The 70,581-nt window shown below is 53.8% G+C and overlaps 2 long non-coding RNA genes across 2 annotated transcripts in view; both read left to right on the top strand.

The window, feature by feature from the left end:
* The first annotated feature begins 29,330 nt into the window (after positions 1-29,330).
* LOC110582187 lies at positions 29,331-39,662 on the top strand. The gene is made up of 3 exons (XR_002480428.1): positions 29,331-29,351; positions 38,979-39,234; positions 39,482-39,662. It is a non-coding gene; the product is annotated as an uncharacterized LOC110582187 (long non-coding RNA).
* A 26,126-nt stretch (positions 39,663-65,788) lies between these two features.
* LOC110582188 overlaps positions 65,789-70,581 on the top strand; it is a 4,984-nt gene continuing 191 nt past the window's right edge. Inside the window, exons 1-3 of the long non-coding RNA XR_002480429.1 lie at positions 65,789-65,948; positions 68,165-68,324; positions 70,570-70,581. The exon at positions 70,570-70,581 is cut by the window's right edge and continues 191 nt beyond it. This is a non-coding gene — a long non-coding RNA (uncharacterized LOC110582188). The remainder of the gene's footprint in view (positions 65,949-68,164; positions 68,325-70,569) is intronic.

Raw genomic sequence — 70,581 nt, 5'->3', positions numbered from 1 at the left:
AAAAGGCAGAGAGAGACAGAGACAAAGAGGGCTAGAGACAGAGAAGGCAATATTCCTGTTGGCCCCACATGTCCTGTTCAAACCAGCACTGGGCCTCCTCCCTGTTCGGAAAATTCCCGACTGCCCTGTGCTCAGCTATCTCTCTGAACTCTGCATACCTGGCCGGCCGCCCTCCTCTAGTGTCCACAGTTCACTGCCCCAGACTGGTATCTCTTTCATGGCTGACTGTCTCATTAAGTCCTACAAAGTTCACAAAGAGCTCAGCATCCTGGCACACGGTTTAGGACTTGGGAAACAGTGGCCTTCGGTGCCGGGCAGGCTCTTTGAGGGCAGGAATCATGGCTTTTGTGTGCTTTTGCTGTAGTTCCAGGCCCAGTACGTCATCGGGCGCACAGGAAGGGAGAACAGTGGACAGGGCAGTGGGTCGGGGAGCCTTATACGGTCAAGGCCTGAGCACCCCGAAGAACTCAAGCCCTCTGGTGAGCTCCTTATTAGGGAATGGCCCCGGGCCAGGTCTGAGGGTCGCCAGATTTGGGTGCCAAACCACCCGAGCTGGTGAGAGGCCCAAGCAGCAACCAGGCACGCTGCTCCCCTCCCACCTCCGTCTCGGCCCGTAATTCCCACAATGCCTAACTTCTCTGCAGACCCCAGGCTGCTCTCTCTGCATGCTTCTCGGAGTGCTGAGTGTGTGGGCTCCCAGGCCTGGGCCAGTGATGCCCCCCTCCCTCCCTCTTTGGCCCCCCTAAAATGAGGGCCCCGGATCTGAATGTGCCTTAACAGCTGCACTGTCCATGCGTGTTGTGCCTGAAGTTCTTGAATGCAGTGGTTCTCATACTTGAGTGATGCACGCTCAGGTACAGAAATGAGTTCTCAATTCAGCAGATGAGGGTAGAGCCTGAGAATTAATTTTTTGCATGTCTAGCAAGTTCCCAGGTGATGCTCATACTGCTGGGCCAGGCACCAGTCTTTGAAAATTTCGGCTCTAGCACCTGAGTGGCTCAGTCGGTTGAGTGTCTGACTCTTGATTTCCACTCAGGTCATGATCTCAGGGTTGTGAGATCGAGCCCTGTATCGGGGTCCATGCTTGGTGGGCAGTCTGCTTAAGGATTCTCTCCCTCTCCTTCTGCCTCTCCCCTACTCTCACACACACTCTCTCTAAAATAAATAAACAAATCTTAAAAAAAAAAAAAAAGAAAGATAAAGAAAATTCCTGCTCTAAAGCTTTGGGTTTCTCCTCCAGGGGCTCAACTTGAACCTTCCTCCTGCCTGCTGGGGGCTGGGGGAGGGCAGGGGAGAGGCATCTGTTTCTTTCTCTGCACAAGTCCCGAGAAACATTTGGATTTTGGTGACCGTGAGGGAATGGTAGGAAGTTCCCACTGGACTTGCCTCTGGCCACAGGGCATGGCCAGACTTCCACAGGAAGGGGCAGAGACAATGCCTTGTGGCCAGTGTATCATAAAGACAAAAACAGATCAAAGCTGGAGTGTCTGAGTATAAAAATTAGTAAGTGGTTTCATAAAAGAGATAATCAGGACTCACTATCCTTCTAACTGCAGTGTCAGTAATAAACTTAGTTTTGATTTTGGAAGTAACCCCTGTAAGAAGAACTCAAAATTACATGGGTCAGACAAGATAGTAAGTGCAGTTTTCCTGGCAGTGTGCTAGAATGATTGTTCAGCTCAATTCTGCGGTCAAGCTGGGCCTAAAAAAAGGTCCACAAGAGTTCTTTAACACACTCAACCCTCAAGCCAGTCCTATGAGGCAGATATTCTCATTCCCATTTCACAGATGAGGAAACTGAGGCATCACGTTAAATGGCAGGTTCAGGATTCCAACACGAGTCTTTTCTTGACTCCACCTCAGACTCGAAACCCCAATGTGAGGTGGTGTTGCCCCCCACCCCCCCTTTTTATTTTTAAATACTGAATGTTAAGTGAGATTCTCCTGAATACTTTCTAGCCAAATTGCTGACACATCAGGCTGAATGAAGGCTAAGGCAAGCTCTTCTGTTCCTTGGGGTGTGAACGCCCTCGACCCCAGCTGGCTCTACCACGAGTAATCCAGCATCTCTGCTGTCAGAAATGACAGATTTGGAAAGAGATTCCTCTCTTGGCTTATCTGAGCTTAAGACAGGTAAGATCGATCGGGGAAGCTGATCCACGGCGATCACTTTTAATTGTTCTTCAGCACCTGGGATCTGTGTGTTTAAACAACCAGGTATGCCGCTTAGTGCTCGCTCAGGGGGATTAGAGCTGGCGCTGCGTCAGCTGGGCCCCCACAGCTCACCCGGGGGACAGATGGGTGGTAAGTGAGGGAAGTGTCTACCTCCTCTGAGTGTTTGCACACGGTCATATGAGTAGGCTCCGCTGGAAGGGGCACCAATCGAGTAGCATACAGGATGCTGTTGCCTCCTGGGACTATGGTGGGCTCCCAGATTTGCGTTACAAATTTCTTCGCAGCCAAAGTTTATCACTCAGTAAAGAATTTAGGCAGGGAGTGAGACCAATTATGGATTAGATAGTGACCTTTGGGTTGGGGCGGATGAGCGCCGCGGGTGGCAGGGGTGAGGGTGAAAGTGGGGGAGGAGTGGGGACGCGGGGTTTTGATGGTTGGTGATAACAGAAGATGGTGACAGCCGTGGTGGGGGATGGTGGCACAGGAGATGGGATGTTTGAGGAAGGATGCCTACTGGGACGATAGGCTGAAGAGCTCAGGGAGCCAGCTGGAAGGTCCAAAGCTGGGGATGGAAATTTGATCATGGTTTGGGATGGCCGGGGCGAGGGGAGGGTCGCCTGGAGGAGGCATTGCTTTCGGATTACCCACTCCCTCTCCAGAGGTGTCTGCCCGGGGTATTTACAAACCTCCTCCAACAGCGCAGCGGGGAGGTCCTTCCTGGCTGAGATTTAGCAAACCTGTTTCCCGAGGAGGCCTCTTTTCCCACCACAAACAGATGGGTGCTGATGTCAGCAGGAGGCAAAGCTGTAAGTCAGCACGAGTGGGGGCTGTGCTCAGGGGCCAGGGGAAGAAAGGGCCCTGCCTGGCATGGCCTCCTCTGACCCCCCACCCCCCACCCCAAAGGGGAGGCCCTGACCAGCTTTGTGGAGTAGGTGTGCCACCTTGGGTGGCCAGAGGCTCGAGCTTGGAGTCAGAGAACGCTGGACATGGAAATCAGCAGGACCATCTGGTTCATTCCCATGCAAAGAAAAGAGAGGCGTTATGATTCCCATTTCCCAGATGAGGACACTGAGGTCTTGGGAGGGGAAGAATTGTGCCCAGGGTCTCCTGGACAGGCAGCAGCAGAACCTGGCTCAGCACCTCAGTCTCCAGACTCCTGGCTCTGAATTGTGTTTGCAACAGCACCTCATGTGCACGTGGATGTGGGAGTGTGGAGTGGTGGGCCCATGGGGCGGGAGTCCGACAGAACCAGGCTGACTCCTGGGTCTGCCATTCACTTGAGGGTGGGTGTCACTGGGTGCCTCTGTTTTCTCTTCTGTGAAATAGGAGTGCTCAAGTATCGCTTCTAGGGTGGGGGACAGGAGTCAATGAGATGGGCATAAGTAAAACTCCATATGAATGTTAGTTTTCTTCCCTCCCTGAATCATTAGTCCTAGGTGGGAGTTTTCCGTGTACTTCAGCGTGTGTTTGTGGGTGCTGCTGTGCATGAGAGAGCATGTATAAGACTCCAGATGAGAGAGAGAGAGAGAGTGTGTGTGTGTGAGAGAGAGAACATTGAGATTCACAAATCCTGGCCAGGCAGGCCCAGCGAGGGGAAGCCACATGTTTACTGATCTTGGGAGGCATTAGAGGTTGGAGCCTCTAGGATTGGCCTGGCATGGTGGCAGGGGGGTGCCTGGTGAGGGAGGTGCTTTGGGACCCCCCAGGCTGCTACAAACCCGGCCGGCTGCTGCCCTAGGAGCTGGTGGGGCAGGGCAGGGCTGGTCTCAAGGTTGGGCAGTTCATCTTCGGGGCTTAGGTGAGCTTGTCCCCCAGCCTCAGTCCTCAGAAGTCAGGACTTGGGCATTGATCCTGACGGGGTCCCCGTGGGCATTTGGAGAGCAGTCCAGTGGGGGATGTCTGATGAAGGGTTGGAAAGCGGGCTTTGAGGACCCCAGGAGAGGGGAAAGGAGGTAAGGCTAGTCCCTAGGCCTCCAGCAAATTCCACCTTCCTTGTACCCCAAAGTGACCCTGCCTCTCCCCTCGTTCTGGGAAGAAGCCTGAATAGGTAGAGTCTGGTTATTGGTGCTGTTTATTAACATTTGCATCACATTCCACCCGGGAGCTTGTGGACCTAGGATGCCAATTCACTCCCCGACATGTAGGTTTTGTGATGTCACCAGAAACACTGGCTCCTGGAGAATTGCTAGGGCACAGAAGGGTCTCCCTCAGAACTTCTTCTAAACTGCCTATAATCTCCCCCATTGCATTCACAGAGGCCTAATGCATTGGAGTCCTCGCAGGTCAAAGCTGAGGTCAGACCTCGATGGCCTTTCAGTCCAACTGTCTTACTTTACAGATAAGGAAACTGAGGTCCAGACAGGAGGTCTGACTTGCTCAAGATTATACAGTCAGTGGCGGTGTGGGGTCAGAACCTGGTCCAGCCTCTTCCATATTCATTATTTGACTGATTATGCACAAAAGCACGCATTTGGGGAGCATCCTTCACGCGTACGCCGCCCAGCCTCCCACAGGACCTCTAGCTTCATTTTGCTTCATAGCAGCACCTGACATTACATATTTTGTGGTTTACCTTTTGCCCCCCACCAGAATGAAGCTCCATGGGGGCAAGAATTTTTTCCCCATTTTATCCATTGCCATATTGTAAGCATCTAGAATGCGCAGTTGCTCAATAAGGAATTGTGGGATTCATTCCTTCATTCCTTCCTTGGCCACCTCTCTCTATTCTGGAACCTGATAATACGGAGAGGGGTCAGAGCTGGCCCCTGTTCCAGACCCCCCCACCACCACCACCTGAAGGTGGGAGGGATCAGCTTGCCTGGTGAACTCTGGAAGGTCACCCTTGGGGAGGGAGGAGCTAGGGTGAGGTGCTGGGAGACTTTCCTGAGAACCCAGAACTGGGTCATATCTCAGGGTAGAGGCAGGGGAGCCTAGCAAGCACAGAGGAGACCAAAGGTGTGGACACAGGTGGCTTGTGACCAGAGGGAGGGGGAAAGAAAGGTAGAAACCCATGGAGGGTGGGAGTGGGAGCAGGGAGGGAGGCCTGGGGGGGAGAGGGTGAATGTGATGCTGTGGAAGCCTGGGCCCTGGGTGTCTGGGGCAGGCTGTTGGGGGCAGGGGGTGGTGGGGGGACGGACCCTGATGTTTGTTGATGTTTGGGTGGGCTGGAGAGTGGGGGCGAGGGCAGAGAGAAAGAAGTCCAAGTTCCAGCCCCTGCAATGCATATGGTCAGATGGGGAGACATTGCTCAAGCCTAAAGAAGAGCTTTGGTTGGAGGCTCAGTTTTCTCATCTGTAAAATGGTGATGAAGACACGACCCTGGGGGTGGGGGGAGGTGAGCTTTGTCTGAGATGATCTGTCTGAATGCCCTTTGCCCACTGCTGGACCCCCAAACACACGATGGCCTGTCCTCCTAAACACTTCTCCGTTTTCCCTGGGCACAGTCTCTGGGGAGTGGGGCTCTGGGTCTCTGCCCGCAAGGAGTGGGCCGGGCCCCACCTGCCTCTGCTCCCCAAGCCCTCTATGGTTGGTGGCCCAAGAGGTCACCCAGTTTCCTCTGTCCCCGTTGACCAGAACCCTCTGGGCTCTGGGGGTGCTGCGGGTCTCCTGGCCAGGGCCCAGGCCCCGGCCTCACTGGGGGCTGTGAACAAGAGAGCAACAGACCAGATTTTGCAAGCCTGAAATAGTTTATGGCCAGGCTGAGGCAGGGAGGAAGGAGGGCATGGCCCCAGGAATGCGGGAGGAATGCCTGGGAGGCTTGTTCCTGCCCCCCACCCCTCCTCAACTCCCTAGGGGAAAGCGAGCCCAGTCTTCCGGCCACTGGGCACTGGGCAGCAGAGAGGGAAATGGTTTGGGCCCTAACATTCCAGGGCCAGGGAGTGGGTATATATGTGAGGGGCGAGCTAGCCTTCCTCCCTGGGTATCATCTCCAAGGAGGCCACCAGGATAGACCCATCTGTGCCTCGAACTCCCGTCAGGCTTGCCCCTGACTTGGCCAGCAGCGCCGTGGACCCATATCTTCACTATAGGGAGGGGAAGGGGTGGTTTTTGTCTTGAAGCAGGGCCTCTGTGTCTTCCTTTAGACTGGGAGCCCCCTGAGGTCAGGGTTTGTGTGTTCCCTTCAGGCTGGGAATTCTTTAAAGACTGGGACTCTGATGCCCCCATCAAATGGAAGCTGCCCAAAGGGTGGGCTGTGCCACCCCTCACCCAAATGCCTCTCATGGCCAGGATGGGGTGGCTCCCGAAGCTGGGCCTATAAGTTGTGGTCTCCATCCTCATTCCTCCAGGCCCAAGACTCAACTGCCTTCAAACCTGCCTGCAGAGTGGGGAGCCTCTAGGCACCAGCTGAGTCTTGTGGACTGGACACCAGCCTATCAACAGCCTTTGCCCCAACTCCTGTTCACAAGACACCTGAGGCTCTTACCTGTGTGTTGCGGGGAGAAGCCAGGCCTCCATTACCCATCTGGATAGTCCACTTGGCCCTGCTGGTACCATCCTCTGGGCTTTCTTCTTCTGCTTGTGGTCTGGGGTCCATCCTGGGGAGGGCTTGGGAGTGCACAGGCCATAGCGTGCCATTGTCTGCCCACTAATAATACCTGCACATTCCTGGGGCCTGTATCGGGGCCAGTCATCTTCCCTTTCATGTTTGACCCTGCCCCAGTGAGCCAGTGGATGGGGTGGGGGCTGGATAGGGCCCCAGGTCAGGGGCAGACGGGCAGGAATAGTGGAGGGTGGAGAATAGGTGTCTGGTCTATTCTCAAGGTTCTAGCGCCCCCAGTTCCCACTAAGGCTTCGGCTCCGGTAGGGAAGACACAAGGTGTCAAAACACTGGCTGGCCAGACCCCATCCCTTTTTTTAAGATATGGCTCTCTTGCCTCTACTGGCAGGACATCCCTTTCCAATTCCCTTCACACACTCCTAGACCAGCCCCAAGAGGTCAGTCTGTGGTCAGGGTTATGGATAATCTATGCAGAGTTGGACCACGCTGTGGATAGAATTAGGGGAACTGAGATCAGAGTTGAGGATCAGGCTCTGACCAGGGTTGCAAGTCAGCCTATTTTCTGGGTTAGAGGGATCAGTCTGGCTAGGTAGGATCAAGGGTCAGACTGTATCCAGGATTAGGGATCAGTTTATACCTAGGATTGGGGGTCAGTCTATACCCAGGACCAGGGATAAGTGTATATCCAGAAGTAGAAAGTCAATCTGTTTTTAGGATTAGGACTCAATCTGCACCCAGGACCCAGGCTATATGTGGGATTAAGGTTCAGTTTATATTTAGGATTAGGAGTCAGTCCAGGGGGCACCTGGCTGCTCAGTCAGTAGAGCGTGCCACTCTTCATCTCAGGGCCGTGAGTTCAATCCCCACATCAGGCACAGAGCTTACTTAATTAATGAATTAAAAAAAGGACCAGCCTAGACCTAGGAATAGAGTAGTCTATACCCAGAATTAGGGGTTAATGGGCACCCAGGGGTAAGTGTGTGTTTTGCACTGACACTGAACCTATGACTTGGCCACAGAAGGTGATCCTGGCCCATCTGGTCATAGAAGGCAGAGAATACAGTTTGCAGTTTGGTGGAGAGAGAGTTGGCCGATTCCTTAGCCATCCACTCTGGGAACTCACCTCTGGGAGTTACTAGGGACAGGGTGGGGAGCCTCATCCCTCACAGAGAAAGCTTCAACTTGAAAAGTCACCAGCAACACCAGCCTAAGCCCCCTGGGGATGGAGCATGGCACCCAGGCAAGGAAGGTCCTGCGAATGCCTTGGAGGCAACATTGCCTAATGCCATGGACGGGAAGAGCCCTCCCTGATCAACTCCCCAGATGGCACTTCTATTTGCACTGGACTCTCGAAACTCATTTACCAACAGCTCACTCTGCAAACATTTCCTGAATACCTACCATGCTTGAGTCCAGAGGTTCTCAAACTTGAGTGCACAGAAGAATCATCCAGGAAACTTGTGGGAAAGGCCGATTCCCAGGCTCCACCCCAGAGACTTGGGAGCACAAAGGTGCTGGGGGCCGCCCAGGAATCTGCATTTCCAATAAGCCACCGCTGTAGCAGTTTTAAGACCCTACTTGTGGGACCTATCCTCAAAAGGCTCATCGGTTTAAAAAAGGATTGTGGAAAACACCCGTAATTCTGCCTGGTGAGTTCAGTGGGTTGGTGTCAAGGATTTCCCGGATAAAAAGGTGTATATGACCATTTTCAGAGAAGCCCCGAGAAAGCCCTGCAAGGAAGTAACTAACAGTGAGTCTCTCCCTTGTTTCTGACCACACTAAGTTAAAATTATACCTGCCTTACTGCAAGAGTTGTCTAAAACTTAGCTGTTTAACTATCCCAAAGCATTTTCATGTGCTTGGCAAGGTAGGAGAATTAGACACACAGAAGATGAGTTTTGAGCAGAGACGTGTAAAGCAAAGCATAATTAATGCATTAAATGAGGCAAAGGAAAAGAACGCATAGGAAAATTCTGTCTGCCTCCAGTGCTAAGGAAGGGGACAATGCAGCACAGCTGTTATTATTAATAACTCACCAATTGTTTATGAACAATCGTCCCGACAAACACTGCTCAAGCAGCCCAGAGCAGCTTCGCTGAAGCCGAGGCCCTGTGCCTTGCCCCCCTCTCCCCCGCAGAGAGCCGCCAGCCAAGAACCCTGCCTGCAGTGGGTCTACGGAAACCACAGGGTGTATGCTTTCCTTTTCCAAATGGTAAATTGAAATATCGATTATGCTTTTGCAGACAGCACATTCCTCTCTCTCCAGCCTGCCCCTGGATCAAGAATCCTGGTGTTGAAGTGCTCAGTGATCTTGAGCACCTTGCTGAAGGCAGGGAGGCTGTACAGTATGACAGTGCTTCCCCCCCCCCCCCCCCCTGTGGCTCACTGCCATGTGGCATGCTTCTGCAAGGTTACATAAACTTTCTTTATTTAAGGTTTCCACTCTTCCCTCGGAGAATGAATGGACTTCCGGGCCTGCCTGTGGGGCAGGAGCTTAAGGTATTGTGCTGCTCAGAGGGGGAGAGAGGGCTGGACAGAGTCCCAGGAGCTCCTGGAGGCTACACCCTCCCTGTCTGGTCCTGGGAATCTGGACCCTCCTGCTGGGAGGACAGGAGGTGACCTTCCATTCCTCTGGGCTGGGCTGCAGGCCATCTGGTCACAGGCTCCTTGAATCCCGCCAGGGAGATTTTTCATTTATCTTAGTTAAATTTCACCTTTGTTGGGTTTAGGCCAGCGTTTCCAGAGTGGTATGGGATCCCTCTGGTTCTTCCAGCCGGCCGTGGCTTTCCCAGCCCTCTGGATACTCCCTTCCTTCAGAGTCGCACCTCCCCAGGGCATTGCTCCCTTTCATTCATTCATTCATTCAACAAGGCTTCATTGAACAGCCCTGAGATTCCCCGTCTGGGGCTAGGCAATGAGCTCTAGAGGTAGACCCATGGTCACGGTGTAGACGGATGACCAGGCTCAGAAGCAGATCACTTCTCTCTAGTGTGGTATAAGTATGCCAGGGGATTAAGGGGGCATGGAGGGCCCATGGAAGATAAGGAAGTCTTCATGAGGGAGATAACACTTTATCTGAGTCTCAAATTAGGAGAAGGGAAGAGTGGATTGGGGGTGTCCAGGCAGAGAGAACCTGGAGTCTGGAAACAGCATGGCCAGGGATGTTTTAGAAGTCACCTTCTAGGGTCTGCATTGTGAGGTCAAAGTGGAGAGAGTGTGGGGCTGAGGCTGGAGAAGCCTGTAGGGGCAAGGTCCTAGTAGAGTGTGGGGAGCCAGGGCCTCCCCCCGGGTAGCGGGGTAGTGGAGAGCATGGAAGGTTTCAACTTGAAGAGAGTGACCTGATCAGGTCTGCCAACTTGACACTGTCCCTTAATAGGACCTGATGTATCTTTTCCATGGCTGTGGGTTCTTTTTTTTTTTTTAAGGTTTTATTTATTTATTTGAGAGAGAGGGAGTACACGTGAGCTGGGGGGGAGGGGCAGAGGAAGAGGGAGAAGCAGATTCCCCACTAAGCAGGGAGCCCGGACACTAGATCCCAGGACCCTGAGATCATGACCTGAGCCAAAGGCAGATGCTTAACTGACTGAGCCACCCAGGCGCCCCGTGGCTCTGGGTTCTTAACAGCTCTGGGAAGGTAGGTTGCCGTAAGAACTGGACAGTGCCATGAGCCACTGAACTGCAAAATCTGGGGGAGGGAGAAGTCTTCCAAGACAGAGGAGCCTGGATTTAGATCCCTCGCTATGTGAGTTCTGCCAAGGTATGGAAACTACCTGAGCCTCAGCGGCCTCATCTATAGAATGGGAGCGATCAAATACTGAAGGCCAAGTGGCAGTGAGCAAGTGAGAGAGCCTAAATGAGAAGCTGTCGGGGAGGGGGGCTGGAGCTCATTCCAAGACTGTAAGTGGGGGGACCAGAGCCCCCTGGCTGCCGTCTCCATGGCTGCGTGAGCTGCTGTCTGTGACGTTCTTCCTCGCGGGAGGTCTGATAACAGAGCCTGGAGAGCTATCCCCACCATAAACAGTCAGGCCCTGGGTTTCTCCTCCTGATCTTGTACCTCGGCCCTGTGTGCCCTGTGGCCCACCAGCCCTCTGGCTCCAGAGCAGGGGTGGGGAAGAGAGGGGTCTGCCCAGCTTCCGGCAGGCCTCACAGTTGTGCAAGGCCATCTGATTCCAAACAAACTGGGAACCTACCACCTCCCTGGCAATTCCAATCATTCTGGCCAGCAGGTGGCCAGGCTTACACTGTTTGGGACAGTCAGGGCTTAGGTCCCAGGCCAGGTCTGCCTGACCAAGGCTGAACCTAGTCTCACGGTATCAGGGGCTGGCATGGCTGGGTCTCTGGTGCAATGGAAAGAGCTCTGGGCAGGGAGTCAGGGGTTCTAGGTTCTAGTCCTAATTCCCCCACCAACTCACTGTGTGACCTGGGGTAAGTTCCTCACCCTCTCTGGGCCGTAGTTATTTTAGCTGAACCTCAGGAGTTTGGTGGTGATGATCCAGGGTGCCTTCCATTCTGGCATGCTGGCCATTTGAGTTGCTGGGACCTAAGTCCTTGGAAAGATGACGCGGCTTTTCCCCAGACTCCGGTCAGGGGGCATACCGCCCCTTCTCATTTATTCCATATCGGCTCCAACTCCAAAGAGCAAACCACAGGCATGAGAAGAACTCTGGTCACATGTGGGTGGCCTGTGTAAGAGTGAGGAAGAGCTTCTTGGATGTTTTGGAAGCTTCCAGGTGCTGCTTCATTCATTAGTCCATACATTCTCTCATTCAATGAAATTGAAGAATGAATTCATTCATTCCTTCTTCATTCACTTGGTTAATAATACGAAGGGGCCCTATGATATGCCGGACCCTGTGCTAGGACCTGAGATTTACTAGTGAGCCAGATGGGTAGAGTCCTTTGCCTTACCGGAGCTCGTGGCCTGGCCTGGCCTGGCCTATTTTTCCAGAGAAGCTGGAATAGAGCAGGCCCACGTGTAGCATCTGAACCTCAGCCCTGGGAGCCCTGAGACCCAGTGGGACCCCGTCCACCCTAATCCTCTAGAACCCTGTCCTAACCACTGAAGGGGAAGTGGAGGAGAGAGGAAATATGTCTCTGCTCCAGGAAACCCCCACGCTGTGAGGATCCCCAGCCCTCACTTCTGGAGCTGGTCCTGGAGCCAGCCAACCCCTCAGGGACCCACGGGAGCCACGCATCAGTAGGCGCAAAGCCAGGCCCTGCCCTGAATGGTCTGGGTGAGGGCAGCCGGCAGCTCCCAAGGAGCAGGGAGTCTTTCTCTGGGCTGCTGCCTCTGCTTATGGATAATACAGTGCTCAGTAAGAAGGGTTTGGGAAATGGAGGCTGGACATAGCTCCATAGCCATGTGGAAGGAGGGGTCGTGCCCTGGGAAAGACTCTGGGTCCTTCCAGAACTTGGGAATGTGGAGAGGGGCTGCTTTGCTGGGCACCACATGGTGTTCTCACCAGCACAAGCCTGCCCTTGCACCTAGCAAAAGCAAGGATGGTGTCAGGGCATAGGCCCACTTGCAGGGGCCCTGGCCCAGAGAGAGGAGTGCCTTCAACAGGGGTGAGGGGCACCTGGGCCACGCCCACCCTCCCTCTACACCATGGCCAACTTGACTAGCCCCTCTCCCTCCTGGCCTTCCAGGCTCCTGGGGAAGGGATGCAGAGGCTCAGGAGAGGTGTCTTGCTCTGCTGCCCCCCCCCCCCCCCCCCCGCCACTTCTTGCACCGGGCTCTTGCCAGAGTTCAAATGGGCAAACATTAACAGACTCCTTCTTTTCTGTCCCTTCTCTGTCACTGACCTTTCAATAGTCTCCATTTTGTGTAGACCCCTGTTGAACTTGGCCTTTTGGGCGGTTCCAGACGTATGTTTAGTATTCAAACCAGTTACACTAATCTAATATCCCAAGTCACTATTAGTTGAGCTGATTTTCTCCTGGGGAAATGGAGTCCCAGAGGCAGGACAAGGACTTGCCAGCTCATACGTCCAGCCAGGGCTGAGCTCAGACCACAACCCTGGGCTTCCTCAGGTTCCCCAGCTGGCTGCCTCCTGGGGCTTGCTCCAAAACTCCAGGCGGGACCAGCTGCATAATTTGTGGGGTCTACCGCAAAATGAAAATGCCACGCCACTTGTGCAAACATTATTAAGAATCTCAAGATAGTGACAGCAGAGCATTAAACCAAGTATGCAGCCCTTCTACACACGGGGCCTTGTACAAGGACACAACTCACATGTCTGCAGAGCTTGTCTGAACCCTAGGAATGTGGAAGGAGGAGGGGGGACCCCAGCCAGTTCGCCCCTGGGAGATCAGAGGATGCGCTCCTCCTTGCTGGATGTGTCTCGGAGTCAGCCAAGATTTCCAAGACCAGTAAAAGCCACCGTTTGGGGATCACTCCTGCACAGAGGGTCAGTGGGGTGCAATGCCAGGTTTTCCAAAGGCGGTGGGGGGAGACAGACCCAGAGGTATATCTTTATTAGCAACTGGCTGTCTTAAACATCCCCCCCATGGAAAGTTCTTAGGGACCCCCAGGAGGGACTGGAGGTGCCCCCACAGCTACCAGCAGAGGTTCCAGGCGGAGTGATGAAGGACGTGCCGAGGGGGAGGAGGCGGCCACAGTTCCTACCACCTTATGCAAGAGGGAGAACAAAGGGGCTTTGCTGGGAGGTATTATAAGATTAAGTGGCTGGGTCCAGGACAAACTCAGCAAGCCCCTTGGGACCTGAATTAGCAACAGCAACTGAAAGGGGGGAATTAAAGCTCCTGGCCCTCTCACGGAGGCCCCCACCCCCTTAGTCCCTGCCTGGGCCTCCTCACAGAGCTAATCTGCTCCCTTGCCCAAGTTCCTGCCTGGGGCCTGTGAGAGGGGCTGGTCCCCTCCACTTAGAGGGGACTGGAGCCTTCCTGGGGAAGGAGCTGCCTGACCCCTGACCCCTGACCCCTGGGGCACAGGCTCTGAGCAGGCTGGGTGGCCCAATTTGGGCTGAACTTAGACACTTGGCTGAGCTCTAGATTTGAGGGGAAATCGCTGCTTCTCTCTGGGCCTCTCCTTCCTGCTGATAAAGTGGGAATTTGGGGCTGTGGACCCAATGGCCATCCTGGGGGTCCTCGAGCTGGTTCCAACAGGCCTCAGGGTAGACACCTCTCAGCCACATGGGACCGGAGTGTCCCCAGTACAGATGAGACTTTGGAATCTTGGGCCAATGGGTGTCGGGTTAATTTAAAACATGAGGGGGTGTTTGAGGTTCCACCATCTGGTCCCCACTGGCCTTCCCAGGTTCGCCTCCTTCTACCTCCCATGTGACAGTGTAAGCAGCACACTCAAAGCTCTTTGCTCCTGCTGTTCCCACTCTGGAATTCCCTTTCCTGGCTGCCCCTTCACTTCTTGAGGCCCTGCTCTGTCTGTACATCCGGGAAGCCCCTCTGCCCCTCCTAACGTCTCTCAGGGCACTTACTAAGCTAGCAGCCTCCTCTCTGTCTGTGTCTGTGTGCTTCTAGAGAGCGGGAGCCCAGCCGTGCCCGGGGCCGCACAGGACCTGGGCCTGTGTGCAGCACCGGGATGCTCGGCGGCCGGGACACGACGTTGGGAGCTCCCAGCGCTCAGGGGAGACAGGGATGACAATGCTGCACAACAGCTGAGGTGCCCATGTGTTGAAGACACTGGAAAGAATTACAGTGGTGATGGGAAAGGACAAAACTGGGAATCTGGAAGTAGAAGTTTCCCCCGAGGCGAGACCTGGGGGGAGGGGTGGGGGGAGAAGGCGGGAAGGACAGGAGGAGAAGAGCCTTCCAGGCAGAGGGAACCGAGGGTGTGGGGGCCCTGAGAGGGCCGGGGAGCTGTGCACTAGGAGCCGGGCCGGCCGGAGAGGGTGGGAGATGGGGCTGGGGTGGGCTGCAGAGGGGATTGTGGACCTTATCCGGAGGGCAATGCAAAGCTATTAAGGGGTTTTAGGCAGGCGAGTGAGTGAGGTGATAAGATTTGCATTTCTAAAAGATCACTTTCGCTGCTGTGTGGAGAGTGGATTAGGACAAGAGGCTCTTGCAGTCGTGAGAGCGGACAGAGAGGGGACTGGACAAATTGAGAGATTTAGGGTGGGAGTTGACAGAATTTGGAGGTTGGTGGGATTTGTAGGGAGAGGGAGGAGGAGGGGAGGCTCCAGGTTTCTGGCCTGTCCCTTGGGGTGGTCAGCGGTGTGAGCAGACAGCATGCATCTGGGCATTGTGTCTCCCCCCACCTGTTAGCAGGGCGTGGGGGTGTGGATGCTGGAGCCAGGGCAGCCTGGGCAGCCCTGTGGGGCCGCCCAACTGTTCTCCACTGTTAGTGTGCCAGCAAACATGTATGGAAGGACGGAAGGACACACACCCACACAGACTCAGATATTACGTGACCCTTAGGCTCACAGATACATTCACAGCACCTGCCTGGATACAGACATCCACACACCCACACACTTACCTGGAGCAGGCCCCCTGGCAAGCACATGTTTACCTGTGTAAATAGATCTTAATTATTAATGATAAAAATAACCAGCATTTATTGATTGCATGGTATGTACCAGGTGCTATTTCAAATCCTTCATATCCCATCGAGATGCGCAAACGTGGCCACAGCCCACTCACAGTACGTCTGCGCGCATCCCATGCACCTACCCACGTGCGTATGTGCATGTAGGCGCGGGAATGTCATGCAGTACCTACTGTGATGTACACGGTTGCATATTTATTACAAAGGCGCAAATCGCTGCAGACGTATTTTCCAGCGCGCACATAGGCACACTCATATGTATACGGTCTACACACTCAGTTCCCACACGTCTGCTTCCTCTCTTGCGCGATGCGCGCATCCTCCTGTGCAACGGGAGAGTGGTACACACTTGCACGTGCACCCCCTGTTTGTGTCACAGGCTCCTACACGCAGCACACGCAGATACAAACTCTCTGACCCTTTCTCCCACAGGGCAATTTATGACCATCCGGGCTCATGTCCGGATTTGCCATTAACATTAATGAGGTGATGTCGCCCGGGTGTTCGGAAACCCTTGCCCGGGCGGGGGTGGCGGGGTGGCAACAGGGAGAGGACAGAGAGGCCATGGTCACAGAGGAACAGCTAATTATCCGGCTGACCAAGGTTTGATTGTTTTTCCCACGGCTTCCACCACTGTCCCCAACACAAGACCAGGTTCTGGCTACACCAGAGGGTGGTGGGGGCAGGGAGCAGGACTAGGGAAGGGGAGGGGAAGAAGGGAGTGGGAGAAGGTGGGGGGGGCGGTATGGTGACTGACCCCCATTTCAGTGTTGCCCCTCCCCCTTCCTCAGGAACACTCTCTGCCTAGAACTATCGGAATTGTTTCCTGAAATGCTTCAAAATTCTTAAAGGTGTGAGTCTCTGTGGCCCTTTCTGCCCCACAGTGAACCTGGTATCAGAGTCAAATTCAACACCTTCATTTCAGGAACTTATTTGCTGACCCAGGGAGCATAAAAGGAGTCCCACCCCTATGTTACCACCTTATGTTACCATCTAGCACAGGACACAGTAATAGCCACGCACAGTGCTCTTTGCCTCCTCCGTTCTCTGAACCAGCATTTTATGAACCATGAGACATTGTTTTAAGCCCTTCAACTTCCTACAGTCACCCAAATCCATGAAAAACCTTTCTAAGCAGGACTGAGTATGGGCTTCCCATGAACTTATTAATCAGAGAAATGTCTCCCGAGCCTTTTGGGCATTACAATAAGAAAGGGAAATTACAAAATGAAAATGCAGTAACTGCAAATAACCTCTGCACACCTCTTTGGGGGGAAAAAAAGCTGTCTTTTTCTCCCCCAAAGATTTTATTTATCTATTTGAGAGAGAGAGCATGAGTGCGGAGTGGGGGAGGAAGGGGCAGACGGAGAGGGAGAAGCAGACTCTCCGCTGAGCAGGGAGCCAGATCCCAGGACCCTGGGATCATGACCTGAGCCACCCAGGCGCCCCACAAATGTGTCTTTCACATCCTTCATGCATCTGAGGCTCACAGAGTCCTGTAGGGCTAGCAGAGTAGGTAGAGTTATCCCCATTTCACTGATGTGGAAGCGGACTGAGAAGGGAGAGGTTTGCCCATGATCATGTGACTAAGGAGGAGCAGGGCTGAGCCTTGGCTCTTTCAAGCCACTTCTCTGAATCACATACTCCATGTTCTCTGTCATTTATTTGTAGGACTTCCTCCCAAAGCGTAACATGGATTACATTCCATGTGCTTTCGGGGAACTTTTCGTTAAATCTCCTGAGTTACCTGGAGCAGTCCTGGGGTGGAAGGTGGAGAGTGTGGTCCCCAGCCAGAGATTAGGGTCATGGACTCCGGTGCTGGGAGGAATCTGGGTGTCCTTGTCTTCCCATAGACCTAGATGGGGTCGAGGCACCTGGCTGGCTCATTTGGTAGAGCAGTAGACGCTTGATCTCGGGGCCCTGAGTTCGAGTCACACATAGGGTGTAGAGATTACTAAAAATAAAAAAGATAGAAATGGGGACATCAAGGGCTTCTTGAGATCAGATGGCACCAGGATGACTGCCTGGGACGCCCAGATCAAAGACTGGGGTGCTAAGGGGGGCCTCCAAGAGTCCTGGTTTAAATATCACCTTCAGGCATGTCCCCCTAAGGAATCATTAGCTTGGTTTTACAAACAAGGAAACTGGAACGCTGACAAGTCATTAGGGCAACAGTATTTATTGAACACCTATTATTATATTATGAAGCACTGAGCTCAGTACTCAATATGATGAAGGACTAAATGAGCACAGTTCTCGAGGTGCTTACAGTCTGGTGGGGAGGAAAGAGTTTGAGACTTGGGATCACAGAGTCTGGGTCTGAGTTCCAGATTAGAGGGCCATTTGTTTTTGAACAAACAACCCTGATTTAAAGTCACTTTAACCTCTCTGAGCCTCAGTATTCACATCTCTACAATGGGAATGTTCCTACTTTCCTTTAAGCCTGCCATTAAAAATTAGATCTATAAAACGCCCGTACAGTGCCCCTCACAGACGTGGTCCCCTCTTAATTTCCTGCCAGGCTCTGTTCTGTTCACTTCTTACCCCTCCCTCCCTTCTGGCTACTCCCTCAGGATCGACCACCTCTTTTGGAAACATCTGAACTCTTGGCCCAACCTTATCAACTCCCCCACCATCCCCAGCCACATCCTAGCTTGAATAGGAGGGATGCTGTGAGCAACACGGGGTGGGGGGGTGGTCAATAGCTCTCCTCTGCAGCCTCTCACGTCATCCATCCCCCACCCAGAGGAGACGAGACCCACAGGCACTCCCTCCCTCTTTCTCTGGCTTCCTCAGCCCAGAACACAGCTTTTCCCAGGAACACCCACTTCACCCAGCCACTGAAGTCCTTTCTCACTGCTCTTGAGGAGCTGACTCCAGAGAGACAAATGCAGAGATCGACAAGCCCCGGGATGTCCTAGGAGAGCTGGCTCAAAAGCCCCCCTCGGGACATTTGCTCCCCACTCTGCTCTGCAGCTTCACTCCGTTTGGTGAAGGTGGCAGGGTTTGGGGTGGGGACAGCTGTGACAGGACTCTCTAGCTGGACAGAACGTTGCCCCCATAAGTTTGGTGGGGTCTGCCAGGACTCTGCAGAACCTGGGCAGCCTTCCATCTCTGTCCAGCCTGGATGAGGGTGAGCATCCCAGATAGGGATGGGGACTCCTGGGTCCTGCCCCTGCTGTGCCTCTGCTCCAGCCTGGGCCTCAGATCTGCTTCTTGGGCTTTGGTCTCCTATCCTATAAAATGGTTGAATAACCTGCCCCTGGCTCCCACCAAATCTACGCAACCTGGTATATTACGGGCATCTCATAAAACTATGAAACACACTTAAATGCCTGCAGTGCCATTCAGATGGAACTGGGGTCCCTTGTGGAAACTTGGACAGAGCTGTGGGGTTCAGGGTAGACCACAGCACATTCTTGGTGGGCGGATGGGCTGCCTAGGCCGAGGGGCCATGCTTCCCTGGCCCTGTCCTTCCTTCAGCCTTAAGCTGTAAAAATGCCAGCTAAACAGAGCCAGAGATGCCTCAGAATTCTTTTCAGGGGCAGCGTGAGGCAGCTGGTCCCGCCAACAGCAACACGGGGAGCCTGCCGGCTGCCTGGGCACCCTGGTCACGCCCCCTGCACAGAGCAGCTTCTCAGCAGCTTGTTTCCTGGGGCAGGTGGACTGGCAGGAGTCTCTCAGCACTCCTCCGGAGATTGCATGGCCTGTCCTGTCCAGGGGCACTGGGGCGGCGGGGGTGGCCACTGGGGGATGCCTGGAAACAGTGGGTTGGGAGGGAAGTGGCCAGGAATGTGAGCAGGGAGAGCAGGGTGTGAGAACAAACAGTGAAACCAGCAGGAACATGGATGCGGATGTGGGGGCAGGTGGGGGGCTCTGGCTAGGAGCACTGGCAGGCAGTCACTGGAGGGCAGGGCAGGGTCTGAGGGATGGGTTCCCAGGATAGAATGTCACACTGTCCCCCAGCACTCAGGCGGGGGGGTGGCGAATGGGGTGGGCACTGGGGTTCCTCCCCCGAACCTGCAAGCCAGGCCTCTCAGTGCTTGAGAGGTCTGAGATCCCACAGGGAGAGCTGGGGTCTGGGCCTGCTATGGGTTCTATGCCCTTTCTACCTAAGGCTAGGGAGCTCTTCCCAGAAAAGGGCCCGGAGCGCTTACATGTGCTTGCAGAATCAGGGGCTCAGGGTCACCAGGCTGAGGAGGCCGTCCATTCCATTTCTGCCTCCTTGCAGTACAACCGAAGGCAGATGGCCTCCTCCCTCTGAGACCTCAGGTCTCCGCATCTGTACAATGGGGATAACACAACCTCTGCACACCGCTGCAAGGGGAGTGGGGCCAGGCGGACCGGCGTGGGCCTCTGGAAGAAGCCGACAGGGCCCCAGAGGTGGTCTTTGTGGATGAGAGGGTGGGCACTGGAGAGGAGGGGGAGGGACACGGAGCTCCTGAGTACCTCTCGCCCTGCTTACTTAACAATAAGCGCGTGATTTAATGCGGCCCGTAAATCCTTTTCCGCTTCGGCCTCTCAGCTACCGCACCACAGGCTCAGAATTCAGTTTTAAACAAGTCTGGGATTAGGGCTGCAGCTGTGAGATGCAGGGGATGTCTGTGTGTGGCGGGGTGCACTGGCCTGGGGGGGCCGGCCACGCTGCTTCCTACGCAGGGACCGGGAATAGGGGGTGGGCGTGATGTCTGCTGGGCTAGGAAGGAGGATGGCGCAGCAACTATCTCAAGAGAGGTCTCGCGCCCTGGGGAGGGTTGGGGCCTTGCAGAGGGGTCCCCAGAACCACAGAATCTCAGGGCTGGGAGGGACCCCAGGCTTCATCATGCCACCAGGCCCTGGGCTGTACCAGGCAACTTTGGAAAGGGAGGGGGGAGGATGGGAAGCCACAATGGGTCATCACTGGTCTCACTTTCCATATATGAAATGTCTTTGAAGCAGAGCCTGCTTCTCAGTTCCCATGAGGCTTTGTCTGGTGTTTCAGCTTTTCAGAGAGCTGGGAGCCAGGGTTGGAGAGGGACCCTGGAACCCTAGCTCAAGATGAGGATGAAGACAAGTGCAGCTGTGGGAAGCAGTCTTCAGACCTGGGAAAGGCTTCCCGTGGAGCCGGAGTGGGTGTCTGCAGGGTCACCCCACCTGGCAGGATTAATACCAGCGGGGGAGAGGCCACCCAGATCAGACAGCCCAGAGCCCCAGCTTCGTGGCAGGAAGGGTGCCGCCCTGGGAAGGAAGAGCGCAAGATCCCCGTATGGAAAGAGAGCAGCTGAGGTGGGTATCGCCACGTGGCTGGTTGCTACAGAGGAGAGTTGGCATCCCTGAGGGGGCAGCAGGTTTCAGATTTAAGAACCTGCACGGCGATGGCCCCACTCTGCCTGCCCGGCTCGGACCCTGGCCTCACACTATCAGCGGTGCGTGGGCAAGTTACTTCATCTCTCCAAGGCAGTGACCATGAGGGTTAAAGAAGATAATAATTCAAGAAATGTTTGTCCCACTCCCCCAGAAAGGGTCTTGGAAATTCTGCAGTGCATAGAAATGGAACCTTTCCCCATGAGCTAGTCTGTTCCGAGGCATAGTGGGATGTTTGTCCCAGGGTATGATGGTGGGATGTTTGCCCTATAGACCGTTGACTCCTTTCTACACTAGCTAGACGTCCTTCCCTCAGCTCCCAGGACACCCTGTGCTTTGTGATTTCCTTGACTTCTTCCTCTACCTACTCTGGAGAGAGAGGGCCCGGGATCTCATCCACCTCTTTGGTCCCTGCTACCACCTTCACCTGCAGATCCTATCTCTAGCCTCACCTCTGTCCTGGACCCCTCCCTCCACCCCTCGCCCAAGCCAGACCCACTCCTTCTCTGATTTCCTTGCTCACCCATGAAGTCAGCCCAGCCGCGACTCCTGAGCTCCATCACCAGACAGCCGTCACGGACAAGGTCCCATCAGTTCCGCCTTCCAAATCTCCCGGGTCCTCCTAGGCTCTCTTCCTCCTCACCAGAGCTGCTTCCTCTATCTGATTCCTCACAGCTTCTCTGGCATTTCATCCAGTCCCCCCTATACCCACCCCCATCTATCCCCAGCAGGTCACGGATGAGTTGCTTAAAATGAACATTGTGTCATACTTTAAAAAGCTCTGACAGTTACCACTCTGGCCTACACTCCTCACATTTTCCTACCTCTGTGCCATGGTAGAAGCTTTTTCCTTTGCCTAGAATACTTTCCTCCGCTTCTCCAACCCACAAAGTGCAGCCTCAGTGGAGCCTCCATCATTTCCTCAGGCTCGTTCCCTGTCCTAAAACCCTCCAGTGGTCCTTCTAGGCCTCCGGAAGCAAGTCCTGGGTCATGGTCCCAGGAGGCCTCCAAGACTGTCTTAAAGGGGTAACTGAAGGGAGTTGGATGCTGGGCTCTTTACAGCGATGTGAACAGAGCTGAGGGAACCAACACGGGATGGAGCCAGCGACTGGCCTGAAAGAAACAGGGAGGCAGCTGTAGCTTCTAGAGAGGGGTCATCTGCGGCCATAGATAGAGGGACACAACTCCCTGCCCAGCTGTGGTCTAGCAAGACTGCTAGGGGGCCTCTCTCTCTTCCCCTCCTGAGATTACCTCCTGGTGCCTCCCATTGGCTCCATTCAACGAAGCCAGAGGGCAGGGGACCTGGGGTGATACAACCCGTGGGAGCCAGCCTCCCCAGAGAAGGGTGGAGAATGGACCTGGGGGAGAATAGCCATCGTGGGCCCCAGCTCCCGGTGTAGTTGACTTGGCGCTCGGGCCCCAGCCCACCTCTAAGTGGCATGCCTTGCACACCCTCTAGCACTCCAGTGGGCCCCCGAACCCGCAGTGCCCCAAATTGCCAAGCCTTTACCTTTGCAATGCTGTTCCCTGGGCCCTTTCCTGCTTCCTGTGTTGGCTGAGACCTGCTCATCCTTGGACTCTCAGCTGTGGTTGTGCCTCTGGCCCGAGGCCCTGAGTCTGTGCTTCCAAGGCCCCCTGGGCCCACCTTCATCAGGCACTTAACTCTCATTGTCCCAGTCTCTTCACTCACCCTGAGGACTGTGTTTCAAAAGTGCTTATTTGCTGCCCTCCTTGTGGTAGGTGTTCACTGAAATGCTTCTGGAACCGAATCCTAGCGCCTGTGCCTCTGGAGAAGGCTCATCTTCTGGCCCCAAGACCGCCATCTCCTCGAGAGCAGGAAACAAGTCTAACTCCGTTCGGTATCGCCCTAGCGCCTGATGCAGTGGCTTTTTCAATAAGGTTTGTCGATTGCTCGTATGAAGGAATGAATGTGTGGGAGGCAAAGCAGACAGAAAGAGGGGGACAGGCAGACCCTGTGCTCCGAGAGTTCAGGGGAAGACATTGCTCCTAGCTACGGAGAATCAGGGAAGACTCTTAGAGGGCTAACTTGGAGCTGGCCCTGAAGGATGAAATCGTGAGGAGGGGCTGGGAGAAGCACTTCCAGGCGGGGCATGGCATGGCCGAAGGGCCTGAAGGATGGCGGAGGGTCAGGAGAGACGTGAAGGGGGCCACCTAGCTTCCTGGGCTTTCCTCTGGGCAGTCTGTCCCTCTCTTTTCCTCCTGCTTCTCTTCCCATTCCTGCCCCACCTCCTCCAGGAGTCCTGTGATATCTGCCCCTCTGGGTGCTCCTGGACTCTGGGGCTCTGCACCCCCAAGTGTAGCGCCCCTCCCCCTCTGCCCGGCCTGAGCTGGCTCCAGAGGCCGGTGTTCCCGTGTTCTCCCCCTGCCCCCGCTTCTTTGGGCCCTGGCTGGGAGCCTCTGAGGGCTTGAGCTGTGAGTTCGAGTTTGGACAGGAGCCTGCTCATCCCCCAGTGACGTGTTGGGGCTGTCTGGGCCACAGGGAGCCAGACGTGAAAACCGCCAGTCAGCGGAGCAGGGTGGCCGGCCACAGTGCGCCAGCCTGGGTGCCCGCCCTGCCCCTCCTGCCCCTCCCTTCCCTGAGGGATGTCCCCAGTGGACTGGCCAGTGGCCCGAGGCTCCAGGGGAACATGCTTTTTGCAGGCTGTGGCTGAAGGAGGATGAACCCGCTGTCCTGCCAGCTCTGTGTGGCGAAGAGGGAGGTGCCCTTTGCCAACCGGCACCCCATGGGACGCCAGCCCCAGGGAGAGTGACCGAGGCTCTGGCCTCTACTCCCTAACCCACTGGTCCTTTTCCCCTTGGGGCCTTTGATGGGAAGGCCAGAGCTTCCAGGACTGGGGGGACTGACTCCCAAGAGGGTGTTCACAGGCCTGGGCTCAGGCCTGGGAAAAGCCCATGCGGATGGAGGCCACTGACTTCTAGGGTACAAACCAGCTGGCAGACTGTGGCGGGGCAGAGAGAGGGGGCACCTTCCATGGCCCTGGTGCTTGGGGCCCCTGAGGGCCCATTGTGGCTGAGAGCTGAGGCCGGGGGTGGGGAAAGAGGCCAGAGAGGCCCCAACAGATCCTCCCAGGCCTCCTCCTCTGCCAGCCCCTCCCCCCAGCCCTCCCAGGCCTGAGGGCAGGCACCCAAGGGAAAGGGGCCCTCAGCCCGCTCCAGTGATGCAGACAGAGGCCTCCTCTGAGAGGGGCCAGGCGTGGAGGAGTGGGCACCAGGGGGTGAGGCTGTCTTAGGGGGTGAGGAGTCTGAACTGGGCTTGCTCCCCACTGGTGGAAGGCAAACAAAAACAGAGCTCACTCTTACCCTCCACAGGCAGCCCCCCTGCAGTGAGGTCTACTTCCCTGGCTGTTGGTTTTCCTCCAGAGTAAGAAAGAGAATCAAGACAAGGATCCCATTTCCTTCAGATTCGCTTATTGCTTCAATCTGTCTCTCCCTCGGTGTTTGCCTTGTTTGTTCCTTCCTTTTTTCGTTCAGTAAATAAATGTATCTCAGTACCTGACAAGTACTTGGCCTTTTGCTGGGTAAGCTCTGGGGGCTCTGAAGAAGTGGGAAATGAGAGTTCCTAACCTTTAAAAAAAAAAAAATTTATTTATTTGAGAGAGACAGAGAGCACAAGCCCGGGGAGCAGCAGAGGGAGAGGGAGAAGCAGGCTCCCTGCCGAGCAGGGAGCGCGATGCGGGGCTCGATTCCAGGACCCTGAGATCATGACCTGAGCTGAAGGCAGACGCTTAACGACTGAGCCACCCAGGTGCCCCTTTTTTATTTTTTAAATTTTTATTTATTTATTTATTTTAAAGATTTTATTTATTGACACAGAGAGAGACACAGCGAGAGAGGGAACACAAGCAGGGGGAGTGGGAGAGGGAGAAGCAGGCTTCCCGCCAAGCAGGGAGCCCGGTGTGGGGCTCGATCCCAGGACCCTGGGATCATGACCTGAGCCGAAGGCAGACGCTTAACGACTGAGCCACCCAGGCGCCCCAATTTATTTATTTTTTTTAAAAATATTTATTTATTTATTTGACAGAGAGAGACACAGCAAGAGAGGGAACACAGGCAGGGGGAGTGGGAGAGGGAGAAGCAGGCTTCCCGCCAAGCAGAGAGCCCAATGTGGGGCTCGATCCCAGGACCCTGGGATCATGACCTGAGCCGAAGGCAGACGCTTAACCAACTGAGTCACCCAGGCGCCACCCCCCCCCACCTTTTTTGGGAGCAAAAATCTTCCTGATGAGTGATGACCAGACTACACCCCCTCTCTCAGCAAACTGCCTATGTCACCAGCCTGGGTTAACAATTCCTAAATGCTACCAGCCTCGCGGGGGAGGCAGACATGAAACTGAGAACTAAACACAGTGTGAGAGATGCTAAATGAGTTTGATTTCTGACTTACTTAGTCTCTTACCTCTTTGAACCTGGGTTTCTTCAGCTTTGAAGGGGGAATACTTATATCACCTCCCTGTGTCACTGTGGAGAATGAATGAAACAAACTCTAGAAAGGGCCTAGCAGTGTCTGGTGTATATTAAGTGTTCATGTATATGAATCCTCTTTCCCTCTTATCCCTAGGTCCCTAGGAGATCGGCACTATTATCACTCCATAGTACGGAAGAGGAAACTGAGGCACAGCAAGGTAAAACAGTGTCACACGGCTGATAGCAAAGCTGGGATCTACACCTCCTTGGTCTGGCATCAGGGTCTTTGCTTTAAGCCACCACTCTGTATTGCTTTTCTAGAGCGGCTCTGTTTCCTCGCCATGGAATGAGCCTCTAAGTCCCACTCAGCTTCTTGCAGATCACTTCTGTTGGAACAAAGGATCCAGGAGAGAAAATGGAAGTCCTAGAGAAAATGTTCTGCCTTTCCTAAAAATACAAGTTCAAGTTTAAGCATCGAAGCAAGGAGGGGAAGGAAGTCTCCAGAGGACCAACTTTAAGGAGTGGTAGGGACATCAGCCTGGAGCTAGTAGAGCTAGGTTCGGGTTTTGGTTCTGTTACAAAGCCACCTCTCTAGGTGGTGGCAAGAATAAGATCTATAAAAGCGCTTTGAGGCCTTGTGTGCCTTCCATGGCCTGACCAAGGGCCAGCCCTATACCAAGGCCTCACATCCGGCTCTTCCACAGACTGGGAGCTCCACCAGGGCAGGGCCGGGTCTGCGCTTTGCTCCCAGCTCTTGGCCCCCTTGCTGGCCCATGTAGTGCTCTATAAATGCTTGCTAGATGAAGAAACCAAAGAGGCACCTCCCGAATGTCAGACCTTTACACCAAGAGACCTCCTTTCCTTTTCCCGTTCTGGGGGCCTGATACCTCCCTGTCCTGGGATTTCCAGGACAGCAGCCAGAGTTGCCAAAGGGACATTTTTTGCCAAGGTCCAGGAGGAGCACCTGCCTAAGCCACCCTGACCTCCCCCTAGCCCTCTCAATCCTGAGTATCCTAGCCCTCAGGGTGCCTAGCAATGCCCAGAGCCTGCTGGACCCAGACCAAGTCCCACAGCCCCCAAGGCACAGACAGGTGGCCTGAGAGGGACCAGGTCATTTCAGTTTCACACAAAGAAACTGCCAAAGTTTTTCTCTGAACACACTGGCCTTCTACCCACAGTCTCCCAGGGACCTATCCGGGAGAGCAGGAGTGCGTGTGGCTGAGCCCTCTCTCAGAATTTCATTTCGTAAAGTGCACCTTATATTCTAAGCCATGAGGTCAGTGGTTAGTTAAAGAGATCTATGGTGAATCCCTTTGTAAACTGGGGAGAGAATTCCTTGAGGGAACCTTTGTACACATCTAGATTTGCTTAAAGGAAAGCAAAAACTTGCCCCAGGCTTCCTGTTTCACAGAAGGGGAAACCAATGTCTTGAGGGTCCAAGCACCTTGCTGGGTGGGGGAGAATCTGAGTGGGGAGGAGGCCTGTCCCCCTGGGAGGAGCTGGGAAGGAGGGAGATTCTATGGCCCGGCAGGCAAGAGCCGGGGATGGAAAGGGGGGGCCTGCGCTGCCACGTGGGAGTGCCAGCAGGGGTGAACCAGGACAGCCTGCCCCAGCTGAGGACTGGCCAGAAGTCTGCTTATCTGACAGTCCAGTTTGGGTCGTTGGACCTCCATCCACGTGGATAAGGCAGCACCAGCTTTGTTGAGCAGCATTGCGTATACCAGGGTCTGAGCCAGTGCCCAAAGCAGTGCCTGACAGAGCGGGGCTCGGCTGGTCATTGCTGGATAATCACCCAGAATGTCTAGAATGGAGTCCTCTGCTCGGCAGATGGTTATTAGTGAAGGAATAAGTTGCGTATGCAAAGCCCTAGGGTTCCATGGGTGTTTCTTGATCACCCTCTGTAGGCTTAGGGCAATACTTGGTGCTGCTGGGGGAGGGGTGTTGCCTGTGGATGGGGGTAGGTAGTGGAATAATCAGGAAGCACGGTCAGTCCTCAGCCTGAGGAGGGCCCTCATCTGCAGGAGGGGGCTGACATATCCTGCCCCAGAGAATTTGAGGTTAGAGAACACGGCGGTAGAAACAGCAGAGTACATAAAAACTCCAGCTCTAGAATTGCTCATTCTTTAATTCATTTGTTTGACAACTATTTATTAAGCACCTACTATCTCCCAGGCACCAGTTTAGGCTCTGGGGATATAACAATGAAAAAAAATGGATTAAACCCTCTTCCTTCATAGAGCTCACATTCTGGTAGGAAGAGATAGTAAAAAACAAGATAAACGTGTGCATACACATGTCAGTAGCCAGAATTGCTCTGAAGAAGCAGAAAGCAGGGTGGGGGGCGGGGACATAGAGAGGCGATGGTGGGCTATTTTATGCAGGAAGGGCAGGTAATGCTTCTCTGAAAAAGTGACATTTGAGCAGAAACCTGCTGGAATGAGTCCTGTGGATATGCAGGGAAGAGCATTTTAGGCAGCAGGAGCAGTGGGTGCAAAGGCCCTGGGGCAGGTGTATGTTTGTTGTGTTGAAGAAACAAGCGAGGCTGGAGTGGGATGACGGGGTGTGTGGAGGGTCTGAGTTCAGGGACGTAGCAGGGGAGCAGGCCACGTGGGGCCTTGGCAGTCATAGGACAACCACGTTTCCCGTGGGCAGACGAGGGATATGATCTGACTCACACTTTAACAGGCCCACTGTGGCCAACGTGTAGAAAATTCACTATAAGAGACCAGGTGTGGGTGGAAGCAGGAGACCATTGCGAGGGCCCCGCAGCGGTCCAGGCAAGAGGCGATGGTGGCCGAGATAGCTGAGAGTAGTGGCCATGTGAGTAGAGGACAGAAAGCAGTGGGATTCCAGCTCTGCAGCTTTCTAGCTGTGTGCCCTTGGGCAGATTACTTAACCTCTCTGGGCCTCTATTTTCTCATCTAGAAAACAAGGTTGATAAAAATATCCACCTACTTACCTGGTGGGATTTTTGTGATGCTTGCACGAGGCATAAGCCCAGTGCCAGGCTCATACTTGGGGCTCCCTCAGGGACAACTCTTAGTCATTATTAACTCCCAGGAACCCAGTGCCCCGGGAACCACATATTCATAGTGGAATTAACAGAGCCCCAAACCCCCTGGAAAAAGAAGTGAGGGGTCAGTTGGCTTAGCGGGGAGAGAGCTTTAAACGTGTTTAAATCCCCAGGGTCTTAGGGCTCAGGAGGCTACTGTCCTCTCCCTGCCCGTCTCTTGCTCCCATGCCCGGGGGCAGAGGTGCCCTTGGCCTCTTGTTTATTTGTTTGCCTTTTACCTGCGTTGAAGTTTCAGCTGAGAAACCGGCCCCACCAGTTGCCGGGCCCAGCATCCCCTCCCCCCAATGGGCTTCCAGCTGTCCTGCAAAGTCCACAGTGCCCAGGAACAATGCAGGGGAGGGGACAGCTGGAAGTCTGACAGCCCTGTGCTCCCTGGCAAGCACGTGACCCCGGGGGGATGACTGTTGGAAGTAATGATGGGGAACAGACCCAGGGAAGGGGGAGGACTAGGGAGGAAACTCAGGTCTCTGGGCAGGTGCTGGGGGCCGTGGTGCCTGCAGGACTGGCTCTCCCGGCTCGGGACCCGGCCATGGCTCTGCCAGACAAGGGATGGCTCTCAGGACAGCTGGGGACATTTGCCTGCCCTGGAGGACATCGGCCTAGAAGCCTGAAGGGACAGGCCCAGAAGGGGCTGGTCTAGCCCTGCTGCACCCGTTTATTGATTCCCTCTTTCATCTATTTATTCCAAATACTGAAGTCTACTGCGTGCCTCAGCCTGGGCTTAAAAATTTTCCTCCTACAAGGAACGTTTCTTAGAGAAAGTGAGAGGAGAGAGAGGAAGTGACTTTTCCAAGGTCACATAGTAATTTTCTGCAAAGCCCTTCCAGGACTCCTGACTCCCTGTACAGTGCTCTGACCAGTAAGTGCCCCTAATGCTCTGGCCACCTCTTGGGTGGCAGAGGCCAGCCTGTGCCTGTCTCTGGGAGCTCCTGCCTTAGGGCATCTACATCTGCCCGGTTACCTGGGAGGGGGCGGGTGTGTGTGTGTGTGTGTGTGTGTGTGTGTGTGTGCTGTGCCCTGTTCAGGGCCATAAAAGCTAGAGGACGTGTCTCCAGCCTGGGGGGTTTTGTGTGTGTGTGTGTGTGTGTGTGTGTGTGTGTGTCCTGGACCAGCCGGGGAGGGGTGGCGCCTCTCAGCCATGTGGCTTCAGCCTACTCAGGGTCATCTCCCTAGATCAGTTTTTAAGTGGGAATGGATTTGTCTGCCAACTTGTCAAGGTCACTGTGGGGAACACGAACATGTTTTTCTAAAGCCCTCCCTCCCCCCCAACAGACAGGAGCAGTGCAGGTCAAAGCAGGGATGGGGGCGAGAAGGTGAGTTCCTGGTTCCTGGGCTGGGCATCTGGCTTGGCAGCTAATAAGCCTGTCACTTCTGGGAAGTGTGTGGCTGTGGGTAGTGGGGGCTGTGGGGAGAGCCACCCTACCCTTGGGGAGTCTACTCAGGGAGACACAAATGCTGCCCGTGGGGAGTCCCCAGGCTCCTAAACCCAAGGGCTTAAATTCGGAAGAGTTTATCCAGTGGTTCTGTGGGCCCCACTGGCCCCATGGCACCCCAGAAATTGGTGTGTGAGCTAGGCACCTACCCTAATCTCCAGCTCAAAAAGGTAGGAGGCCTCCGCCTCTGGCCATAGAGACTGACACACACAGGGTCTCCCGGCCCCTCCATACCAGATGGCCAGGCCTGCTCTGTCTTTACACCTCTGGTCCCCATGCAGCTGTGTGTCCAGTTCTGTCTAGTCTCGCTCCTTCGGCACCGCTTCTGGAGTCAGGGTTGGGGGGGCGTGGTGGGACCCAGCAGTGACTTCCATGAGACTATCACTCTAGGGGAGTGCCCCATAGACAGCCCTGTGCACGGCCACCGCTCACATGCACACACACACACACACACACACATCGGCCTCTCTCAAGTCCCCGTGTTGCTGGACACTCAGAATTATGGATCCAGCCACCCAAGACCACATGCTGACTGTTGCCCCCAGAATAGGCCCGTGGTCCAGCCTGGGCAGCCCCATCCTTCCTCATTGCCCTCAGCATCTGTGTCCAGGTGGCTTTGGGCCTCAGGCCGCACCCCACAAGGCTCTTCTCCTTGTTGTAGGCTCTGGCACTGCCAGCCTAGCCGAGAGAGATGCCCAGAGCCTGCTTTGTATCCGGCCCAGCCTCCCGGTGCTGGGGAGGGTGGTGGGAATAGTGCTGAAGGTCAAGGCTGGGGCCAGCGGGGCCTGGGAAACTGCAGAGTCCACGGTGGGTCAGGAGGGCCCAGCCTCTGTTTGTTGACCCTGAGCTGTGGACATAGGAGAAAGCACCACATCCCTTCCTGCATCTCCTCCCTGGGCTGCGTTCTGCCCTCCTCCTGTCCCTGGTGCCCTGTGGTCACGGGCCCTGCCCCCAGCCAACGACCCAGGCTTCTCCCCTTCTTGTCCATTTCCCCGCTCTCCGGCCACCCCACTCCAGGCCCACTCCAAGGGGGGCTTACATGTAAAAATATCCCAGCTTTTTTTAAGCTTGTTATCTACTATTTTTATCAGATGGTCCAAGCAAAGCATGGCCGAAAAAAAGGGAAAATCATACAGCAATGTTTGCCAAGCTCAGTAGAAATAGAAACGGGTGGGCTATTTTTAACAAGATGAATACCCCTGTCCTCTGAGGTCTCCCCTGGCCCCACACCAGCATCCTTTGTCTCTCTGCCTGGACAGCAGATTTTAAAATACGCCCACAGTCACCAAACCACTAAATGCACCCAAGACGGTGACTGAGGCACTTGGAGCCAAGGAGGACCATGGGGGGGTATTTTTTCCCTTCTCCTTGCCTCCCCTGAAGGAAATCACACTCTTTTGTTTGAAAAACCTTCCAGGTTGGTTTTCGAGGCCTTTTCCTGGTTGTCCCACTCCCACGGGAACAGCAGAGGTTACTCTGAAACATGCAGTGGTTTGGGCAAGAGTGATCCCAGAGGCCTGGTATGGCCCGCGGTGGTTCCTGTGCCGGGCTGTGGCGGAGCACTCACAGAACGAGCCCGCAGCAGCCAGGCCCCGCGGAGCAGAGGGGGGGGAGACGTGGGGGGTGCGGAGGACTGCCTGAGGTGGGAGGCACAGAGGGTGGTCTTCACTGGGCCTCTCTGCTTGGCCACGGCAAACCTGACGGCTAGCGGGTCCTCTGAGCTGCAGTCTGCACAGAAAAGAGTCACACACCTGTCGCCGTGGGAAGCCACTTCTCGTGGGCCGAGCAGCACGGGAGACTTAGGGAGAGAGTGAGTCACAGCCTCTATCCAGGCCTCCGTGTCCCCCTGTGTACCAGGAGGGGCCTGCTGGACTCTCCCGGGCTTTGGGGATGTGTGGTTGGGAAAGAAACGGAAAACAGAAACAAAAGGTAACATGCTCTTAGGGGAGGCATTGAATGAAACACTTTCTATCCCATTATTATTCCCTGACTTAATCTTCACCCCAACTCTGTGACTGCTCTCTGCTGAAGTTTACAGAGCATCCCTCTTCCCTGGTGGCTGGAGGGAACACCCAGGGAAGGCCTCGAATCATGTGCCCATCCTGGGGCCAATCTTTCTGGCCAAGGGGATGGGATCCTGTGATTGGCCGTCTCTGATCCCAGGCCTTCCCTGCGGCCAGTCCCAGGCTCATGGGGATAGCAACTGCAGGTAGCAGGGGGACTGACGCTGGGGAGATGGGGGGGGGGGGGCTGGGCAGAGAGACTGGGAGCGCCCCCTACAGGTGGTGGAGCTGGGCACTGACTCCAAACACCCTTCTCCCATGCCCTCCTGGGGACCCTGTTCGGAAAGGTATTCTGCTACAGGTCCGGGCAAAAGGAGGGAGAAGTGGGTCCCGGGCAGGAGGAGGTGATGAGGGCCCGAGGGCCCCAGGTATGACTCTGCTTCAGGCATTCCGGATCCCTGAGCCCCCCTCCCCGCCATGCCAAGCTCGATCTGGTTTCCAGGCCTTTGTCCTTCTAGCAGCAATACTGCCCCCCACCTCCCCTTCTCCATTTCCTAACCTCCCATACATTTAAAAAAATTTATTTAAATTCAATTAATTACCATATAGCGTATTATTAGTTTCAGAGGTAGAGGTCAGTGATTCATCAACCTTATATAATCCCCAGTGCTCATTCCATCACGTGCCCTTCTTAATGCCCGCCACCCAGCTACCCCATTCCCCCACCCCCTCCCTTCCAGCAGCCCTCAGTTTAAAGACTCATCTCAACGGCCCCTCCTCAAGGAAGCCTTCTCCCTTTCCCAGGCAGGATAGGGACTCCGGAACCCCTGCCCCTAAACCGTAGCGTATGGTGACTGCCTGCCACGTGCTTGCCAGGGACCAAGGCCTACTCGATCTGTTCCCACAGGGCCCAGCACAGGGTATGAGTGCAGAAAACGTCTGTGGAGTGGATGGAAGGGGGGAGAGACAGAGGAATGGGGACTGAGAAAGAAAACTGAGAAGAGAATGGGGTGGAGGGCTGGGGGAGGGGGAGAAAGGAAGTGCAGTCACAGGCCAGGGCTCAGGAGGGCATGTTCGGAGGGGAGGGAGGGCCTGAGCACAGGCGGGTTCTCTGATCCCAGAGGCTCTGGCCCGGGGCCGTACTCCTGGGGGGGACAGTGTCATTAGTGGATAGACGCCACCTGCTTGTTACTCAGTAGTGTCTGTCGACTGACTAACTATTGTGTGCCTGGCACTGTGCTGGGCACAGGGCCTCTCTTCTCTGCCGGCTGCCCTAGGAAGGGGGATCAGAGTGATGGGGAGCAGGGCCCTCATAGTCTCCCGCAGCCCTGAGGAAATGGATCTGCCTGTTTCTGGACAGTGGGTGTGTACCCCCACCTTTCCCGGGGTGCCTAGGTCGGCGTACTTCTCAGAGACATTGCATGGCAGGGACACCACTAGAAGCCATGAGGGCCCTTTCAGCCATGCCCTGCTGGAGTCTTGCCCGCACCCCCACCCCCCGCAGGACGCCCCGGAGGGGAGCTCCCACTCAGGCTGGCCCCTCATGCCACTCTCACCAGAAGGAAGGATGGAGATGGGGAGAGGAGGGGGTCAGCCGGCCAGCTGCTGCCCAGCCTGATAATGAATCGTCCCAAAGTTTGCTGCCCCGTCTGAATAGCTCTGCTTTTGAAAGGGGTTTGTGACAAAGGGTACATTGAATGTCCGCCACTAGACAAGGAGGGCCGCCCGCACACATACACAGGGGAAGCCCCTTTGGGAGACTTCGAGAGATGGCGAGAGGGATCCAGATAAGGAGCAGCATTCTGTCGCTGAATCTGCCTGCTGGGCTTGGCTGGGTTCTCCTTCTTTCTGACTCTGGGACTGAAAGGGCTCTCGCCTCGGGTGTATGAGGTGGCAGCCGATCTCCTTGGTGGTGTCTGTGGCCCAGGGACCAGCTGAACTGGGGTGGGGGTCCGGGAGGGGGTGGAGCAGAGCTGGCTCACAGAGGGCATCTGGTTGTTTAGTTGAGAATGTAGAATGCTGCTGCCCTGTGCTGGACACTCCCTTCTCCTGGGATCCTGATGGTCGGGACGCTCCCCAGGCCTCCTCAAGACCCCAGCCCAAGTAGACTACATTCCTAGAGGCCAGGGTCTCTCTGTCCTGCCTGTCTGGGGCCCCCCACACCTCCTGGCAAAGCAAGTGGCCGAGGGTGGGGGCCCTAGTGCTCACGGTTCTGGAATTGATTATGATTTTGTTTGTTCAGAAATTATTGGGAACAGTATTTTCTGTTGATTCAATTTAATGTGCATGTGCATATGCATATTTGGTTTTCTCCACCAAAAAATCTGGCTTTGCAGAACCTCGGTTTGTGGCCCCACCTTTAGTCCTGAAGTCATTTGTGTATTTATTCAGCAGATTTGTTTTACGAGCACGGGATGTGCCAAGCAATGGCTGAACATCTGGAGACCCAAGGGCTTCCCTCACGCGATGGGCCATCCCGGGCCCAATTCCTTTGAATGGGAAAAAGGGATTGGACAAGAAATATCCCCGAGATCTCCCTTGATGAGCCTGTAAGGACAAACAAATCATGGCTGTCCTGGGTCTATAGCCATACCACGTCACAGGACATTCTCCGAATGCCTATTTGGGGGCAGGAGCATGTCTGCTGTGACTTGGCCCATTAGCCCTGCATGCCACATCATCAAAATGTGTCTGTGCATGTCTGTGTGTGCTCCAGCCTTTCTAGAAGGGGTATCGAGTAAGAATCCTGACTGCCACAGTATGAGGATAATGGTAGTATCTCCATGGCAACTGACTTACTCTCCCCGTACCTTGGTTTCCTCATCTGTGAAATGGGGATAATGGGAGAGACTGCTTCACTGGCTTGTTGTCAGGTTAATACTGTAAAACACTTAAGACAATATTTTGCACATAGAAGGCACTCAGTAGATGTTAGCTATTACTACTACTACTACTATTACCACCTTAGAAGGCATCTTAGATCAAGTTCGCCAGAAGCAGACCTTGAGAGGGGATTCCTGGCTCAGTGATTTCCTAAGGTAGTGCTCCCCGGGGGACTGGGGACGAGGCAACAGGAACTGGGGGATGGGAGAGGAAGAGGCCGACAAGGGTGCAGCAGATGGCTTCAGCCAGGGTCCTCCCCATGAGAGATAAGGGAGATGGGACCTTGCTCGTCTGCACCCCAGTCATTGGCTAAGGGCCACTTTGGGGGGTGTAAACTTCCAGGTGCGTTGGGTTCTGCAGACAAAGCGGCTCCTCTAGCCTGGGGCAGTCACCCACGGAAGAGTGAACAGAAGGGAAAACCACAGAAGGTGGGGGAGGCACCCAGGCCCGATACAGAGACCTGGGGGAGCCTGGGAGACCCGAGGGGCACCAACAGTCCCCTCCACTGAGAGATACCATGAGGAACAAATGAGCAGGGCCTGTACGTGGCAGCCCGTGGTCAGTGGTAGCTCCAGTCTGTCTGCCTCACCAGCCATAGGTTGCTTTCGGTCCCAAGGCAGGGATTCCTTAGGGCCTGGGAGGGCCTAGGCAGGCCCAGAGCCTCATCTGTTTGTATAGGACAGTGACTCCCGCTCTGATCGAGGGACCAGCGAGAAGAGCCTGCCTACTCTGGCTGCCTCAGCGAGGCGGTAGGAGCCCTGCCAGCTCTGCCAGCTGACACAGCCTGCCCTGGATCTGCCCCCAGATGCTGGGAAGGAGGGAGAAGCCGTGTCAACGTTGACAACCACATGTTTCCCCTCCCGGACACCCTGCACCTGCTACTTCTTCCCTGCCCTCTGCCTGATTTCTGCTGTCCATCCCACTCACGTGGGCAGTCCTGCCCTGGGCATCCCCAGGCCCCACGGTGCCAGGCAGCTCTGACCGGGTGTTCCCCGGGGGAGATGCCCGCCTTGGTATCAGACGGAATACTGGAGAACATGGCAGGCCCAGCAAAATTGGCTTTGTGAAAAGTCCAGACCCTCTTGGAAAACTCCCACGGCCAGGGAGGCAGCGGTAGGAAGGCTGCCTGCTGGGGGTAACTCTAGAGGGAACTCCCCGCTGAGGATCACCAGAATAACCTAGTATCACCTACCATGTGTCATCACTATGTTTCAAACGGATCCCTCCGTAGGTACCATTTTATTTAAAACCTGCCACAGCGCTGTGAGGTCACTCCTTTTACAGGAGTGAATTAACGCTCGCGGGGGCCAAGTTTCAGACTAACTGACATCGTCAGCCCTTGGCCACCCTCTCTCCACAGCGGCTTCTGCTCACTCAGGATAAAAGCCTCCAGCCTCACATAGGCCCCCACGTCTTTGCCTGACCTGGCTTCCCAGGTGTCCCAACCTTCCCTCCTCCCATCCTCCCCTCGTTGTCCCCACTCAAGCCCACCAGCTACGTCTTGGCTGTTTAATTTGTAGCACACTAGCTCCTGCCTCAGGACCCTTGCACGGGCTGCCCCCTCTGCCTGGCAGGCTCTGCCCCCAGCTGCTGTGACTCTCTGTCTCTTCACGTCAGAGCTTCACGTCTCTGCTCCATCGTCACCTCCTGTCCCCCTACCTGCATTCTCTATTTCCTTTACTTTGCTTTCTTCTTATTTATTTATTTTTTATATATATTGATTTATGTATTGACTGTCTCTGTTCACTAAAACACAAGCCCCGTGATGGCCATGATTTGCCTCTGGTTCCCTGGTGTTTCAGGTCCTCTATCGGTGTGACAGGCAGTCCGTGCTCCATAAACATGTGCAGAATGATTGAAAGGTGCCAAGACTTGGCCTCAAAAGCTCTGACCATCCGGCATCTTAGGGTTGGCAGAGGGTGGCCGACGAGACCCTGCCGAGCCCTGGGTCTGTGGTTCTGTGCAGGCTCTCTTTTCTCACAGGCAGAGAGAACAGAGGACAGTGATCTTCAGGAGAGTTTGGCCCCAGGCATGTCCCCTCCTGCGCCCAGTTCTGTTCTGTGTGGCCACGAGTAGCCTGCCTCGGGCCCTGTTGCAGCCTCCTTCTCTGGGCGGCTCTGTCCTTGGCCAGCTTGTGCTCGCTTCCTTCCTCTTGACTCTGAGGCCTGGGGGAAATGCTGCCCTTTCTCTCTCAGCCTTGGATCCTTCCCGAGTTTTCAAGTCCAGAGGAGCTCAGCTGCCTCTAAACTCCACATCTAGAATTTCCCCCAAAAGGCCTCCTGCATCATCTGAATACTTGTTCACTCAAAATAATACTAACCAAGCATCTTGTATGTGCCAGGCACCCAGACAATGGGGGAAAGGACCCAATTTCCAGCTCTGTGTCGCTGCCAGCCCGACCTGGCCCAGGAGGCCTTATAATGGGCGCCTGGAGCAAGAAGGGGCTTGGGATACTGAGGCAGGGCCCAGAGCTGTCCTCCCTTTACTCCGCTTTCCTGCCAAGAATGTAGGGACAGGAGAGGGAGCCCCGAAAGGCAGCCCCACCCCACATCTACTCCCTTGGGGGAGAGAGGCAGCTTCTTGGGTCAGCTGGGTGGAGAGCCAGTCTTTCCGAGGAGGGAGAGCCAGCCGGGCATTTGGTTTGAGGGAGGCCTGCCAGCCTGCATCCTCTTCCTCGAACTCAATTCTGAGAAAGCCTTCCCTCTCCTGTCTTCCCCTGTCCCCCAGATGGTGACCTCCTTTCCCCCTGAAATGCCGAGCGCCTGCCCAGGGCACCTCCTCCAGGAATGCCCAGGATCCATGGCAGGGGTCTGGTTTCCCCCAACCCCCCATGTCTCCCCAGGAGAGAGGTGGGCAACTTCACCCCATGCTCTCAGAACCCAGGCCACAGGCTGCCACCTGCCCCACCCCACATGTACACAGGCTTCCTCATTCCAAGAACTCATAGACATTAGGCTTCTGTCCAGGTTTTTCCACGTCTTCACGGGCCACTGGCAACAAATCCTGGAAGGGAAAGAGAAATGAAGGTTTTCACCAGGCCAGCAAATCAGCGTCATGAGTATCCTGAGGAAGGACCCCGAGGAAGGGTAGCTACTCAAAACAGGCAAACCCACAAAAAGAGTCCCAAGTCTGGTGGGGTCCGTATGGCAGGAGTGGTATCTGGGCCTGATAAAAATCTCTAAAGGGCATCAACAGTTGACCATGAACTTCCTCTCTGGGCCTCAAAATCCTAGAAGGGCCCCCGAGTGGGTAGCAGTAGGATGCTTAATGTAGCCCCCTGAATGGCCTCGGGGATGCCTCCCCACCACTTCCTCCAGGAACAGGGGCCTCACCTGCAAGGCTGAGCCGGCATTCAGCAAGCTGGCCCTGCTGGGGAGTGCCCCCCTCCTGCCCCATCCCTTGCTCTTCAGGCTCCGTTCTGTCAGAGGATGTATTTAAGTTCCATATGGAGAAGCCCTAGCCCTGTCTGGTGGGCCTTCAGTGCATGCACCTTGAGCCCTTACTGCCTTCTCCTCGGATGTTGGGACCCCCACCCCGACCAAGATGACCTCAGGGGTAGGACCCCAAGCCCAGGAACAAGAGGCACCATTGGCAGCCAGTGCCCCGAGTTCACATCTTACATCCAGCCCATTCTAACTGTGTGACCAGAGTCACATGCTTCACCCTTCTCTGCCTCAATTTCCTCCTCTGTAAAATGGATGAAATGACAGACCTATTTCATATGACTGTGGTGAACTTAACTGGAATAATCCATGCAAAGCACTCAGAACAGGCCAGGCACCAAGTAGGTGCTCAATAAATATCACCTGTTGGTGTCCTGTCACCTGTTGACATTCCATCCTGAGCTGTGAAGGATTCTGGGATTGGGTCCAGGTAGGCTTTCTCCCCAAGATGACCTGATCCTTCAGGAGATTCACTAGGAGAAGGGGGCCCTCACAGCTGCCTCCAGGCCCCTGGGGGTTGTGGCTACTCTGGAAAGCCCCGACTCACCACACTGTTTGGTTTGGGTTTCTATTCCCAACACCGGTGAGAGGCCTGCTATTTATGGCCCCCACATCCAACCCCCTGGTCGGCCAGACAGTGCGTGGGCTGGGGACCACATGGCTGGCAGCCTGCTACCCCCACCCCACCCAGGCTCTCTGACCGGGGCATGTTTCACATGCTGGTCAGCCTGCTGGCTCAGCCGTAGCTTCCACAGCTCTGTCTGGCCCCCCAAGGGGAGAAGCAGAGATGGCAGGGACATGAGGGGTCATTGGTTTCTCCATCCCGGCCTCTGGGTTCTAGAAGGTCTCTTTGAGGGGAGGTGGGTTCTTGGGGCCCTGGGGATAATACACACATACCTCTTTCTATTTCCACCCTAAGAATGACACATTCTGCCTCTTGTAGCGTCTAGTTGGTTAAAACATGGGCTCTGGAGCCCAACTGCCTAGGTTCAAGTCCTCCTTCGAGGCCTCATTAGCCACCCTGCGCTAGTGCCTCAACCCCTTTGTGCCTCAGTTTCCTCAGTTGTAAGATGGAGCTAGTGCTCTCACCTTCGCCACAGGCCATCATGAGGGTCAAGGGGACTGGGACAGGTCAAGTGTTGAGCACTGGATCAAAGTCGCTCTTCTTATTCCTGCAGGGTCTGGTCCGGGATGGCAACCCTGGCCTTCTTCACGTGGCTCCTGCTCCTGGACTAGGCGGGCTTGCTGTCCCCTCTGTGCAGATGGAGAAACTGAGTCCTGAATGGGGGAAGGGACTTTGCCAAGGCCCCATACCTCGTGGAGCACTTCCCAGCCTACCGGCTGCCTCTTGATCTTTAACCGCTAGAGTCCTATCCCTGCCCCCCAACAAATAGATAAGGAGCTCCCAGCAAGAAAAGGTGGGGACCCTGACAGGTGTGCGTCCAGTGGGAGCCAGGCTGAGCTCACCCCCTGGGCCTGCCTGTCCCTTGGCCAGTGCCTCCAGCCTGCCTCCTCAGGACAGGGGCTATTTTTAGCATGTGGTGTTTGCCGGACAGTGGGGGATATTTGCAGAGGGTCAGTCTGCTGGTGTCCTTTGATTTCCAACTGGAAACAGCTCTCGGATGTGCAGCTGATTGGCTGAGAGCATGAGGCTTTGGCGAGCCTTTTCTCTTCTTTACAGAATGTGGCCGTTTCTCCTTCCCGTCCGCCCTCTTGCCAAGCCCACAGCTTCTGTTCCTGGCTCCCCGCCGCCAAGATGGTGACAGCTTTCCCAGGTCTGGTGGGATGAGCAAATTGGACAAAGTGTGGTTTCCTGGCCCTGGCCCGGCATCTTCCCTCCACTAATAAACCTGTGGCTAACCATCCGTGGCCTCGCGCTCCATGGGTTAGAGTACCACGCCAACAAGGCCAAGGTCACACTTTACCCCAACCAGGCCGACATTGCAGGGAGGTATGCTCTGTCTCATGGCCTTGGCCTGCCCCCGTTGCCAATGCAGCAGGGACTGGGGGCAGGCCGGGGAGGGCTACAGATCAGGGAGAATGTGTGTGGGTGTCTCTCTGCCCCCAGCCCCTGGAGGGCCTGACCGAGCTGGTCCACCTGCCCGCCAATGGGCAAGGCATGGAGCCAGGCACTTTCCTACGTGAAGGTTGGCACGTATGTTGGTGGGAAAACACTGAAGACCAAGAGAGTGCAGGCTGGCAGGCACCAGGCTACTGAGTCAGCCTTCTGAATTGGTTGGGGAGGACTCTGGAGAGGCAGCTGAGTGGCAGAGTATGATGGTTAAGTGAACAAACTGTGAGGTTCATTCAAATCCCTGTGGGACACTTAGTAGCCACGGAGTTATGGAAGGACTCTGTGCCTCAGTATCCCCATCTGTAAAATGGAGATACTCATAGACCTCTTACAAGGATGAACTGAGCTAAGGCTTGGAAGCACTTAGCACAGTAACTACTATGTAAGTGTTAGCTCCGGTCATCATTGTAGTATCTCAACCTCCAACACCTGTTCCCTGGCCGCTGTACCCCTCAGCTCTGGCCCGCTATCCCCCCGCCCCCACTCCCTCCCTCATAGTAAGCTGAACCAGTCACTGGCCCCAAGGCCCTTGTGCGGTGGAAGCCCGGGTCACCTAGATGGCCCCCGCCTCACCCCTGGGAGGCCAGGTGAACGGGGTAGCCAGACCTCAAAGGGGTCTTGCCCTCACCCCTGCCAGAAAGAAGCTCAGTGTCCTGGGAACAAGCTGGCACGGGGCAGGTGCCTTGCTCTGCTCCTGTAGCTCCTGCCCAGGAGGGCGCGGCCACTGAGCTCAGGTCTATAAATAAGGTATCTGGGAGGAACGGCTTTAATTTGCACTCTGCCTATTGGTGTTTACTTTGCTATTTCCAATATGGTAATTTAATTCTGTAGGGCGCCTGGCGGGGGGTGGGGGTGGGCGGGAGACACCTGGGACATGCGGATACCTGACCGCACCAGGAGTCACTCCTGTGTCCCTGTGCAGCTCTGGACACAGATGCCCCAGGGATAGCCACGGTCTGTGGGGACCCCAGGTGGGGGCACGGCATGGAGGGGCTGGGCTGGATATTGAGACCCTTCTGTACCCAGACCCACAGTTCTCCCCTCTCCATTTGGCTTGTTCCTGAACAATGGCGCCAGCATCTCCCTTCCCTACTGCCTCCACGTCCCTCCTTGCCTCGGATCAGGGCCTCTATCTCTGCTGAGATGACTGCCCTCCTCCAGCCACCTGGGAGCTCTCTCCAGGCTTCTCTGATGGCCATATGGCTACTTCTGATACAGCCTTTGAGGACGTTCCCCCCAGCTGCTTCTTGTGTTTTACATTTTTTTATTTTGTCTTTTCTGTAAGATTGTGGGCTCCCTGCAGGCAGCGCTGTGTCTCCCCCTCAGACTGGGGCTCCCTGAGGGCAGGGCTGTGTCTCCCCCTCAGACTGGGGCTCCCTGAGAGCAGGGCTGTGTCTCCCCCTCAGGCTGGGGCTCCCTGAGGGCAGGGCTGTCTCCCCCCTCAGACTGGGGCTCCCTGAGGGCGGGGCTGTCTCCCCCCTCAGACTGGGGCTCCCTGCGGACAGATCTATGTCTCCCCTCAGACTGGGGCTCCCTGAGGCAGGGCTGCATCTCAGAGAACCAGCTTTTCCCTCAGATTAGGGGTCTTCCGAGGTATAAGGCTATTTCTGTCCTTTGGTCTGGTCTCCCCAAGGGCGGAGGGTGAAGGGCTCCTATTTCACGTCTCTGTTCCCTTTTCTCTCCCTTTCCCACAATTCCCAGGGTGTATGACCCCAGGAGGGCTTTGGCCCAAGTGTATTCCCTCTGGTCGGGGCCGTTCTTTAGGGCCACCAAGAGTGCCTTTGCCCTACCCTCACTGAGTGGCAGCACTGGTCAGTGGGACCACATTATGACTTTTCTGGGCCATAGGCACTTTTGCCTTTGTGAGCCCCTTCCTCCACAAATGCCAAAAATTATGTTTTATAACTGTGTTGGAATAAAGACAAATATATCCATATTATATATGAAAACATTTTATTTGACTTAAAAATCATTTTTTCCTTTCCATTTTAAAATAAATTAAAACATCGGGGCGCCTGGGTGGCTCAGTAGGTTACGCATCCAACTTGGTTTCGGTTCAGGTCATGATCTCAGGTTCATGAGATTGAGCCCCGCGTCGGGCTCTTCGCTCAGCATAGAGTCTGCTTGAAATTCTCTCTTTCCCTCTGCCCCTTCCCCCGCTGTCACTCACGTGTGCTCTCTCTCTCTCTCTCAAGATAAATAAATAAAATCTTTAAAAAAATAAATTAAAACACTTTCATGGACCCCTAAATGTCTTATGGGCTAACACTGTGCCCTACTCTGGGCAGAGGAGCCTGCGTGGACCAGGAGGTCAGCCATCTCCGGCTGGGACGCCTTTCCCATCCCTCACAACATCTGTATGAGCCAGGCGGGCCAGAATTCCTATCCCACACCAACCGCAGGGCCACGGCTACTGCTCCGGGCAAGGCCACGGCAGGGACCCCGTCAGTGGCGCGCTGCTCCGTGCCAGGCGCTGCACTGAGCACGCGGTCCCCTTAATCTTATCTAATCCTCACAGCCATCCTATGAGGCAGGCACTGTGATTTTTTTTTTTCCCATTTCACAGATAAGGAAAATGAGGCTCAGGGGGAAAAAGTGACAGGTTCAAGGTCACCCAGCCAGTCAGTGACAGGGTGGGAATGGAGGACCCAGAGGTCCTGGCTTCCGGAAGTCTAGGTCCTTCCACGGCACAGAGGGTGAAGGGTGCGGCAAGGTGTAGCTTGGGATCAGCCACAGAGATCGGTTCTGTTGTCTGCAGGCGGGTCGGAAGGAAGGTGGCACGTACCTGCCCTAGAATTACCTGCTTGCTCCAGCCCCATGTCCTCTCTGGCTTCCAGCCCTCAGGGGCTTTTTTGCTAGGGGTTATAGACTTGATCCCATGGTGGAGAAGGGTGTGGGGATTCCCGATGAGGTGCCCTCCACCCGTCCCCCTGGAGGTCTGCTAGCTTTCAGGCTCTCGTCCCTCCCCTTCAAGTCACCTTGTCCCAGAAGCTGCCTGGGAGCCTCACCTGGGCTGGGAGCCGCGGGTTGGGAGGGTAGGGGCTAACCTCCAGCGTGGCATGGGGGGTGAGCTCAGCTTGGGGGGCAGGGCTGACGGAACCCTGCTCAGTGAGGGATTCAGGGTGCTCAGGGCCCTGCCTGCAGCCTCCGCCCGGAGCCGGGATGCCCTCCCTTGCCTTGCTGGCCCATCTCCACATCCCTAGAGCTGTCTGCCTCTTTCCTCCTCTTTGCTCTTCCTTCTTTATCTCTGGCCTGGCTTTTTTAAAAAAAAATCCATCTCTCTCTCTTTTTATTTTTTGCCTGTCAATCTCTCCTTCACATTCTTGTCTTCGCCCCGTTCCCCTCTCCCTGTCCCTTTCTACCCCTGCCATCTCCGAATTTCCTCCCTCAGCATCTCCTCCTCTGCCTGTCTGGTAGGCTTCTGCTGTCGGGCTCTCCTCGCTGGTTCTGTCCACCTGTTTCTCTCCCGCTCTCTGTCTCCGAGAGCTTCTCCTCCTGCACCGGCAGTCTCTCTGTCATTCCACGTCACTCTTTGTCTTTCTCCCTCTCCCACATGACTGGTGCCTCTCTCGGCAGGGACAACACGTTCCACGGTCTCATTATCCAACAAAGGTGGTGAGACCGTGCATGGGGGGGATATTACTCAGGCACCTGGCCCCTCGGCCCTGCTGTGCGTGTTGTGGAGGGAGGGGAGGCCTAGGAGCCGGTGGAGTGTGGGCGCCCACCACCGCCCTTCGGGGGGGGGGTGCGCTCTGCTCCCTAGCCCTGGAAAGGAAGCAGGGAAAGGCCGTTTGTGCAGACTGGCTCCACTTGGCTTTCAAGCAGCACGTCTTTCTTCCAAAGCCAACCCTTTGATCCCTAGAGACATAAAAGGAGCCATCTGCATTTGTGTTGCGTACAGGTAGTGGAGTGGGGGCGGGCAGGGGAAAGAAAGGGGGAGGGCAGCAGACATCTGGGGGATGCTCAGAGGGGCCACACCAGGCCTCTTGAGCCCCGTATTTGAGACCCACCTCCGTGCCTTCTTGGCTGGGGGAACTCTCTGTCAATGGGCATATATAATAACTAACTAAATGGGCAGTTTTCAAGATCAAATAAGATGATGTGTTGTAACAACAACAACAAAAAAAACCAGTAAAGGGACTTTGAGGGGTTTGGTGTGGCCAAGAGCAGAGCCACGCCCTCTCTAAGTGACTGCCAGGGCTTACTTTTAAAGCCTCTGTGTCCTCAATGTGAGTCTCCTCCTCCAGGAGGCTCCTCAGTTAGCCCCGGTCCCCAGGGTTTCTCAGCCACTGAACCCCTCCAGTGCCTAGGTTCCCTGGTCACCCTCCATGTCAGAATGGATGCTGGTTGTTTCCATCTCCCTAACACACCCAAGGGTGGCAAAGGGCAGGGCCACGCCTTTACTCTCCCTTATGGCCTCAGGGCCTGACCCAAGTGGGATGTACGGGATGTCCTTGGTCATAAGAATGCTCTCCTGTGGTCCCGAGGAGGCTCTGATGTTCAAAGTACTTTAGCAGAGCTATGGCACTTGATCCTTGACCAGCCCGGTGAGGAAGGCAAGGCATGGATCAGCATCCCCATTTTAAAGACAAAGAAACAGGTTCAAAGAGGTCAAGTAACTTGCCCAGGGTCAGTTAGTAAGTGGGATTAATAAGGCACCCAGAGCCTGTCTGCAATTCACATTTTACAGATAGGGGAACTGAGGCAGAGAACAATGGAAACAGCTTAATAGAGGCAGAGTCCAGATGAAAACCTAAGCTTCCAGGCTCTTGCTTCCAAACCATAATGTCTGGACCACCCTCCTGACCCCATGTGGTAGACACATATCAGGGGACACCAGGCTTTCAGAGAGGGTTCAGGAGTCCCAGGGCTATGCCAGGGAGGCCTGCCAGGTGACTCACTGGGTTAGACTTCAATGCTATGGGAATCCCAGATGAGCCCTTGTCAGGATAAGCCACAGGTCCTGTTCATGGGTGACATGGGGCTGAGAGATGGGCTAGATTAGGACGCCCTTATTCTTTTCTCTCCCTCCTCTGCACGCCAGGCTGAGTGCAAGCCTCTGCCTTTGGCTGCCAGGAGGGGAGAGCAGCAGAAGACAGGGACAGATGGGAGCCTCCCACAGGCCACCCCAGCCCGACTCCACCTCCTCTTCAGACAACACAGAGTATCTCACATGTAGTCTGAGGACTCACTGCAGTGCAGACCTCTCTCCAGCCATCATGGCTCTCAGGACCTCCAAATTCTGACTCAGAATCCTCCAGAGTCCTTGATCTGGGGCTTCTCCCTCCCTCAACCGCAAGACTTCAGGATTAGTGCCCCTCCCTAGGTTCCATGTTTTGTCTACTGAATCCACCGCTTTGTTCTGTCCTGATCCATTTCCCCATTTTATTAATGAAGGAAGCCTGTTCCTGAAATAATCAGAGTTTCCGGTGTTACTGTACCGATAAAGTGCCCGCTAAGAGCAGACATTTGACATTTGAGTTAGAGACTGTGACTAAATGAGGGAACAGGAAGGATTTCCAGGTCAATGTTTGTAATACAGGAAAAAGCTCAGGGGTCATCCTTACTGTCATCATCACAGACTCCTGAGGGCTTGGGCCCCCATGCTGGGGACACTTAGAGCAGTCATGGGGCTCCAGGCACGTGCGCGCGTGCGCACGCGCGCGCACACACACACACACACACACACACTCATGTTAGCACACACGCCCCAGAAGAACCAGCAGATTGGGCCTGGGATGATGTGACTTGCTTGCTACCCCAGTCCCTTAGGCTTGAAGTCTCCTGGCTCCAGGTGTTGTGATTTCTCACTTGGGGCTGGTTCCCCTTAAGCCCTTCCAGAGCTGTGAGCTGGGTCACGTGCAGGAACTAACCATCTAGTCGGGAGACAAGCCCTGTGGACTGAAATCCCAGCCCAAGCAGTGCAGGACAGGTGCCCTGGGTAGGGGGAGGTCCAGGAGGGGAGCAGAGCTGGGGGGCCACGTGGAGGGCTCATCACACTGGGATAGTCTCTGGTGTGGTAGGTACATTGAGGTACTTCCTTGCCACAATAACTATGCTCTGCAGGAGTGTTAAGGAGCTCCAGGCTTCCAGCAGCTGACTGTCCTCAAGTCTCATGTATGTTGCCTTCAACTACACGTGTAGGATTTGTTTTTGCCGGCAGATTTACCTCCTTGATTAGATTTGGCTCCAGCCAGTGTTAGAATTAGTGTTCATTCCTTAAGAAAGTACCCAAACAGATTGAGGGGCCTCAAATGTGTGCCTGGAGAAGGTCACCTGAGAGGTAGTAACAGCCACAGGTAATCCTTGAGCTGTGCCATCCCCTTGCCTACCAGAATTCACAGCCCCGGGCAGGTGCTGGGAAGATGGTAGATAACGCTGGCAGGTCTATCCTTCAGCCTGGGATAGGGGAGGCAGCTCATCGATTCAAGAGCCAGTCTTGTCTAACTCTTTCATTTCACAGATGTAGAAACTGCACTCTGGGGTGGAAAGTGACCTTCCCCCAATTCCACTGCCAACAAGAGAGCCAGGAGTCAAATGCACATCCCCTGGGGCTGCCATGTGAATCTTCTTCCCTCCCATAAGTGAGAACAAGGGGGTGGGAGCAAGGAAGAAGCGTGGTAGAGGCTGGGACTCCTTTGGCCAACCCCTTCCTGACTTGTCCTGTATCCTATCTGGGTCTCAGTTTTTTATCAATAAAATGGAACGCATGGCCTCCATGAGCGCCAAGGTTCCAAGATGTACTAGACTAGAACATTCCTCCCTGGCCTCTGAGGCCTCAAGAAATGGGATGAAGCCAGAGGAAGCAACGGGAAGCCGAAACTCCAAGACAAGGAGGCGCCTGGTCCGGGGAAGGGGGGTAGGCAGAAAGCAGCAAAGTTAGTGCTGTACCCTCCACCCCAGCTATTTTTACCCTAGAACACTGGACTGCAAGAGGCCTGGCTAAAAATACCAGTAGCCCAAGCCCGGAGCATCTTCCCCCTAGAGAGGCGGCATGGGGGCTGGCAAGGAGAAGGCCGTGGGGACCGGGAGTTCCAAGGGCATCCATCCTTCTCCTTCCCAGGGCTGGGATGCCAGGGGTGGGGGTGGGGGCGCGACTGGGAGGGAGACCCTTCCCTTCAGAGGGCCTTTCCTTCTAGATAGCCCAAGAATAAACTTGTTTTTGTCATTTTTGGCAATTCTAGTCAGCCCTGTCCACACACATACATTTTTTTTTTTTTTACCTAATGTCAGTAGAATCTGCTATAATTTTGTGTTCTGTTCTTTTTCATTTATTCTTCATAACCATTTTATGTTGCTATGTACTCTTAATACCTGTCATTCTTAATGGCTGCATAATATTCCGTCCCAGGGACTTTTGTCTTCCCTGATCGTTGGGCGTTTGATGGCTTCCAGTGTTCCATTATTATAAATAAAGCTGCCTTGGACATCTTTGTGCCTGTGGCTTTTTTCTCCTCGTTAATTATTTCTGTAAGATAAGTGTCCAGGTCAGCAGGCAAGGCTGTTTTTGTGCTGTTTGATGTGGCTTGCCAAACTGCTTTCCAAAAGTAAATGAAGGAGGTTTCATGTAAGGATGCATCCCACACTGGATGCCAAGTACAATCAGGCTTCAGGGAATTGGGACTGAGAGCCAACAGGAGCTCAAATAGGTCCCTCCCCAGGGATTGCCTGTCCCAGCTTCTCTCTCTGCTCTCCCTGCCGCAGGTCTTTTCTTTTCTTTTCTTTCTTTCTTTTTTTTTTTTGGACCTGGCAGAGCTGTCAGCTCTGAGCACATATCATTTTGTAACTCACCACTCGCATGTCCTGAGGGCTTACTTTGACCCTAGGCCCCGTACCAATCATCTGTATGGATTATCTTAATTTTCACAACCACCCTTGGCTGTAGGGATTATAATAATCCCCATTTTACAGATGAAGAAACTGAGGCATGGAAAAAACTGAGAAATTTGTTCAAAGATGCAGTCACTAACTGGTGGGACCAGGTCCCACCTCACTGGCTTACCTCACTTAAAAAATGTACTCAGGACCACTATACCAGTCTCCCTGGGAACACAGAGACCCCAAATCCATCAGCAACAGCCTAGCATTTCTGTGTCTCTGAGTTAGAATATGGAAAAGGGAGAATCTGACTGGCTTAGCCCAGCCTATGAATTGGAACCCTATAAGTCAAGGTCCCTTCTGATGTTCCCGTGTCAGACTCTGTTAAAAAATATGAAAAAGGAAGGTAATTGGCATAAGTGCTAACTTGTCTGCAATGGCCTCTCATTGGTTCTTGGTAAGCCTGAACATATTTCCATATGTTCCTCTCCTTCTGTGCGTGCTGTCCACACCCGCCTATCTCGGTCATGCTTTCTATCTTACAGATATGAATGCCACACAGAACCATGATGTGCTGGAAGGGGTTGCAGGTGGAGCGAGGATGGTTTCTCACTACATGACTTCTCTTTTGTCCTGAAGGCCTGGGGGGTTTGACCAGCTTCCTAATCAGGGTTTCTGAGAAACCGCCTTCTTCCTCCCCACCTGGTGTGTTATTTGAACTAGACAATCTTTAATGGGGACATCCCCCGCCGGGAGGGTCTCTGCCTCTGCCCTCTCCTTTCTGGCACTTTCTCCTGAATGAATTGACTTCTGGAAGTTTCCAGGGGCTGAAACAATTCGCTGCTCAGGCTGTGGGACTTGTCCTCAAGTTGCCTCCTACGTCTGCCCTTATGGGGCTTTCACCTCATCTCGATTCTGGACTACGGGCCCACTTTTGCCCCTAAGCCCCGGGGAAAGAACGCTTGTATCTGCATCGTTGTACTCAGAAGCTGTGCCATCGTACTGCTCAGATGCTAAGGGTCCTCTCCTGCTCTCTGTCCTCAGACCCGGTGGTGCCCAAGTGCCCACTGCTGTGGCTCTGAAGCAAAGAGCCTTCCATCAAGGAGGGGAAGGCTGGGGAGGGGGCATGCTCCAAAGGAAGCTATGCAGCTGACCCAGACAGGGAGAGACACATGGCTAGGTTGCTGGCAGAACCGAAGCAGGAAAAACCCCTGTGGGCAGGGAGAGCCGGCAACTCCGGGTCAGCCTGTCATCAGCAGCCACCTGAGCTGCCTGCCCTGGTCAGCTGTTCACAGCTGCAGGCTAGCTGGGGGCGGTGGTGACACCAGAGTCGCCCTCTGAAGCCAGGGATTCAGGTTTACTCGTGACCGTGGCCTCCACAGCCCAGAACTCCATCCCAGCCCTTTGGAGCCCGCACACAGCCGGTGCTTTGGGATCTGGTGGAGAGTTCATAGCATCCTCTGTGGAACTGTGAGTGGTCTCTCCATGGACCCTCCTCTGCCATGCGTTGGAGATGCTCAAAACCTGCCCATGGGCGTGAAGTTGATCGAACCAGTAGGAAATGGTGCTCCTAGGAGGTCAGCTGGCTTCTGATTATGCAAAGCCCAGGCTGCCTGCCACCCATGGGCCACCCTTCTCTTTTTATCATGAGCCATAGTTCAGGGGCATTTTTAAAATCCCTGCTCCTGATGTCAGGAATATGGTCCCTTCTAGCTCACAAGATTGGCAGACAGAATGTCCTGGGGCTGGTCATTTGTTTCCTATGACTGAGACCACCAATTATACCTTTATATTTGTTCTCCTCTTCCATGGTAATAGAAGTTTTGGTTGGGTACAAAGCTCTCCACCAAAGACTACATCTTCCTGCTTCCCTTGCAGTTTAGATGTGGCTTGTGACTAGGTCCTGGCCAATGAGATGGCAAGGAAGGAGCACTCTCTTTCATCTTTCCGTTTACCACTGGTTGGAATGCAGATGTGATGGCAGGAACTGGAGCAGTTATTTTGGACCACATGGAGAAAGCTGCACATTGAGGAAAGCAGTACGACAAGTTTGAAGGAGGGTGTATACCTGACACGATTAAGTCACCTATCATCCTGAACTACCTAGTTGGATGATCAACTTTTATTCTGTTGAAGCCTCTGTATTTGGGGGTTTCTTTGTCCTGGTAGCTGAACTTATATACTCCCATATGAGTATAGTAGAATGGCCACATCTAGATGTATCTGGTCACTGGTGAGATTGGGAACCCCAGGTTTTAGTAGACTATTACTTTGATCATCCTTCCCAGCATTCACACTCTTGTGTGACCTTTGCTCACAATGACTCTACACTTGGCCATGTGACTTGCTTTGGCCAGCGGGACCTTACAAAGTGTGCTGGCTATAAGCAGAGACTTGGCAAGCATTTGCATGGTGGGGCTTGTCCTCTTGGGACACTAACTCTTGGGATGCCTCTTCTCCAAACCCAGCTGCCGATCTTGAGAAGCTCAACGTAGCCATAGGGAAAGGCCACGCGGAGGAGAACTGAGGTGCTGCCCTTGGCCCCAGCGGATCCGGCACCAATTTGCCAGCATGGGAGTGAAGTCATTCAGGAAGCAAATCCTACAGTCTGAGGCATGGAGCAGAGATGAGCTGACCCTGCCATACCCTGTCACAACTGCAGAATTGGGATCAAATAAATAATTGTTGTCTTAAGCCATTAGCTTTTGGGGTAGCTTGTTACACAGCACGAGGTAGCCGAAACACAGGTGGATGGCCCAGGGCCCTTTGTACTGTTGGAAAAACGGAATCCACCATGTATCCTTTTATACCCAAATGCCAAATGTCTTTTCCTTACACCTTGATACTAAAACACGACCTGGGAAGTTGCCGATGCTCTGGAAATACGTAAGTGTGCCTACTCTTCCCTCCAGAACCCCAGGCCCTGCCCTCGACTCCTGCCAAGTGTTTATCTTTTCCCCTCCCGCTTGGATTTGTAGCTTCTTCAATGGGGGTGGGCTCCATGGACCATCCCTGGTTTTTCATAAAGCTGCTGACCTGCCCTATCACTTAGATCAGGGTTGGGCAGCATTTGGCAGCCAAAGGCTATTTGTATCTATAATGGCCTCCCTCGTGCCCACATGAGTAAACGTTGGAGGAATGAATGAACAAATGAGCAAATGAATGAACTGTGACAAAAAGGAACTTCCCTGGATCCCAGCACGAGGTCAAGGTGAGAGAGGTATAGAAGGGTCTCCAAGGAAGGGCATGATCAGCAGAGAGTCTAGATCTAATGAAAGATTGCTTTGGAAATATGTTAACCCTTTTAAAATATAATTATAGTAGCTAACATTCTTGAGTTCTTGCTATGTGCCAAGCACTGTGCAAAGTGCTTTATATAAGTTATTGCATTAATCATCTCAACAACCCTGGGAGGTAAGTATTATAACTTTCATCCCATTTTATAGATGAGGAAATCGTGGCCCAGAGAGGTTAGGCAACTTGTCTAAGTGGGGATGGGAAGATTTGAATTCAGACAGTCTGGCACCAGAACCCAAGGGCATAGCCCCCATGCTCTGACAAACCACAGGAGGCCCATATTCCGCCCTTGGAGAAAAGGCAGGAACCTGGAATGCTTTAGGGCGCAAGCCCCAGACCCGAGCCTATGAAGTGCTCCTGGGAACCTCCAAAAGCCCAGGTCGGAAGAGAATAAGAAGCAAAAAAGGGAGGTGAGTCTGGGGTCCGTGTGCCAGGCAGCAGGGGTGCTAGCCTTGGCCCCAGAGGTGCGCTACCCACTCTGCCCCAGCACCTTCACCGGCTGCTCCCACTCGCTCCCCAGAAATGAGCCTGGCCCCTTCACACGTGTCCCTAGTGCCAGGTTCCAAGAAAGCCACCTAAATACCTGGTATTTGAGATGTAAAGAGACCGGCTCCCTGTACTTAGCGCTTCGCTAACTTTTCCAATTATAGCGCCCTATTTTCCAAAGTCTAAAATGGACATATGTTATAACTGTCTTGGGCCCCAAGGTTTCAGAAACACCCTTAAGGCTCCTGAAATACAATCGTATATTTTAGACTAATTCCTAAAGGGCCGAGTGGGGTTATCTTTAACATCTGCCAGCAGGCACACAGATCTGGTCTTTGTTCGCAAATGAGCCCGGGGCCTGGGCACAGGGCGGCCTCAGGTAGCACTAACTCTGTGCCGGGCTGCATGGGAAGGCGTGCAGAAGGTAGATCCCAGGCTCGGTCGGGGTTGGGGTTCACAGGGAGACACAGCCCTGCCCTCAGGGAGCCCCAGTCTGAGGGAAGTTGCCAGGCTGAAGGAGGCAGGACTGTACAAAAACACAACAGAGGACCTTGGAGCGGCTGTGGGATTCACTCCTGCCGGCTCTGTTGTCACGGGTGGGCAGGTGGCAGAGGAAGCAGGCAGGAAGGCTGCCTGGTGCCCAAAGGGCCTGGAGACAAGCAGATTAGGTTGGGACGGGGCAGTGGAGCTGAACTTGAATCGCTCCCTGGAGCCGGTGTGGCTTCAGGACTGCCAACCGGGGCATTTTCTGGTCAATCCCAATTGTCGTTATTAAACATTTATTATGCAAGGGAGATGTGCTTTTCTGGTCGCAGCGTTTGGCCAGTGGACTTGGTGAGTAAATGGACTAGAACTAATCTTGTAGCTAAATAGTGAGGGCCTCAGAAAATAAATGCCTCACTTGCCTAATAGCTCCCACAAAGGAGAGAGAGAGAAAGTACCAGCCCTTAGACTGCCCCTCTTCCCCCAGGCCACCTAGCCTGGCAGCCAGGCCTCCAAATGGCTTTGTGACTAGATAGGGCAGAGATGACACTGGAGCTCGTTAGAATATACAGCCCGAATTGGGAGTTTAAGGAAATCATATGTAGGGGGCAGAGTTCTGCTTGACATCAGGAGAGCTGGGTTTGAGTCAGCTCAGCCCTTAATTTGTAGGATATCACCTCAGGAGTTGGGAGGGGCATCCTTTCTCCCTAGAGGCCAGAGCCTGGAAGAGGAGGAAAAGGAGAAAATCTCCACTCTGACTGGAGACAGAGTCCTGCCCTCAGGGAGCCCCAGTCTGAAGGGGAGAAGAAGCCCTGATCTCAGGGAGCCCCAGTCTGAGCGGTGACACAGCCCTGCCCCCAGGGAGCCAGTCTGAGGGGGAGACACAGCCCTGCCCTCAGGGAGCCCCAGTCTGAGGGGGGAGATGAAACCCTGACCTCAGGGAACCCCAGTCTGAGGGGAGACACAGTCCTACCTCAGGAATTCCCGGTCTGAGGGGGAGACACAGCCTTGCTTCAAGGAGCCCCAGTCTGCGGAGGAGGTGCAGCCCTGTCCTTGGGGAGCCCCAGTCTGAAGGAGGAGGAGACATAGCCCAGAGACTCAAGAAAGAGAAACACCAAATAAGCTGGGCCTTTGGGAAACAAGGTTCATCCTTACCCATCCACTTCATTACTTGCCCAGAGAAGGCCAAGGGCTCCTCAGATAGCTACCTGGAGGGAGCCATTTTGAGTCTGGACAGAGACCAGAATGGGGTAGGTGCTCTACCATTGCCTGGAGCCTCTTGCTAGGCAGTGCCAGCCCCTTACCTCACGTGAATCTTGCAGGTCATGCCCAGAGTGGGTGCCTACAATGTTAGCAAAGTGTCCTTATGTTACTAGCCAGGCCATTTTTTTTCCTGGGCGGAAAAGAGCTTTACTGACCCTCTTAGTGGAGAAAGACCAGGAAAGGGGTTTATTTGGATCTGGCTAGAATGGGGCAGGGATTTGGACCTACCTTGTATACTGTTTTAACCCCAGGGCCTAAGATCCAGCCTGGCACTTGGTAGGTGCTCTAAGAAAAATCACTGAATTCATTAGAAGCCATCTGCCTTTTCAACACTAACTTAGAACTCATCTCCTATCGAAAAATCTCCATGATAAAACTTTCCCAACTTGAGGGACAAGGGCTCAAATTCACTTGCAAATATAATTAATTGAATTCCAACAACCGTCCATTTGGAAAGGAGCCACCAGGCCAAGGGACAGCAGAGAGTTGAGCCTAGCGGAAGCTCCTGTGACAGTTGACCCAGTCTCCCTGTAGCTGTGGTTCCCAGTAAGGGCTGACCCTGCCAGCCCTGACTTAGGGACACCTGCCATGTGGACCAACACCGGATTCTCCTCCAAAGCAGAGCGCAGGCCAGCCTTGTCAGTTCTTCCCGGAAAGGAATGCCGCCCTCCCAGCCCCCTCCCCACACTGCTGGTGAACTCCAGACCGGGAGCTCCCTCTCCCACCTTGTTCTTCCTGGGAATCTTCCTGGGGCAGAGCTGAAGGGACTCATCCCGCCGGCTGCCTGTGTCTGAACTCTTTGTATGTGCTCAAACATTGTGATCGGTCTCACGTTTCTGTGTATGTTTGTAAATGTCTCGTCCCCCCATTATTATTCACTCCTGGTAGGCACCAGGCGCTCGCCATAAATTATTTCTAATCTCCATGAAAACTCTACCATTATCACCCCCTTCCGTGCACAGGAGAGCTAAGGCTTGGAACTTGGAGAGGTCACATATCCTGCCCAAGGTCACTTAAACTTGTAAATGTCAGAATCAAGATTCAAATCCAGAGCTGTTGGCTCCAAAGAAGTTCTCTAAACTAGCCTTTTCCAAAGCTAGCTGTTTATCAGCATTTGCAGAGAAGCTTTATACAAGCACATCTTCTTTACAAAAACATCATGAAAAAGAATGAGGCAGCTCTCTATGCATCAATATGGTGCTGTGTGTGCCTAGAACATCTCGAGAGAGAAGGCAAATAGCTAGCCATTGCTGGCCCTGGGGGACAGTCCCCGGAAAGGAATACAGGAGAGAGACTTGCTTGTCACTGTACTCTCTTCAGTACTGGTTGGTTCTTCCTCCCTCCCTCCCTTCCTCCTCCCACCCCCCTTACTTCCTCTGTTCTTTTCACCTTCTCAAAAATATATGAAAATAATTTTTAAATCAAATACAACTATACATTCCGGGGCCCCCTTGCTGGACTTCTTAATAAATTAGGGTCTCCAAGGGTTGGGTCTTTGGAAGCTGTATTTTTTTTTTTTTTTTTTTTTTTAAGTAGGCTCCACACTCAGTATGGAGCCCAATACAGGGCTTGAACTCAAGATCCTGAGATCAAGACCTGTGCTGAGATCAAGAACCGGATGCTTAACCAACTGAGCCACCCAGGGGCCCTGGGAAACTAGATTTTAAAAAGCTCCCTAGGCAGGCGGTGGAGCCCTCTGATCCCAGCCTCTTAGAGGACTGACCAAGCCTTGCCTTGCCTGCCATGTCCCCACTTCCCTTGATCCTGAGCTTGGTACTGTCAGCTCTATGTGGGACCAAAGGCTGCCTGAGACACGTGGGGCCCCCCCGCCTCGATGTCTCCCGCAGGACCTTTTCCAGCCAGATGTCACGAGTCCCAGACCTGCCAATAAGCCAGCACCACCCAGGGATGCAGCCCCTGTGTCCTGTGTCTGCCAGAGCTCAGAGGTCACACCTGCTCTCACACCTTGAGGCCACACACACCCGGGCCCGCCACACCCCAGCCTCAGGGCCCTCAGCCTCCGTGATCAGCCAAGGTTATGTTATTTGGGTTCCCTCATAGAAACAGTGGCCTCTTGACCACACTCTTCTGTTCCTTGGCTTTTTCCCTTCAGTCTATCCGGGAGATCTGTTAGCATTGCTCACAACCCATGGAGGGAGAGCAGCACAGCATTGCCCTGGGTTGAGGTGCTGGCATTTGTCTGGGAGTGGTGGGAGCAGGAGCGACTCCGGAGCCGGAACTCCTGGGTTCAAAGCCCAGCACTTCGGCACTTAGCCGTGTGACCTGGGGCAAGCTCTTCATGTCTGTGATGTGAGGATGGGAAGCGTGGAGACACGTAGTGCTGTCAGGTAGTGACTGGCACGTAGCAACCGCATACTGAGTGTTCTCACGATCTCTCCTATCGTTCGAGCCTCGGAGGGAAGGCGAATGGGCGCTAGTAAGCAAGGCCTGGGCTCCGGAATTAGCTCGGCCTCCAGTCCCCACTCTGCTTCTTTCTAGCTCTCTTACTAACCTCTGAGAGCCTCCTTTTCCTCATCTGTAAGAGGGGGATGACTCCTGGCTCACAGGGAGCCCACACACGACACACATTCAGAGAAGGAACAATGGAATAGAAGTGGGGCTGGAGGCAGGCTGGTGGGCGCAGGTGTCCCGTCTCCCCCCTCTGCCTCTGCCACTGTGAGGCCTTACGGGCATCGGGGTTCTGGCCGGTCCTGGCCGGTCCTGGCCGGTCCTGGCCTTCCTTCTCCAGAGCGCCCAGGGGAATCACAGCCTGCGGGAGACCCTACACTACCCGGACATTCCTTAGGGCTGGGAGATGGGCTGGCCGCTGGGGCCAGGCCTGCACTGGTCAGCACCATCAGCACACCCCTCCTGCCGAGAAGCGGGACCTCGGGAGGCTGACCGCAGTCTGAAGCCACATCATTCACATCCTGGAGAAGACATTGTCGCAAGGACTGGGAAGTCTCCTCGGCCACATGGTGGGCGAGGGCTCTGGCCCTCAAGAATGCCTGGACTTGGCCGAGAGGGGGACAGAACAAGCAAAGTGTAGGCCGCGTGCTTGCGTCCATGGGCCTGGGCTCCCCCAAGCCCTGCTCACTGGCCTGGGAACAGCGGCTCCCCCACGCCTCCGGGGTGCCTCCTTCCAAGGCCCATCCAGCCCCTTCGGGCACTCTAACCCCTCTGGGGATTCAATCAGCCAGTCTGCTTTGCTCTCCTGATTGAAGCAAGAGGAGGATCTGCTGCCTCTGGGGCTCCCTGAGCCTGCTGCCCATGGGCTAGTTGTCCGGGAGCAGAGACTGTTAGGTGCTCACCTTCAGGCACAGTTACCCCGTTTATGCCTTCGTTTAGGAGTTACTTATCCGCCCAAGCTCCCCTTAGTGGACTGAAAATCCCATGAGGGCCGACAGGCAAGCTCTTACTCATCACCGTTCCTAGGGATTAAGTGGGTGAAGCTCCAGTGCAACGCTGTTATTATTAACACCCCCAAAAGTCAAGGACAGAACAGTAGCTGGAAGAATTGAGCACGTGGCTCAGGCACATGCTAAGCTCTTCACAGGCATTAACTCATTAATCCTCACAACTCTGTGAGATCCAAGGCTGTATGATCTTCATGTACAGAGAAGAAACTGAGGCACAGAACAGTAGATTGACTTGTCTCCCGAGGTCACACAACTAGGAGGTGCCAGGATTCAAACGCCAGTGCTCCGGAGCCTGAATCCGCTTTCCAGCACGGCATGAGCCCTCGGTGGGAATCTGTGGACTCCCTGAGGGAATGGTATACAGATGAGCAGGCACACGGTGAGGAAGAGCCAAGGGGGCCAGGCCTGGGTTTCTGGACCGATTTGGGACTGACCTCAGTAGCTTGGAATCCGAAGGCCTCTTGGCCCTGGCTCCTCCTCGCCCTAGCACTCAGCTGGCTCCTCACAGGTGACACATACAGGACTCCATTGCTAGGGCGCTGGTAGGGATGCCAGCCTGATAATCCCCGCCCCACCCCCCCCCCCCCACCCCCCACTCGGTCCACCACCCCACCCGGGAACCAGGCCCCTCCCTGCCATGTCCAACAGGGTCACGCCAGCAGCTCCCAAGGCCCTGGGCCAAGTGTAGCATCTCTTTCCCCACCCTGCTCCTTCACTCATTCTAGAATATTTCGTGGTTAAGAGCATGGACTCCAGGGTCAGACTGCCTGAGTTGCGTTCCTGGCTCTGTTACGTGACCTTGGGCATGTTACCTAACGACCTCTCTGTGCCTCACTTCTTCATCTTTGATATAGAAATCAAAACAGATCATTGTAAGGATGGTGTGAGGATTAAATGAGTTAAAACATGTAAAAGGCTTAGAACAGTGGCACATCTCAAACAGCACAGACATCCTCGTGACTCTTTATTGCATTTCTTCTTACCCACGCATTTAGACCGATAACTAAATAGGCAGCTGAGAGGGGAGGGCAGCCGGAGTAATAATGGTCCGCAGTCAGCATCACTGGAAAACCAGAGAGGAGCTGCCAGGACACCCTCTCGCTCTTATGGAAAGTCATCCCCGGGGGAGGGGGGAGGGAGAGCTGCCCCCCCCCCCCCCCCCCCCCTGCCCCTTAGACCCCATGCTGGTGTTGTCTTGCCCTCTGCTCAGACGGACAGCCAACAGCACCCCGTCCAATACTTAGAGCTCAGGCACACCTGGCCACAGGCACAGGTCTCTACTTTATGTATTTCAATGGATTTTTAAAAATCTGTATCAAAATTGTTTATGAGTCACCTAAGAGTCACTCGGATCTGTAAGGTTCTATAAGGCACAAACAACAGTCTCACTCGGCAGAGGTGACCACGTTCACTTGCCATGACAGATTTTTCTGGTGCCTCTGGCCACCCTCCTAGGCGCAGCCTTCCCTCCCTCCCCTTCCATAATCCCCATGCCATTCTAGTTAGATGAGAATGGACATGACCTCGTGAAAGCATTGACATCCAGTGGTGAGCCATTTAGTAAACTGTAAACTGTGATTTTTTTTCTTTGCATAACGTTTTATTCTCTCTGGAATTGATGATGGTCCTTTCGGTTGTTCACTTAATTTTCTATGTACTTAGAAGGAATTCAGTGGCTTCTCACTTTATGACAACTGACAACTGCCACTTCCCTATGTGCCGGGCACCCTTTAAGTACTTTCCGTGTGTGAACTCACTCAGTCCTTACGATAGCTCTCAGAGCTGTACACTCTATGATCTCGTGTTATAGATGAAGAAATTGAGGTACAGAGAAGTTAAGTGACTCTCCCACGATCCCAGAGCAAGGAAGTGGCAGAGCCAGGATTTGAACCCAGGCTCTTCCCACTGCAGGGTCTGTGCCCACCTGGCCCCTCCTGGCCCCTGGGAGCCCATCTGTGCGCCGATCTCCTCCAGGCCCTTCCTTGTGCTCCTGCTGATTTCTGTCTCTATGGCCAGACTGTAAGCTGGGTGAGAGCAGGCCCCGTGTCCTGCTCCTCTGCAATGCTAGAAGCAGGGCTTACCCAGCAGATCCTCCTGCGCTGGGCGGGGCGGTCCTGCCTTCAGCTGCCTACTTGTCCGCGTGTTCGTCCACCACGGGCCTTACAGGTGGGAGGTGGGGCAGGGAGCAGAGCTGGTGTGCTTACAGCTGGGCCTACAGAGGCTCGGAAAGGCCAAACAAGTGCCTCGAGGCCTCGCTGTCGGGGTACTCGGGTCTGAACCCCCTCCTCTGGCTGCAAGCCCAGGGCTGTTCCTAACAGGCTAGGCTGCCTCCTACAGACACAGACACATGCACACCACACACGTCACACGTACAAATAGCCAAACATATAGATACGTTATTCACGTATGCTAATTAGGAACCCGCATTTCCACAGTGCATGTAACAGACACAGACAGACAGACGTGCTTGCGTTTCGTACATCCATCCGCACACACAGGCACACACACGTCCACACGGGATCCGCAGGCATGCCGGTTATATATATATGCATTACAGCCACAAACGTGTCGACACGGAAACACATTATATACGCACGTGTTTTATTTACAGACACAAACCCAGCACGTTATATATTCACACACACATGGACTCACATAGCCTACACACATACGGCGCATAAACACACACATGTGGAAATATATGTATACACACATAAACATACGACCCGCATTTGCATAACACACTAACGCATAGTCACACAGATATGTGCCATACTTTTCACACATTAAAACACACAGGCATCTGCACAAAACCCATACAAATAAACACACACAATATACACAGGCAAACATACAAGCACGTGGGCACATCCACAGATGTGAAAACATGCACAAACACAGCCATACTTACACGCGCGTGCACACAAATACGCGTGCACGCGAGCGTACGTACTGGCGGGTGCCCGCCTGGCCTGGGAGAAGGCCCATGCGTCCGGGTCCCGCAGCTGTCGGCTGACTTGGGGGGAGTGTGTTTCCCGACCTCCCGCTTGGGGTGCGTCAGAGCGTACCTCCCTCGGGCAGGGCTGGGCGGTGCCAGCCTTGTTGCATCAGTGGGGGGGGGGGCCGCGGGGGGTATGCAAGCCCTAGCCCATGGAGGGTTGAGGGTCCCCCAGACCTCCTGCCTTGCTCTGGAGCCCCACTTAGGGTTAGCACTGGTCGAACTCCCAGGGAAGGCCCAAGAAGCTGCAAGCTTACACTCTTACCAATGAGAAAATGGAGGCTTGCCCGGGAGGGTTGGATTTCGTGAAAGCCAGTTTAAGGAGAGAGGGGATTTGAACTTGAGTCTGTGAGAAGCTAAAGCCACCCCACTACACCAATCCACACCTGGGAGTCTAGGCTTTCTACACCTGCGGCTATGCGCACAGTAGGGTGCTGAATTGGTGCACATGGATCTGAAGGGTAGCAGCACTCTAGGTCCTGGCTCTGGCAAGTGGTTGGCGGGCTACAGGGAACCAGTCCCAGAATTCTGAGGCAGTGTAGGCCTCCTGTGTGTTTGGAGACCTTGCCCACGTCCCCCCCAGCCCAGAGGTCCGGCCCAGGGAGGCCCGCTTACCCAGAGGGCCCCGAGGCTTGGTCCCTTCTTCCATCCCTGGGCTTCCTTCCCTGACCTGGTCTCCCCGCCACCACCAGCGCTCCCAGACGCATTCCTCTCCCTCAGACATTCATTTCAAGGGCTCGGCAATTTCTTCGCCGGATTTGATTTGCCGCTCAGGCATTTCCTCGAGTGGCCCCTCGGTGTTTGCCCTTGTCCAGATGGCATCCAGATGCAAACATCCCTCCTTTCCCACCAGCTCGGGCTCCTCAGCTGGGGGAAATTAATCCTCAGCCCACCTCACACCCCCCTCCCGGCATCACTAGCTTTGTTTCTTGGGCCTGAGGTCAGGGCTCAGGCTAACACCTCTGCCTGCTTCTCTCTCCAAAGCCAGGGCCTCTGGCTGACCTGTTATCGGCCTCTCTCTCGGCCTTTGTTCAGTTTAACAGGTAATTGCTCTGTGAGCCAAAGCAAATGTCAGCATGATAATGAGGGTGATACGATGCAGTTGCGGCCCAGGCCAGAAGGGGGAAGAGCGGGGGTGTGTGATTGTGTTCAGGGAGCAGGTGACGAGTGCCCTGGAGCTCCAGTGGGGGTCCTGAGAGATGACTGAATCCAGTGAGGACACTGAGGCACAGAGAGGGGAACAGGTAACAGTTGTGCTCACGGTTATGGGCCAATGTCTGTGGGCAACAATACAGAGACCAGCCCACGTACTCCTGTGAGCAAGCAGGGTGTGATTATTTTCATTTTACAGATCCGGAAACTGGGGCCCAGGATGGAGAGAAAAACTAACCAGAACAACCACCTATGGAATAATTTCATTTGCCAGGCAATAACAGACGGATAGGCTACCTTATCTCTGGGAAACTTTGAGAGCTGGACATAATTGTCCCCATTGTATAGATGGGGTAACTGAGGCTCGGAGAGGCTTAGTAACTCACACAAGACCATGTGGCTACTTAAGTGGCAGAACTGGGCTCTACACCAGGCTTCCAAAGCCCATGGGGCCTCCTGTGTGGCCCAGCTGGGTCGGCAGCAGGGCAAGGCCTCAGGCACGATCTCTAGAGCCCTGTCCCAGCACGGTGACAGCCAGCCTGGTGGGAAAAATCTCCAGGAGCCTGGGGGATGGTCCTGGGTAAGAATTCCTGTGCCTGGGGAAGCCTGACGGTTCCTCAGAGGCCAGGCGCCAGGCCTCCCAACTCTCTGTCCAGTGCTGGACTCTCGACCCGGTGATAGGACCCGCAGAGGCCAATCCCCAGAGGGATGGCTCTCCACTGGCCCAGGAGCGGAGGGCAAGGCCCTGCTGATCTCTGCTCAGACCCTCTGCTTCCCCTTCAAAGTTAATATTTACACACCTTCTGTCCGCCCTGCCGTTGTGATGCTGCCGCGGACATCAAAGTGGCCAGGAGGGCTTCCCTGGTCCTGGGCTCCCGAAATCCTTTTTTGGGCTCCAGGTGGGCCCACTGGCCTCCAGCCAGCCAGAATGATGGGGCAGTCGTGTTGTGCCCAGATGGACTTTACTCTTTTTCCATTGTACATAGTCAAGCTTCCTTGACAGAAAATGGGGCATTTGGCTCAGGCTCAAGGCTACGGCACAAGCATTTCCTAGAACCCCTGGGCATCGGACCCCAGAGGTGTGAGGAGCAGGGGGCAGGGGGGGCAGGCTGTTGCCCAGCTGAGCCTCAGGCAGCTGTGGCGATGCCCATGAGTAGGACCTGCCTGGTAGTACCAGGTGGTCCTGAGGTGTGTTGACTGAGTCAGGTGGGCACAGCGGTCCCTCTGGTCTCCCCAGCCCCAGCAAACACCAGAGCTGGACACACAGGGTAAGTTAGGGACAGGGCTGGAACTTCTCACCTGCCTGCCTCTTCCAATACCTCCTCCAGGTGGCTTCCCAGCTTGCTGAGCCCTGAGTACCCCCATTGGCTAGACTCTCTGCTCTTCCCACTCCCTCCCTCCCCACTATCAGTTATTATTCCTTCTGGACTGGAAGTGAACTTGGCTTTGCAGCAGAAGGTTGGGCAACCCGAGGAACCCAGACTCTCTGAGCTGGGCTCTTCCCCCAGAGGAGGGTCAGAGGCGCTGTTTTCACCTGGGAGCTGGGCTGACCTGGAAGCTCAGAGCGCTTCAAGGAAGACCCCCTGCAGTTACTAGTCCGGACAGGCTGGCCAGACCCGTGCCCTTGGGGTCCTCAGGTGGGTGCTTCCTGCTGGACGTGTGTGGGTAAATGTCTGAGAGTCACAATGATGGCCAGGGAGAAAGGACACCGTCAGCAGCTGCACGTTGGTGGCCAGGTAGCCTGGGAAGGGACACCATGGCCGGAATGCCAGGTCTTGCAGGTTAATGTTTGACTTGGAGCCATGTGTTTTTCCACTGGGTATTTTTATCCTCTGTGCCTGGCAGTGGGCAGCCGGGCACCCTCCTCTGTGGGCAAAGGAGGGGGGGGCCCAGGTGGGGCTGCCCTGGGCAAGGCGGGGCTGCAGAGAGGCCAGAGGGGCTGGTTTGGGGGTGAGGGGCAGGGGGGGGCGGGGGAACAGGAGGGGCCGTGCTTTCTATCTCAGCTGTGTGCCTGGTCCCACAGAGCCCGGCCCGGCCCCTGGCTCCTCTTCCTGGAAGGACAAGTAGAGGTAAGGGGAAGACCAAGAGAGCTTCCGGGAGTCCACAGCTTTTCAGGAAAGAGTTACCCTCCTTGGTAACGAATCACTCTCAGATCTCGGACAACCACAAGTTAGAGATTTCGCCCTTCTGGAGACACCTTGGTCTTATTCAGATGGTGGGAGTAAGTCAAAGTTGATGGGCCCCACCGCCCAGGACTATCAGATGGGGAACATAGCCCTGCTCCCAGGGAACCCCCAGTCTAAGGAATGGAGGCTGTGTCTTAGGACAGAGCTTTGTTCCTTTAGATCCAGGAACCTAAACCTGAATTAAAGACACCCACTGGGTCACAGAGCACTGGGCTTCCCAAGCCCTCACCATCTCTTGGTCTCCCTCCTTGGCAGTGGGGAGTCTGACCCGAGCTGGCTTTAGAAGGCTGTCTACAGCCCAGTGGCCAGAGTCCTTCTCACCCCTGTCGGGAGGTGTGGGAGAGGGAGGCCCTCGAATGTGCTCAAGCTAGAGCCAGCTGCTGCCACAGTACCCTCTAAGCAAAGCCAGCTTCTTTCCTGTCCCTGCTGAGAGCTCCAGATGGGCTTTCAATTTATGCTTGAGTGGGTGGGAAGTGGGTCCCCTGCAGACCTGCCCACCAGCCGGCTCCCCAGCTCACCAAAGGCCGCCCTGCCCCGCTGCTCAGCAGCACGGGTCTGAAGCAGGCCAGGCAAGCCAGGCAGGCCGGCCCCCAGCCCCGGCTGTTTCTCAGGACTCCCTGAGGGGCTTGCCCGGGAAGGAGTAAGACTGCAGGAAGCCACTTATCTCTGGCTGGCCCCATGAAGGGCTTCCTGAATGAGCAAATGAAGGTCCCCAGATCAAGGTGGGATAGGGGGCCTGCTGGAAGAACAGAGATCTCCGGGGGGGGGGGGGTCCCAGTTCTCTCACTGTCCCTGCATGATTGCCTTGAAGTGGGGTGTAAGAGCAGGGCTGGGACAGAGATTCTCAGCCCCGCATAGGGAGAAGGGCCCATTCGTTGGTCAGCAGCAGGGCCTCAAGGCTGTCTCCAGCTGTGATGATCGCTCTTTCCACTCCCAGCTGAGCTTCCTGTAGGTCTTCGCTGTCCACTGCACCCTAAATCCCCAGCCAGCTCAGACTTGGCCACCTCTCTGTAACCCGGTTTATGCCAGGCACTGGGCTAGGGCCATTTCACCCACAGGCCTCCCTCACTACAGCCTGGGTGGTAAATCTCTTTATCTCCATTTTACAGATGAGGAAACTGAATAGAAGCATCATTAAACAATTAGCCCAAGGTCACATGGCCAGCCAGTCAGTGGCATAGCTAGGATTTAAACCTCAGTCTGTCTGACTCCAAATCCAGCTAATTGAGAGATCATATCAGCCATGTTTCCTGTGTATTTTAAATCCCAGATTTCTTATCGGCTCTCTCTGCCAGAGCCCTTCCCCAGAGGGTTGAATATCACTGGCTCCTACCACCCACTATCTCATATTTCCCGCACCAGGAAGTCCTTCCTGGAGTCTAACCTGGGTGCCTCCTGCTGTCTCTTACCTGAAATCAGGGAAAGTGGAACAAAGATGGCCCCTGCCCCATGCCCTGTCTTTGAAGACTGTGTTCCATGGGACTGTGGCATTTCTCTGGGGCTCCGAAGTGTGGATTGCTTCTGGGGGCAGAAGCAGGAGTCCCAGACCCTGGGGAGGAAGGAGGAGGGATTCTCTCGGGCCACCTCCCAGAGGAGACTTGGACGGTGCCTGCAGACCCTTCCATTTCCTACTGAGTGTGGGACAGGTGAAGAGTGAGCTGGGATGAAGGCAGGGACTGTGAGCCCTTCGGGGGGCAGGCGGGGGGTGAGGTCCGTGGCTTCTGATGCTGATGAATTCTTTGGGGGAATTTGAGGCTCTGCCTCTGGCAGCACCAAGAAGTCCCGGGATCCGGAAATCCCCAAGTGGCCCTTGCACCCCTGCAGAGGATGAAATTGAGGGGAAAGGACACAGGCTTGCACCCATTCCCTGAAATGGAGGCATTCAGTTCCTCATCGGGGTGAGAAGGGAGGGGGAATTCCAAAGACCCCGCTCCAGGGCTCTGGCACCAGACCCAGATCTTCCATTTCTTAGAAGCTTTCTGGGAGAGCCCTCCTGACTTCTGGTCTTTTCTGACTGAGTTTGGCAGGTGGGCCAGAGCGTGACCACGATGGGAGATGCCGTAGACGGCACGCAGTTCAGCTTCTATGGCTCCCCTGCCTGGGAGATTGGGATGGAGAAAGCCCCTTGCCCCTGAGCCCACCTGAACTGCCTTTCTCAGGCTGCCTTGCCCTCAGAGCCCCAGGCAGGACCAGAGCCGGCTTCCTGCGGGCCACACCCACTCGAGAAAGGCGAGAAGCCCACCACCACTGTGGGGAGAGGAGCATTGCCCACCCACCTCCTCCTGTAGGCATTCCAGAGTCCCCTTCCCTCCCTGGCCGGAGCTGGTTTTCTCTGCCCTGGGTTGGGGCCCATGAGAAATTCAGAGCAGGGGCAGACAGAGGCCCTCAGGATGGCAGACACAGTCTTGTCCATGGGGTATAAGCAATAATAAAAGCTAACATTCCTTAAGCACCTCCCAAATGGGGCGCTTTATATAGATTAACCCATTTAAGCCTCACAACCGCCCTATGACGTCAGGATAGCAGTCCCCCCTTACCCAGGGGGGAATACCTCCCAAGACCCCCAGTGGATGCCCGAAACCACGGACAGCACTGAAGCCTATATACACTATGTTTCTTCCCACACGTACATACCGATGATAAAGTTTAATTTATAAATTAGGCACAATAAGAAATGGACAACAATAACTAACAATAAAATAGAACAATGTAACCACATACGGCTATCAAAAAGTTACATGAATGTGCTCTCTCCCTCAAAATATCCTATCGTACTTACTCACCCTTCTTCTTGTGACGAGTGAGAGGATAACGTGCCTACATGATGAGAAGAAGTGAGGGGAGTGGCGCAGGCATTGTGACACAGAGGTAGGCTGCTGTTGACCTTCTGATCCCATGCCTGAGGGAGGATCACCTGCTTCTGGGCCATGGTTGACTGCGGGTAACTGAAACCGCAGAAAGCGAAACCGCGGGTAAGGGGAGAACTCCTCTACTATAATATCCACATTTTACAGATGAGGAAGCTGAGGCCCAGAGTGGCCGAGGAACTGGTTCGAAGTCTCACAGCTAGGAAGTAGGTTGGGAAGCCAGGCATTCTACCCCAGAGCCTTAGCTCTTGCCCTCTGCACCTGAAGAGCCTAATACAGTAGCCACTAAACTCATGAGACGAGAGATCTTCCCTGACTTATGGGGTTACAACCTGACAAACCCACTGTAAATGGGAAATACTACGAGTTGAAAATGCATTTAATACACCTAACCTCCTGAATATCATAGCTCAGGATGGGCTCAGAACACTTACACTAGCCTACAATTGGGTGAAATCATTTAACACAAAGCCTATCTGATAATAAAGTGTTGACTATCTCGTGTAATCTATTGAATACTGAAGGTGAGAAACAGAATGGTCGTATGGGGAAGAATCATTGTAAGTGTACGGGCTGTTTGCCCTCGCGATTGCGTGGCTGACTGGGAGCTGTGACTGCCGCTGCCCAGCATCATGAGAGAATATTCTACCACTTCTTGCTAGCCTGGGGGAAAGATCCAAGTTCAAAATTCCAAGTACAGTTTCTCCTGAATGCGTGTCACTTTTGCAGCATCATAAAGTCAAAAAATTGTAAGTTGAACCATCCTCAATCAGGAGCTTCTGCATTTAACTTTGCACTAAAATTCAATACAGCTAAACACTCAGTTCCTCAGCTGTATTAGCCACCTTTCAAGGGCTCGATAGTCACACGTGGCTAGGGACTACCATATTGAACATTTCCATCGTGGCAGAAAGTTCTTTTGGACAATGCCAGTCTACAAATTACTGCCTCTGAAGAATCAAGACGGAGCAATGGAAAATCATTCTTCAGTTGATAGACTAAAACAATAATTAACAGTATGATAATAATGGCTATAATTTACTGAGAGCTTCCTACGTGCCAGGCGCAGTGCCAAGCTCGTAATCTTTATCCAATCCCAGGCTCAGGAAGGTTACCCAGGGTCAGAGTAGTCAGGAAGTGAATTGAATCCAGGTCTGGGTGACCCCAGGCTGGTCCTTTCCCCCACTCCTGCTCCACCGTCCTGCTGTGTCCCCAGGAGTTCATAGTCCCTGGAGAAAAGAGGGGAGGGCAAATGCATGCATTTCACAAGACCAGGGATTAAAGAAATCGGCGCTTAATTAACAACATCACGTTTCCACAGGCCCACTGACCAGAACATTGCACTAATGAGGTCAAGGTCTTGATTTTGAGCCCTGTGAACATCACTTCACTTCACACAGAGAGAGGCTCTTTCCCTGCCCTAACGGCTGCATCCTGCCCCCAGATATTGTGATTAGAAGGCTGGGAGAGTGTGGCTGTTTCAGCAGGGCCCACGGCCTGCTATCAGAGGCTCAGCCCAGGGCAATTTGCTTCAGGCAGGGTGGGGCTGGAGAAGAGGGGTGTTAAATGCTGGCGGGTGCATGTCTTCTGGACAATAAATGGGATGGGAATGTCTTCCACTTCTGGAAAGGATGGGGTTAGCAGAAAGCAAGTTCTGAATGTGGAAAAAAAAAAAAAAGATGTAGCAGAAGATTCAACAGAGCTTCTGAGACTTGCTTCCTCTTAGGTAACACTTCGGGGGGCTATGCGGTTTATAGGGACTTTTAAGGGCTTGAGGGTGGGGAGAGCTACCTTAGTATCCCACAAGGATTGTTCTATTGTTGGGAAATTTAGCTCCAGTGATATGTCAACTCCCACGTGTCCTCTGGGGAGATAAGGCCCGGTGAATGGCAAGACCAGGCAGTTGAGCTGAGAGCTGGACCTTCTGGACAGAGCTGAGATAATGACGGCTCAGTGCCTACATGGGGCCAGATGTGTAATAGGTCTCAGGAGATGTTAGTTCATTCAGATGATCTCTCTCCTTTAAGCAACATTTCCCCGGAGCCAGCACACCACCAGGTTTGGGGGACTCTGGTTATGTAAGCCTTATGCCAAAAGCATGACCCAGTGACTGGCTGTGAGAGTCAGGGTAGACCAGGCTGTGCTGCAGTAACAGATGAACCCGTGAATCTCAGTGGATCCACGCCACCAAGGTTTCTGTCTTGCTCACACACTTTAGCCCAGGCAGATTGGCCGGGGCTCTGCTCCACATAGCCGGTTAGGGACCCCGGACGTTGGATATATCAAATTTCAACACGTGGCTTCCACGGTTGTGCCCGCAGGGACAGAAAAGAACAGGAGAGCTATGTACTGGCTCTCTAATGCTTCAGCTCAGAAATGACAGACAACATCTCCATTCACAGCCTACTGGCCAGGACTACTCTTGTATTCCCATCTGATGGTGAGGGGGCCGGGGAGTGGTGGGAAGCACATGGGCCCGTGGTGAGTAATAACTGCCTCTACCACTCCACCACTCTCCCTCTCAAGATCCCATTTTCCTCTCCTATAAAAGAACTCTGAAGGGTCTTTTAGCTCTGGGGTTCCAGGTCTCCATGGAATGTTATTCCACAGACATTTCTTAGGTGTCCTACCAAAATGTGGACGGCGCTCAGTTGAGTTTGACCCTCCTCTCTCAGAGGTGGATTTGATTTGTTTTAAAACAATCAAAAGTTATTTGACGACCCAATTTAAAAAGGGACAAAAGACCTGAATAGACAGCACATCAAAGAAGAGAGATATCTAAATGTATGAAATAGACATGAAAAGAAGCTCAATGTCATTTGTCATTAGGGAAATGCAAATTAAAACAATACCAAGAAATCATAGCATACCTAATCAAATGGCTAAAATTAAAAAAAAAAAAAATTTGACAATATCAGTTGCCGGCGAAGATGTGGAGCAACAGGAACTCTCATTCGTCACTGATAGAAATGCAAAATGGTACAGCTGCTTTGGAAAAGAGTTTGGCAGTTTCTTATAAAACAAAAATACTCTTATCATATGATCCAACCATTGCACTTCTAGGTGTTTCCTCAACTGATTTTACAACTTAGATCCACACAAAAACCAGCCCATAAGTATTTATAGAAGCAATTGATTCAGAATTAACAAAAATATCATTGCCAAAGTAACCAAGATGTCATTTAATGGGTGACTAGATAAGCCATGGTATATCGACTCAGTTTAATAGTATTTAGCAATAAAAAGAAATGAGCTATCAAGGCACACAAAGACATGCATGAATCTTAAATGAGTATTGCTGAGTGAAAGAAGCCAGTGTGAAAAAGCTACACACTGTATGATTCCGTTATATGACATTCTGGAAAAGGGGAAACTATAGAGATGGTAAACTGATCAGGGTGGGGGGTAGAGTTGAACTGATAAAGCACAAGAAGTATTTCAGGGTAGTAGGACTACCTGTGTGATACCGAAATGGTGAATACATGACACAGTGATTGTCAAAACCCCCAGAACTTAACAGTACAAAGAGTGAGCCTCAATCTATGCACATTAAACAAACAAACAGACAAACAAACAAAAAAACACTTAGGAGATTGGGAGGTCATAGGACAGAACGTTGAACATGACAAAAGAATCTAACTGTTTTACAAAAATTTTAAAACCACCTCACTGAAGGGAATGGGAAGAAAGATGCTAAGTCACTCTGGAAATCAGTGGAGTCCATAAGAGCAAAGACAAAGGAACAGCATGTAAGCACTGTACTCTAGTTGATCAGGTTGTTTCCCATAGAAATACAGGTTAGCAATCTGACATAATATACATGTATACTGGAGTTGAGCAATTAAGGAAATGGATAGCAGATGGTGGAAGCCAGGTTTCTCGCTGTTGGAATGAAAGGTTACAGACAAGTTAAGGGGAGAAGGCTAGAATGATCATGTGGTAATAGAGTTGGGGCCATGTATAGCTTAATATAGATACAGATGTTTACACAAGCAATACTAATAGAAATGTATATATACATGGGTTAGTATACACACATGTATTTCCTTTCTTTGTCAACTGGGAGGGTCTATAAGCAACTCTAACCCAATACCGATAAGCACACCTAGCACTCAGATCTTGGTTTCTATACCCCAGGGCTCCTTGTAGTAAAGGCTGATTCTGGGACTGGGGCAGGAAATATACAAGATGAGCCCAGAGTATCTCGTGGTGTCAGAAAGTAAGGAAGTGCTCAAAAAACCCCAAAGGAGCCAACTAAAAGGAATCCCAGTGGCCAAAGATGGAACAATTTGAGAAATGAAATAAAGTATTTTGGATTATAACTTGAAGTATAAAATAAATCTCCATGAGTCCATACTGATATAAATAAATGGTTGAATAAATAAATGTGAACGAGGAGACAAATCTCCTATGCAAAATTGAATTCCAAATAATTATGTAGATGTTTCACTCTCAAGGAGGGAGAACATAGCTCCTCAGCCCTTCCGTGTAAGCTCTGCATAGTGACTTCCTTCCAAAGAGAACAGTATGGAAAGAGCTGGAGCAGGGGGTGGGGGTGGGGGGGAGTATCTTTAAAGTGGAGAAAACTGACAAACACCACCTCAGCCAGATGATCAAGGTCAATATCCACAGCAATAAGTTATGTTGGTGATTTGTACCCTTGATATGATGTGAGGAAAATGGTACTTTATCTCTGTATTCTTCCTTCATAAACTGCTAACTCAAGCCCAATCATGAG

Source organism: Neomonachus schauinslandi, chromosome 8 (genome assembly GCF_002201575.2).
Source record: "Neomonachus schauinslandi chromosome 8, ASM220157v2, whole genome shotgun sequence".
Taxonomy (NCBI): domain Eukaryota; kingdom Metazoa; phylum Chordata; class Mammalia; order Carnivora; family Phocidae; genus Neomonachus; species Neomonachus schauinslandi.
This window is presented reverse-complemented; position numbering and strand designations above follow the sequence as displayed.